General features: G+C 35.4%; 2 protein-coding genes and 1 long non-coding RNA gene across 4 annotated transcripts in view; 2 read left to right on the top strand and 1 right to left on the bottom strand.

Moving 5' to 3' along the window:
• The window catches only part of LOC122294172 (OVARIAN TUMOR DOMAIN-containing deubiquitinating enzyme 6), a 6513-nt gene extending 2837 nt beyond the window's left edge, over nt 1-3676 (top strand). For both annotated transcript variants that reach the window (XM_043102674.1, XM_043102673.1), the window contains 6 exons: nt 1324-1401; nt 1885-1963; nt 2067-2212; nt 2643-2708; nt 2805-2979; nt 3197-3676. In XM_043102674.1, the coding sequence (XP_042958608.1) occupies nt 1324-1401; nt 1885-1963; nt 2067-2212; nt 2643-2708; nt 2805-2979; nt 3197-3405 (753 nt within the window). In that variant the 3' untranslated portion in view covers nt 3406-3676. The remainder of the gene's footprint in view (nt 1-1323; nt 1402-1884; nt 1964-2066; nt 2213-2642; nt 2709-2804; nt 2980-3196) is intronic.
• Nucleotides 3677-24278: 20602 nt separating this feature from the next.
• Nucleotides 24279-55904, bottom strand: LOC122294130 (nicalin-1). Its single transcript, XM_043102614.1, has 14 exons — nt 55476-55904; nt 54093-54262; nt 42901-43004; nt 34442-34508; nt 29333-29425; nt 29083-29247; nt 28814-28954; nt 28649-28726; nt 27847-27959; nt 27700-27760; nt 26445-26612; nt 25145-25246; nt 24705-24794; nt 24279-24554 (listed from the first exon to the last, which is right to left on the bottom strand). Exons 1-14 carry the CDS (start codon nt 55753-55755, stop codon nt 24492-24494), a joined length of 1695 nt encoding a protein of 564 aa, XP_042958548.1. The 5' UTR covers nt 55756-55904; the 3' UTR covers nt 24279-24491.
• Nucleotides 55905-56079: 175 nt separating this feature from the next.
• On the top strand, nt 56080-59628 carry LOC122294131. The gene is made up of 2 exons (XR_006237529.1): nt 56080-58782; nt 58869-59628. It is a non-coding gene; the product is annotated as an uncharacterized LOC122294131 (long non-coding RNA).
• The last annotated feature ends 12461 nt before the right edge of the window (nt 59629-72089 follow it).

The following is a 72089-nucleotide window of genomic DNA, read 5'->3' as shown; positions in this document are numbered from 1 at the left end:
CTTTGAATGTTAACAGACACGTACCTGCAGCTTTAGCTTTCAGGACTTTATTATGCTTTTTGCTTTTTCTAGCTAGGTGTTTTTATCATATATGTTCTTGTTTACTCAGATTGTTCCTTTTTGGTCTTTAGGTTCGGTTTGGCATCAAGAAATTCTCATCTCAATCTCAAAATTCTCATCCCATCATTACAATTTTCCCAAATCCCCATATAAAATATAATAAATAATTTAACTTTTTCTTAACTTTTTCAAATCCCAAAACAATAATAATATATTTCATCGTAAAACTCAAAATTCTCATCTCACTACCAAACCGAACCTTCTATTGATCTATTAAAATAGAATTGAAAATATTACAGAGTTAAAGAGAACTAAGAGAATTGAGAAAGAGACTGATAAACTATGCCTGGTGCACCAAAAAAATAAAGATGTCAGATCAGATAAAATACTACAACTGTGGCATTACTGTTATCATACCATAATTTAACATATAATGTTCTGAAGGATGTAAATATTAAATTTCATGGGAAATCAGAAAAGAAAAGGCATGACTATATGAGGAGCTCATGGTGACATGTATTTACATGAACTGCACGTTACTCTTCTTCTTTGGTAAGGATGCTACAGAGCTGCCATTATAAATGATGGACATTGGCCCCCATTGGACTAGTTGGGGACCTGTTCTCATTTGGAAATCAAGGAGCCAAGGTGCTTTTTTTTTTCGATGCAAGTAAATGGAGAGAGAGTAAGGACAAAGCAATTCTCTTTGCTGCAGTACATCTACTGAGGAACATTACTCTCAAAATTTCGTCATCTATATAACTCAAATTTTGGCTTCTCAGGAAGAAATAGACGATTCATAGGTCGGTTAAAATAAATATGCACTATATACCTATTTCAGGAGCTTCGATTTATGCTTTTTTCTTTGGTGGGGTTGGGGGGAGGGATTGGGGATTTGGACTATTGGTAATGGTAGGCACAATATAAACATTTTTTTTTTTCACATTGCAAAATAGGTAATTTCAGTTTACTACATGTAACACTTTTTTTTTTGTTTCTAATTTACTTGTTTTTCGTATTTCACTGGGATTCGTAATCTTTGGTTTGAAAATTACGTCTTTCTACTCTTAATTATATATATATATAAAGCTTTTCTACTTTAATTTCTGTATTTCTATGCATGCTTGCCAGAAGTTTGTAATTTTGCTTTCAGCTTGGGGGTACTTTTAGGTTTATACTAATTGTGGATTTGGAGTTTGTGGGTTATCAGAGACATTGAATCTGAAGCATATATGATAAAATACCTGTTTTTACTTGATTCAGGAGCGGGAAAGAGATCATTTCTCTCAGTTTATAACAGAAGGCTTTACATCCTATTGTAAGAGGAAGAGAAGAGATAAGGTATCTAATATTTTTATTTAAGTTTCTGTTTACTCCTTCAATCTGTATGTATAACAAAATTCGTTATCTTTTGGAAAGGACTCCTTGCTACCTTTTTTTTTGGTCCTCTTGTGCACCTTAAATCAGAACAATTTCTTTTATTCATTTTATTTTTGGGTTTGCAGTAGTAATATTCAATTTCCCAATTTTTTTCACAGCAGAATAAAGCTTTCAATTTAAATGTTGGCTCATTCTGTTCCGGAGAGTAATACATATTTATTGTTTTTATGAGCAAGTAATATAAGTGCATGGTTGCTTTGGGATGGGATGACTGGAATATATTCTGAATGATGACTGGAATATCCCATGTCACTTGCTCTTTCTTAACACAGCTGCATCATAATCTAAGTTTGACTTGGACATTCATGACTTCCACATTATGGGTCCTCTTTTCTTTTCCATTGTGAACATGACAATTTATGTTCTTTTTATCCTGGGTCGCAGGTCTACGGAAACAATGTAGAGATTCAAGCCTTATCAGAAATGTATAACCGGCCCATCCATATCTATTCCTACAGCACAGGTGTAGCTTTGCTCAGTGTGAATAATGATATTCACATTCTTTCGGTAGACTTCTACCGTTTGCATTTTTCTATCTATATTTTAAGTCAAATTTACCTATGCAGAGCCTATAAACATATTTCATGGAAGCTACAACACTGACACACCACCCATACGGCTGAGTTATCATCATGGGAATCATTACAACTCACTTGTTGACCCTCGCCGTTTGACCATTGGCGCAGGACTTGGATTCAGCTGTCTTCATGGGGTGTGTAAAGCATTATTTGTCTTCAGTGAATTCAAAGTTTCTTTTCCTATTATTTGTTGAATTCGCAAGATTTTATGTGCTAACCTGGAACTAAGAAGGAAATGCACCACACGTTCACAAACCAGATTAAATACATGTGTTTGTTCAAATTGAATGTGTTCATGAGTGTTTTGGAAGGGGCTAGATATGTTTGCATATAACCTTGTTCCTTTGTCACGTAATTTTAACATGTAGGTTACTTTCCTTCTTTTTCCTTTTCTTCTTCTTCTTCTTCTTCTTTTTTTCTTTTTTGTTTGTGTGTGTGTGTGTATTTATGTTTGTGATATTTGGGCGTTCTTGGTGGGGGATGAGAGGTTGGATCAGCAGCTGCAGCTTCATTGAATATGTAGTTGGCTTACAAATAGCAATATGTTTGTGGTTTTCTCTGCAGAGAAATGTTGACAAGGATCAAGTCAAGGCTGCCATCAGAGCTCAGCAAGATCAACAGATTGATAATGTTAGTACCTTGATTGTGATGTCGTGTGATCTACAGGAATGTTTGATATTATGCCAACGACAAAATTTGATTGCTTCCCAACTTCTATGCTGACAGGCACTTCTAGCTGAGGGTCGATTTTACTCTGATCTTGAGCTCACTGAGAAAGAAATTGAGCGCATGGTGATGGAAGCTTCTCGAGCTGAGTATCTTGCAGTTGATTCATACAAGCAGCAACTTGGCCGAAGAGAATCATCTACTTCTAGTGCTGAACCATCATCTTCTGGAGCTAGTAAGTACATCAGTCACTCTAAAGAAGAAAAAGGTTCTGACACATTAGTTTGGCTTCGTTACTGAAAATTTGTAGTTGCAAATAATCACTTCTGCTGCCTTTTTTTACCGATCACAATTTGCCTGCTAAACTAATAACTCGAGTAGATTAAATAAAAATAAAAATAAAAATAAATGGTGAACATTGGGTTGCTAACTGTAAATAACTGGTTCATCAGGCAGTGAGACCAAGGTAGGTGCAAGAGAGCGCAGTTTGCAGGATTCTGTGCTTAGCAGCAGCAGCATGCAGATGGTTCTGTCAATGGGGTTTAGCTATTTGCAGGTGATTGAAGCCTATAGCATATTTGGGGATGATGTTGATTCTATGGTCTGTTACCTGTTGGAAACCAGCAGCAGCAGCAGACGCAAGGGCAAAGCAACAGAATGAGTTTCAAACCAAAAAAGGCACAAGCTCCTGCATTTGTACTTGCAACCTCCCTATGCTGAGGTTTAGCTCTAGTTTAAGAAGGAACCATTTCTATAAGCAGAGGCCTGTGAGCCTTATTTATAACAGTATAATGATGCTTTGACAATAAAAAGTATCTACTAGTTTTACTTTTTAAAAAAGTATCTACTAGTTTACTTTTTCAAGTAGTATAAACTGCCTTGGTCTCTAGGGAGAAATAAAGTTGGAATATGCGCCGAAGAATATTCTGTTATATGGTTTATGTAATTAGCATTTCAGGAGGTCTTCTACAAATAGAACAATCAAAAGGTTGAGAAAGTCTCTCACCAACCAACCCACCCCCCCCCCCCCCCCCCCCCCCCCCCCCCCCCCCCGGCGCCATGAGAAGTGAGAACTAATGAAGTGATGCCTCTTTACGAGGACTAAGAAAAAACAATGCACTAATATTAGTCTACTGCTGACTCGGAATAACACGTGAATGATAGTGAAAAAATAATAATAATATAAATAATAGTAAAGCATATTAAAAATAATAATAATAATATATAATAGTAGAGTGATCCACTATCCAAACACGACCCAATCTTTAGATTAGTCTCAATAACTAGCCAACATGGTAAGTTACCACTTATATCAGAAGTCCAAGCCAATTGCACTTTCCTACCCTTTAATAACCAAACATAGGAAAAGCTTAGCTCAATAAGGATCCCAATAAGTGAAACTGAAGAGAAGTAGTAACAAGATTGAAAGATTGCAAAAGAGAAGTAAGAAGGTTGAGAGATTACAATATAGACTTAACTTTTTAGGAGTTCAATATTCACTTCAATTTTTCTTATGTGTTCTTGTGAGTGTTTTTATAGTACATTTTATAGGAAACTTCATGGTGGTTTGTTAAGATAACCAAATCACATGCATAACAAACCTAAGATGAGTTATGCCAACCAAATCACATATATAACAAATACAATAAGGTGGAGATAGATGATCATTTAGTTTCCACATTTGTTGTAATTGTTGTACATGTGACTTAATTGCCAACAACTCCATGAATTTGTTGTGCATGTGACTTTGTTTCTAACAACCCCATGAATCCCTTGAGTTTTCTCTATAAAAGGCACCCCAAGAACTCTTACAAGAACACACAAGAAATTTGAAGTGAATGATATTGAGCTCTCGAAGAGCTAAATCTATATTGTAATCTTTCAATCCTTTTGCTGCTTCTCTTTTTTATATTACAATCTTCTTATTACTTCTCTTTTCTATATTGTAAAATTTCAATCTTCTTACTACTTCTCTTTAGTTTTACAATATGTTTTGCTATTTCTCTTTTCTATATTACAATCTTTCAATCTTCTTACTACTTCTCTTTAGTTCTATAACACGTTTTGTTACTTCTCTTTTCTATATTGCAATATTTCAATATTCTTATTACTTCTCTATTCTATATTGCAATCTTTTAATCTTCTTGCTACTTCTCTTTTGTTTTACAACACGACATAGTTTTACAACAAATTATGTCGTGTTGTAAAACTAAAGAGAAGTAACAAGAAAATTGTAAGATTGTAAAAAAGAAGTAAGAAGATTGAGAATTACAATATAGACTTAGCTTTTTAAGAGCTCAATATCATTCCCTTCAATTTGTCTTGTGTATTCTTGTGAGTATCCTTGTGGTGCTTTTTATAGGAAACTCATGGTGGTTTATTGTGTCAACCAAATCACAAATATAACAAACCCATAGTGAGTTGTGTCAACCAAGTCATATGTACAACAAACCCTTAGATAGTTGTGCCACAAAAACAACAAGGCAGAATCTACATGGTCATCCACCAAACTCATATAATAGCCAAATGCATGCATGAATTTGGTGGATAACCATTTACTTTCTATTTTTGTTGTGCTTGTTGTATATGTGACTTAATTACCAACCATCAATTTGTTTTGTTTGTTATACATGTGATTCGGGTGGTACAACTCACCATGAGTTTGTTGTGCAAGTGACTTGGTTGGCATAACTCACCATTAGCTTGTTGTGCATATTACATGGTTGGCACAACTCACCATGAATTTGTTATGTATGTTGTACATATGATTTGGTTAGTACAACAAAGCATCTTAGAGTTTCCTATAAAAGGTATTATAAGGACACTCACAAGAACACAAAAAAATAAAAATAAAAATGAAGTAAATGATATTATAATCTTAAAGAGCTAAATCTATATTGCAATCACTCAACTTTCTTACTTCTTTTTAGAATCTTTCAATCTTTTTGCTACTTCTCTTTAATTTTATAACACGTTATTGTATTGTAAAACTAAGTAAGAAAATAAAAAATTGCAATATAGAAAAGAAAAGTAGCAAACGAATTGAAAGATTTCAATATAGACTTAACTTTTCAAGAGCTCAATATCTTTTATATCGAATTTTTAGTGTATTCTTGTAGTGTCCATGGAGTGCCTTTTAAAGAGAGAACTCAAGGGATCCATGGGGTTATTGGTAACAAAGTCGCATGTACAATAAATTCATGTAATTGTTGGCAACCAAATCACATGTATAACAATCACAACAAATGTGGAAACTAAATGGTCATTCACCTCTACCTTGTTGTGATTGTTGTATACGTTATTTGATTGGCACAACTCACCATGTGTTTGTTGTACATATTACTTGGTTGGCACAACTCACTGTGAGTTTGTTATGTTTGTTATGCATGTGATTTGGTTGGCATAATAAATCATCATGGAGTTTCCTATAAAAGGCAGCACAACAACACTCACAAAAGTACATAAGAAAATTTGAAGTGAATAATATTAAACTATTGAAAAGCTAAGTCTATATTGCAATCTCTCAAATTTTTTACTTCTCTTCTGGAATCTTTTAATTTGTTGCTATTTCTCCTTAATTTTATAACACATTATTGTATTATATAACTAAAAAGGAATATTGAAAGATTGCAATATAGAAAAGAGAAGTAGCAAACGGATTGAAAAATTTCAATATAGTCTTAAATCTTCAAGAGCTCAATATCATTTGTTTCAAATTTCTAGTGTGTTCTTGTAGTGTCCTTGAGGTGCCTTTTATAGAGAGAACTCAAGGGATCCATAAGGTTGTAGGCAACAAAGTCACATGTACAATAAATTCGTGTCATTATTGGCAACCAAATCACATGTACAACAATTACAACAAAGGTGGAAACTAAATGGTTATCCACCTCCATCTTGTTGTGTTTATTGTACTTGTGATTTGGTTGGAACAACTCACTATATGTTTGTTGTGTATGTGACTTGGTTGGCACAACTCACTATGGACTTGTTGTGTTTGTTGTGCATGTAATTTATGTGATGACCCGCTTTTGCGTGTATTTTCACCGAATGATTGTTTTTATTTTAATTAATATATTAGTTTATTTATTTTAAATTATTACGTTTTAAATTTAGTTTTATTTGTTGGATGTTGTGTTTTATTTATTTATTTGTTTTACAGTTTTTAATCTCTTTCTCGGCGGTTTTGTTTTATTGTCCGGAGTGAGGATTGGACCTCATTTCTTCCTACATCTCTTTTCTTTCCTTTTTCCTTTTTCCCTTTTTCTCTTTTCTTTTTCTTCTTTCTTTTTCTTTTTCTTTTTTTTTTCTTTCTTTTCTTTCTCTTCTTTCTTCCTCTCCCGATCGTCTCTCTCTCTCTCTCTCTCTCTCTCTCTCTCTCTCTCACTCTCACGCCAGAAGTACCCCCAGCCCCGACCCATCGTCGTCCGGCCACCGTGGGCGACACCATCCCCACCGGTCGAAACCCCTCCCTCCGGCGCACCACCCCACCGAACCTCAGCCCCATCTGGCCAGCCGTTTGGCTGGAAAATGCCCTTGAAGCCCCACGGATTTTATCCCGATCTGCCGTCGTCGCTCCACCTCCGGCCACCACTTCTTCACCACTTCATCACCGGTTCCTTACCAACCTAAACCACCCATTTCCGGCCTCCCTCCACCGTTTTCGCCGCCACCCACGACCAACCACCACTTCCAATAGCTTCATAATCATCCTTAAACTATTCCCTATCAATCTCAAGCCTTGGTTTGTCCCCGTTTAAAAGTGGGTATTTTACAACCCACGGCGAGTGTAAATTACACTGTTACGTTGCTTTTTCTCCGCCGTTTGCAACGCCGCAAGCTTTCAAAAAAATACCATATAGCACTGTAAGTATTTTCCAAACTCTACTTTTATATTTAAATATATTTTGCTCATTCAATAAATATTTATCTGTTGGTTGGCTGATTCTGAACTGAATCCGAGGAGTTCGGGGGTCGGATAAGTTGTGGACGGAGTGCTTGGTTTTGTTGATTTATGGATGGTTGATTATTTTGTGCATTAATATCGCATTTACATGGTGCATGCACATGCATTTTTATTTAATTGAGAAAAGCTTGTTTTATTGGCGTAAGTTGATTTTCGGGTGCGTGTGTATCACGACCCCAAGCCAGGATGGGGTATTATCTCGGTGGAGCTCCTCTGGTCACTCAGGAGCGGAATAAACTGAGTGACGTCCCCTGAGTTGTCGCTGGGCGACGACGGGAGCGGGGGCTAGGGGATGCTTGGCTACGAACGCGCCGGGCTCGGAACCGGGCATCGCTCTACGCACCGACTCCGTGGCCCTTTGCTGGCGAGGGCTAGAGGATACTTGGCTACCAACGCGTGGGGCGCGGAACTGGGCATCGCTCGTTAGGTGTCACATGCGTGGTCGTAATCTGCGGTGTGGCACTGGAGCCAGGGTGTGCAGATGACCCCTAGGGGAGGTCATGGTGCATACGGATTAATTGGATAATGGTTTGAGATGGATATGGGCCAAATGTGACTTTTGGCGTGATATTTGGAAAGAGTTTGTTTTTAGGCCAAATGGGATTTTTGGCGTGTGTGGAAAAATATGATTTTATGGGTTTTGCGTATTGGCATCACTTTATGCATATTTTTTGAGTTCTATATGTTTTTATCTGGTGGTGTTTGGATTTTACTTACCTACAGCACCATTTTGGTTCCGTAGATTTTGGTGCAGAGATCGATGATGAGGAGGAGGAGGCTGAGCCCGAGGACGCGGCTCCGCCGGGGTGCTGAAGTTTATACTTTGTATTTAGTTTAAAATTATGTTTGTGTCCTGTAATATTTTAATATATATGTTTTGAACAGCTTTGTGTTAAATTAAGAAAAATTCTAGTACTTAATTATATGACTTTGCTATTCGCTGCGTGTCCCTTCGTGCACATTTGTTGCTTTTGCACACATTTAGCACACGTCGTTAGGGTGGTGACCTGTGATGTCATCATCCGGACGTCTCGATTTCCCTGTATCCGTGCGTGGGGATTTGGGGGCGTCACAATTTGGTTGACACAACAAACTATCGTAGATTTTTCTATAGAAGGCACCACAAGGACACTCACAAGAACACATAAGAAAATTTGAAGTGAATGATATTAAACTCTTGAAGAGCAACATCTATATTGCAATCTCTCAACTTTTTTACTTCTCTTTTGCAATCTTTTAATCTTCTAAGTGCTTTTTTTAACTTTGTAACATGTTATCGCGTTATATAACTAAATAAAAATATTGAAATATTACAGTATAGAAAAGTGAAGTAGCAAACAGATTGAAAGATTTTAATATAGACTTGGTTTTATAAGAGCTCAATATCATTTACTTCAAATTTCTAATATGTTCTAGTAGTGTTGTTGGGGTACCTTTTATAGAGAGAACTTAAGGAATCCATGGGGTTGTTGGCAACAAAGTCACATATACAACAAATTCATGTAATTGTTGGCAATCAAGTCACATGTACATTAATCACAACAAAGGTGGAAACTGAATGATCATTCACCTCGACCTTCTTGTGTTTGTTGTACATATTATTTGGTTGGCACAACTCATCATGTGTTTGTTGTACATGTGATTTGGTTGGCACAACTTACCATGAGTTTGTTGTTTTTGTTGTGCATGTAATTTAGTTTGCACAACAAACCACCATAGAGTTTCCTATAAAAGGCACCACAAGTATACTCACAAGAACACATAAGGAAAGTTGAAGTGAATGATATTGAAATCTTGAAGAGTTAAGTTTATATTGTGTTGAACCCAAGATTTCAAGTTTTGTATAATTATATATTTACACATGAATTTTGATGATAACAAATGAATCCAAAGAATAAAGAAGTCTCAAACTCAAGTTGTCTACACAATGGAGTCAAGCACACCAAGGAAACAAGCATAAACAAGAAGGGAAGAAGATCACATTAAAATTATAGAGTAATGTTGTAAATCTCTTCAAAATTCGAAATTAGGATTAATGTTCAAAATTAATATTTTATCATAAAGCATTAAAATACATTTTTCACATGTGCATGAATATTTTTGAAAATTAAATTTGAAAATTTTGAAAGATGATTGATTGTCATCTTTTACATGTGCATGCCTTGATTAAAGGGTTGAACTTTAAAAATATTAAAGATGATTGATTGTCATCTTTCAAATGTGCATGTTTTATTTGAATATTTTCAAAAGTGATTGATGCTTTTTTGGACTTATACAAAAGGTAGATGATTTTGTTTGAAAATTTTAAAAAGTAAAGTGTGCTCCTTTTGTCATATACAAAAAGTAAAAGATTAGGTTTGAACTGAAAAGGAAAGTGTGTTCATTTTGTCATATGCCAAAAGTAAAAGATTAGGTTTGATTTTTTTGAAAAAGTGAATGATGTTGTCTTTGACAATTGAAAAAGAAGAACTTTTTATTTGAATTTTTTGAAAAAGTGAATGATGTTGTCTTTGACATGTGAATCTTTTTAAATTTGAATATGAAGTCTCATATGCCTATAAATAGATCATTTGAGAGATTCACATTTGCAACACCAAGAGCATACAACATTCATTCAAAGTTTTCATTATCTCTTCTCTAAGCATTGAGCATCAATCCTTGTTCATTTTGAGAGATATAGTTTGCGTTGTATTGTTCTTAATTCACTCATTGAGGAGTGTTTTCTGATAACCTACCCACTATCAGCTTTTGTATCAGAAAAAGGGTGTGTATAACCCTTGTGCGTGTAGAAAGTATTCTACACGGGAAATAGTTGAATCACCATGTGTAAGGTGATTGCAAGTGTAAAGGGTGTTCTACACGGATCCTTTGTAGCGGTGTTGTTCAAATGTGTAATAGGTTTCTATCTCCACCTGAAGGAGGTTGAATAGTAAATTTGAGAATCCTCAAGGGGTAGCTTGAGGCGAGGACGTAGGCAGTGGGGCCGAACCTCGTTAACATACTGAGTTTGCTTCTCTCTTACCCTTACTCTTTATATTTATTGTTATTTCATATTTTGTTTATATTTTATATTATATATTTGATTTATAATTGTTATTTTTTTAATACAACTTAATTCACCCTCCCTCTTGTGTTAGTCATCTGGACAACATATTGCAATCTCTCAACCTTCTTACTTATCTTTTGCAATATTTCAATCTTCTTACTGTTTCTCTTTAATTTTATAACACCTTATCATATAGAAAGACTAAATAAGAATAATGAAAAATCGCAACATAAAAAATAAAAGTAGCAAAAGGATTAAAAGATTTTAATATAGACTTGGCTCTTTAAGATCTCAATATCATTTACTTTAAATTTATAATGTTCTTGTAGTGTCATTGAGGTGCCTTTTATAGAGAGAACTCAAGGAATCCATAGGGTTGTTGGCAACAAAGTCACATATACAATAAATTTATGTAGTTGTTGGCAACCAAGTCACATATACAACAATCACAACAAAAATAGAAACTAAATAATTATCCACTTACACTTTATTGTATTTGTTGTACATGTGATTTGGTTGGCACAACTCACCATAGATTTGTTGTGCATGTGACTTGGTTGACATAACGCACCATTGGTTTGTTGTATTTATTGTGCATGTGATTTGATTAGTACAACAAACCACCATGAAGTTTCCTATAAAAAGCACCACAAGGACACTGACAAGAATACATTAAAAAAAAAATTGAAGTGAATAATATTGATTTTTTAAAGAGTTGTGTCTATATTGCAATCTCTTAACCTTCTTACTTCTCTTTTGCAACTTTTAATCTTCTTGCTATTTCTCTTTAATTTTATAACACATTATTGTGTGGTAAAACTAAATAAGAATATTGAAAGATTACAATATAGAAAAAGAAAAGAAAAGTAGCAAACAGGTTGAAAGATTTCAATATAAACTTAGCTTTTCAAGAGCTCAATATCATTTACTTCAATTTTTTTTTTATATATTCTTGTCAGTGTCCTTATGGTGCCTTTTATAGAGAGAACTCAAGGGATCTATGAGATTATTGACAAAAAAGTCACATGTATAATAAATTTATGTAATTGTTGGCAACCAAGTCATATGTACAATAATCACAACAAAGGTGGAAACTAAATAGTCATCCACCTCCACCTTGTTGTATTTGTTGTACATAGGATTTGGTTGCCACAACTCACCATGTGTTTGTTGTGTTTATTGTGCATGTGACTTGATAGACACAACTCACAATATGTTTGTTGTGCATGTGATTTGGTTTACACAACAAACCACCTTGTGGTATCCTATAAAAAGCACTACAAGTACACTCACAAGAACATATGAAAAATTGAAGTGAATAATATTAAGATTTTAAATAGCTAAGCCTATATTACAATTTCTCAATTTTCTTTCTTCTATTTTATGATCTTTCAATCTTCTTAACGCTTCTTTTTAGTTTTACATGAGTTCTGATTGAACTGAAATATTGCATATTTTTATACATTTAAAACCAATATATTTTAATTTTTTCATTACATTATTATTGATTTTAGATTAAAAAATGATTAAGATGCATAAATCTGAGTTGTGATTTAAATTGATAAATAGCATGGTTTTTGCTTAATATTATAAATTGTGATTTAATTGAACAATTTTCTTTTACATGCATAATATATTTTTGATATTCTATTTTTTATTTTTATTTTATTTCATTTCTAATTTTTATTTTTTTATATAGGCTAAGAAATGAAAAATTAACTTTTAATTGACTGGGAGCATTTGACTCATGCATGGACTTTTGGCATTGGGACTTCAAGAGGGCACGACATACTAATTGGGATTAATTGGAATTGAAACTTTAACTTTAACTGTTTGACCAAGGGCTACATTAATTGAGATTGGAGACTTTGACCTAGGGAGATATTCTTTTCATCTTATTTTTATTGGGTGTTGCACATTTTGACTTCTAATGGGACCGCAACATAAATTTTCCTCTGGGGTTTTAATTAAGCACCGTATAGAATGAAATATATGGGGTCTTAACTAGACGCCACACACTTTCTTCCAGAGGTTCAGCCGAATTCATTCAGTGCTGCATACCTACTTTTCACACAGCCAGTTTCATTCAAGTTGTAGCACCGTTGAAGAACTCCTTGAAGGGTCTAATTGTTGCTACAATCTAGCCTCCTCCACTGCTTTTAATCTTCATCTCCGGCCAATTGACTTGATCTTTTTATTTCCTACTTTTTATTTAATTGAAGAACTCCTTGAGGGGTCCAATTGTTGAACGGAGATGAAAATTGAAAGCAGTGGAGGAGGTTAGATTGTAGCAACAATTGGACCTTTTAAGGAGTTCTTCAAAAGTGTGAAGCGTGAATAAAATTGGTTGTGTGAAAAGTATGTGTGCAGCACTGAATGAACTCAGCTGAACCTTTTGGAAGAAGGTAAGAAACGTCCAGTTAAAATCCCATATATTTCATTCTGTGTGGCACTTAATTAAAACCCTAGAGGAAAATTTATGTTACGGCCCCGAGAAGGAATTATCTACTTCCTAAGTGAAAATTAGAAGTCAAAATGTACAGCGCCCAATGAAAATAAGATGAAAAGAATGTCTCCCTAGGTCAAAGTCTCCAATCTCAATTAATGTGGCCCTTAGTCAAACAGTCAAAGTTAAAGTTTTAATTTTAATTAATCCCAATTAGTGTGTCGTGCCCTCTTGAAGTCCCAATGCCAAAAGTCTATGCGTGAGTCAAATGCTCCTAACCAATTAAGCCTATATAAAAAAAATAAAAATTAGAAATAAAATAAAAATAAAAATAAAAAATGGAATATCAAAAATATGTTGTGCATGTAAAGGAACATTGTCCAATTAAATAACAAGTTATAATATTAATCAAAAACCATGCTATTTATCAATTTTAATCACAACTCAGATTTATGCATCTTAATCATTTTTTATCTAAAACCAATAATAATGTAATAAAAGAATTAAAATATATTGGTTCTAAATGTATGAAAATATGCAATATTTCAGCTTAATCACATCCTGCAACTAGAGTTTTGCTAATCCTTGAGCAAAATAGTGAAAATTAGTTGATATGAACGTTGCATAAAGATCGAAATTCAAACAAAAGAAATCAAACACAATTTCAAATTCTCACAAAAAGTGATCCATGACTATTCAACCCCAGGAGCTATATCCATCAAGACTGTTTCAACAATCCTTCACATAGAATTGGAAAAAATGTCTTAAAACTCAGATGTGTGTAACTACACGATTGTGTATTCCTCATTACTAGCTAGCATATAAATTTTCAACATTAAGATTAATCATTATTGATTCTAACCACCTCAAAGCCTAAAAGACTAGCAGTTTTCATGCCAACTCTGTTTAAAGGTTGAACACTCAACCTCCAAAGTTAGAGTAACTGTTTCTAACCCTTTATTTAGGAAAGTTCATTAAACTGTCTTTATCTTCTTCTTCCTTTTTTCTTCTCGATTCTTTTCGAATCCTTTTTTTTTTCCTTTATTTTTTCGTTCTTTTTTTTTTTTTTGGCATGGCTCGGTAGTCCCTAGTCAATTGTTGTATTTTTTTTCTTTTCTTTTTGACATTGAAAGCTATTTATGAGATTTTCTCTTATTAACGTCTCTCAATAAATTTATTAACTTCAATTTTTAATCACCATATCAATATGTGTTTATAAACATTGATATCTATTATAAATCACATTATAACATATGTTCCATGCAATACTATTTGAAGTAAAAGTATTATAAATGCAATTCATATGACTTCTTAGAGTTTATGAATTTTGTATCTTCTTTCTTAATTTTATAATATCTACTTATTTGGTTTTTAATATATTTGTCATAGATAACTTACAAAATTAGACTTTATTGCTCTTGATGTTTCTGGCAACAATTACTTATCTTAAAATTTAGATGCTGATATCCATCTTGATGCAATCAATCTAGAAACGCTATCCAAAAAGAAAATGAAATATCCCTACATGATTGTGCTAAAGTAATGATTTTTCTTCGCTATCATTTATATGTAAAATTGAAAAGTAAGTACCTCACTATAAAAGATATCTTGCTTCTATGGAAAGGTCTGAGGAAGATATATAAACACCAGAAAATTATAATACTCCCTAAGGCGCACTATAATTGGTTGTATGTGAGATTAAAAGCATTTAAGATAGTATCTTATTATAGGGGTGCAAAAAAAAAAAAACTAAAAAACTAATTAAACTAGACTGGACCGAACTGAATCGGTGGAATCGGTTTGGTTTATAAGCGTTTCGGTGTAGTACTAGTTCTTAAAAATTAAAACCAATTCCAAAACCGGTGTGGTATCAGTTTTCATATTTTGAAAATCGAATTAAACCAAACCATGCCAGTATATATATTTATAACTTTTTATATTACATATGCTAATTTGTTAATTAATATAACATAAAATTTTAATTTTATGATTCGAATTTATTAATTTTATAACATAAAATTAATCTAATATGTGATATAACATAAAATTAGTCTTTATAATTTTTAATATAATATTTGATATAATATATAAGTTTTAATCTTATAATATAAAATTAATATAGTATTAAATTTCAATCTTAAACATAAAGATTAATATCAAGTTATTAATATAAACTTACTTTTGATATATATATATTAATGATAAATACATTTTGTGCACAATAAATTATAATATATATTCTTTTTGTAAATATATTTTTACATCATATATACTTATATAAAAAGTCTATAACTTATAACATATACCACATTTCATATCTCAAATGTATTCCTGTAACAGCATTAATGAGAGGACAAATTCACAAAATATTCTGAACTAATATCTTATCTATTAGTGGCTGAACAAAATAATGAGTTTTTAATAAAAAAAATTACTAGTCCCGTCCAATGAGTACTACTCCATTTCCTGAAACAATTGAAACCTTATTTTATAATAATAAGAGAAACTGCGACGTGGTAGAAAAAGCTATTGGAATCAAGGGTAGCATACTCAAAACTTTTTAAAGAGAACTACTACATACCACCAAAAGTGGAAGCACATTGTGATAAAGTAAATTGAAAAACAAAGAACTGCAAAATAAGCCTATAAAGAAATATGAAGAAAAATGTTACAGGCATAGCATGAAAGGGCGTTGGTCACATATCTGTTGTAGGTCTAAATATTGATGGATCTATATCAAACATCCAAGAAAGAAAAAGGAAAAATAAAAAAATGTCAAAATAAATTTTGCCGACCACAAGGATCCAAAAAATCATCTAAATTATAATTCAAATTGGATGGGTCTAACGCATCTTGATGTCTCTAATTTCTTCATGAAACCCAACGGAGACAATGATCTTTTAATCAGTGATGCATATGGACATAGCAATTGATTTTCTCTCTTTATTATATTATATTTGAATTTTAATCTTTTGATACATCTTGTTAAAATTTGCTTCGCATTAATAAAACATTGTACATACTTTTTTTTATAAGGAGATATAGATTCTATTGATGCATTAACCAATTCTAAGATGATTGGTGAAGATCTATGTCTAATAAAAAGTTGTACCACATATAAAATTTTTAAAGATAAGAAATATTTCAATATTTAACATTGAATAAAGTTAATGTCAATACTATATATGGTTCTTCGAACCTATTGTAGGCTCTGAAAGAACAAATATAATGTTACCAGAATAAACAAATTTTTTTAATGACGATACCTTGTATTTCACTAAATCTTGAAAAAATTTACTAAGTTTATAGCTACCTAACATGCATTTGAATTTCCTAATGCACAAAATCAATAGTTACCAGAAACTGGGGTTCCTTGGTTGAATTTTCAAAAGTGGAGCACTGATAGAAGGAACAAGTAAAGACACATTGTCTAATACAATACTTGTATCAACCTGTGAATAATCTCCACTGCCACCGCCAAACTCTCGATATTCATGATACAACACTTGTATCAACACTTCTCTCATTTTAATTCTCATTTTTTCTTTTCTTGTTTTCCTGCTATCGAGCCCTAGATAAACTCTATCCTCATCCTTCTCCTTGCATCATGGCAGTGTAAATCTTATCATGGTATCAAAGTGATACCTTCTGCCTTTGATACAAAAGTTGAAATTCCTTTTTTTAAAATTTCTTCTTAACCTTTGAGATTGATAGCACCTTATTCCTATACATAGAAATTGAAATTTATGTCAAAGAAACCCTAACTAGGAAATTTCTTCATCCTTCTAAAAATCTTCGAGTTTTTTTTTTTTTTTTTTTTTTTTTTCTCAATGAATTTGTGAAACAACCCCTCAAACCTCTACTTTCTTCACCATGGTGAAAATCCAAGCACCATCTTAGTTACACAAGTACTCAATGGCGACAATTTTCATACCTAGAGACGCTCGATGTCTATGGCCATTAGTGCAAAGAACAAAACCACTTTCTTGAATGGAACTCTCTCTTGGCCTGCTCAGAGTGATCCTTTGTTTTCTTCATGGCTCTAATACAATGACATGGTAATCTCTTGACTTGTAAATTCAATTTCCAAATACATAGCCTCCGCTATTTTGTTTATGGATTCAGCAACAGAGATTTAGAAAGATTTACATAATTGGTTTGCACAAGGAAATAGACCTAGAATATTTCAACTTAGGAAAGATATTTCAATTTTAACACAAGGCAATAACTCTGTCAATGTGTTTTATTCGAAATTGAATGGTCTTTGGGATGAGTTGTTAACTTTAAAACCTATACCAACATGTGGTTATAAATTGACATGTGTGTGTAGCTCTACCAAGATGTTGATAGAAAATCAGGAGGAGGAGCAAGTCTCACAATTTTTGATTGGTCTTAATGGCTCCTACTCTCATTTTAGGAGGCACATGCGCTATGAATCAAGTCAATAATGTTGATGATTCAATTTAGTTTGCAACCATTCAAGATCAGTACATACAACTCCTAACCTTGTTTCAGTCTACCACAGAAATAAAATCTGCAATAAATCCACTTGAGTTGTTACCATCAGCAGCAAATCAGGCTGGACTATTGCCAACACCCATTTTAGATAATAATATGAGTTTGTCAAGTAAATCTCATAATTTTCTACCTTTACTTCCTTCATTCAGCAACCCTATTCCCATCATCAAAAGAAATGGATCTTTCCTATCTCAATTCATTTTCCTATCTCAACTCCATTACATCAGTTGTCAATCATACAGTAAAACTTCCCAATGGCACACTTGCACAATATCTCATATAAGTACTATGCATCTTTCACAATTCTTGACTCTAAATAATGTTCTTTGTGTTCCTACCTTTTCATTTAACCTCATTTCATCAAGTAAACTCTATTTAGATATGCATTTTTGTCTAATTTTTGTACCTAATTATTGTCTTATCTAGGACCTATACTCGTGGAGGATGCTTAGGATGGGTGGGCAACAAGCTAGATTATATTACCTACTATAGGATTCGAGTTCCACAACAAGCTCTAAGGTTGCCACAACATTATCTCATGTCATCAATAATGTTTCCAACCAAAGTCATTTTGACTTATGGTATTATAGGTTAGGTCACATATCTCATTCTAGATTGTTACTTCTCAATAAACATGTATTTAACATAAAGCTTTCCACTACATCTCCTTATATTTATTGTCCTTTGGCTAAACAACATAGACTCCATTTTCCTTAAAGCCAAAGTGTATCTTTGTTTCCTTTTGAGATATTACATTTGGGAGCCTTTTTCATTACCTTCTGTTGGTGGATTTTCTTACAATAGTGGATGATTTTTCTAAATGTATTTCACTTTATCTTGAGAACCAACATCTTTTTATCTTACAGGACGTGGTTTTCTTTGAAAATGTTTTCCTTTCAGTTGATCCTTAGATTCTATTGTTTCAGATCATTCCCCAATTGTTCTACCTCATCCAATCTCTAATATTTCTCTTCCCTCAAATGTGCCTCTTGTTTTAGATTTTTCCCCTCCTTCAAATATCCATAATCCTTATTCTTCTGCTTCTTCCCCTTCTATACAAGTTATTCCTACAACTGTTAGGCAATCATCTAGAGCTCATAGAGCACCCAATTACTTGCAAGATTATCACTATAAACTAGCTACTACTCATGCTATCTTAGATCCTTCAGATCAAGGGTTTGGTAAGTCTCCTACTTTCCATTCTCTTTCTAATTTCCTTTCTTACAAAAAGTTGTCTCCTTCTTATAGATCTTTAGTTCAATCTGTTTCCACACATTTTGAGCCCAAAACCTTCAAACATGCCATTTGATACCCTCATAGGTGTGATGTCATGGCAGCTGAAATAAAAGCTTTAGAACTTAACCACACTTAGACTTTTCCCATTTACCTGATGACAAACAACCTATAGGTTATAAATGGGTGTATAAAATAAAATTATTTTATATAACTCTGATGGTAGCATTGAAAGATACAAAGCGAGGTTAGATTCAAAAGGATATACACAGATTGAGGGCCTTGATTTCCAAGAAACTTTTTTCCCTATGAGATGTCTTTTAGTTGTCGCAGCTTCTCAAAATTGGTTTTTACACCAGTTAGATATAAATAATGCATTTCTTCATGGTAATTTGGAGAAAGAAGTGTATATGGAGGTACCACCTGGCTTTACCTGAGAAGGGGAGCATACAGTGTGCACAAATTGAACAAGTCCTTATATGGACTCAAGCAGGCCTCTCTTCAATCTCATGCTGATTATTTATTGTTCACATTACATGATTCAGGGCATTTCACTTTTCTTTTGATATACATTAATGATATTATTATGGCTGGTAATTATCTCCCTCATATTATGAATTTAAAGTCCTTTATTGATTAAAGATTTAAGATCAAAGATCTTAGAGACTTAAAATTCTTTCTTGGATTGGAAGTAGCTTGTTCTTCCAAGGGTATAGCCCTTAACCAGTGCAAGTACGTCCTTGATATCCTTGAGGATTTTGGTTTTCTCGGCTCCAAGCCTCTTAAATTTTTCATGCAACAAAAGTTAAGGCTTAACAAGGAAGATGGTTTCCTCTTGCAAGATGTTTCTTCATATCGAAGCATTATTAGTCGTTTAATTTACTTGATCATTGCTAGGCTTGACTTTGGCTATTTAGTTCAAGTTCTTAGCCAATTCATGGATAAGCCTCAACAACCCCATTTAGATGTTGTCCACCGCATCTTGAGGTACCTCAAGTCTATTCCTGGCCAAGGTTTACTGTTTCCAACAAATAATACACTTCATCATCTCAAGGCATTCACTCACTCTGATTGAGCTGGATGTCCTTATTCTAGAAGATTAATAACAGGGTATTTAATTTTTCTTGGTGATGCACTTATTTCATGGAAGTCTAAGAAATAGCAAATTGTCTCTCAATCTTCAGCCAAAGCCGAGTAAAGGGCTATGGTATTAACCACTTGTGAGATCACTTGATTACTTTCTATCTTCATGATTTACACATTTCTCATCCAAAACATGCTCTTTTATTTTGTAACAACCAGGCAGCACTTCACATCCCTGCTAATCTAGTGTTTCACGATAGAACAAAGCACATTGATTGATTATTACCTTGTTCACAAAAAGTTGCAAGTTGGAATCATAAAACCAATTCATGTCTCTAGTTCTCATCAACTTAGTGATATTTTGACCAAATCTCTTAATGCTGTACAATTTTATTTCTCTTAGCCAAGATATGTGTCGTTAATCTCTACACAATGGGTGTTGTTGATCTCTACTCTCCATCTTGAATTGAAGTATTAGCTTTAGAAGAAAAGAGACATATACACGTTCTCAGTTTTAGTTACATGGATTAATTTTCTATTATGTGTTATTACTTTACTAGCATATAAATACTAAATGTAATTAGTCACAGAAATCAATCATAAGAAATCATTTTTAATTCTCTCATTTTAATTCCCATGTTTCATTTTCCTGCTTTCCTCCTATCGAGCCCAAGACAAACTCTATCATCCTCCACCTCCTTGCACCATGGTAGTGTAAATCTTGTCAGTATGCATTTCTTGTATGCTCTGTTGGATCATTCCTTCTTGAGGGCATCATGGGTTTCAAAGGAGGGTCTCTACATAGAGATGTTTGAGTTTGACTTTAGGCTTCCTTCTATTCACCCAATTCATTAACTTCTAAAGTTTCTTCAATTTAGCCCCAGCTCAACACATGGAGGATCTTGGTTTCTTGTTGTGTGGTGTGGTGTAAGGAGTTGGCCTAAGTTAGACTAGAGTTGCCATTCTTATATGGACTTGACTACTCAAGAGATTTTATACCATTATAGCCTAGAGACTAAAGAAGAAGGTGTTTACAATTACTATTCTTGCCCTTACTGCAATATTGTGGAGCTCAAAATATGATATTCCCACATCAGGAATTGGTAAAAAAAGTTTTTTTTGTATCCAAGGTTGATTGGGAGCTTCTAGCACATGAGGTGAGGGAAGGGGATCTTCCCTTAAGGAGCTTGTGATAATTGCTTCTTAGCCAAGCATTTGGGTTGCCCAGCTTGTCAAAGGAGGAGAGCTACCACGTATGGTTGGTTAAGCAATGGCTATGTGACAACCTAGATGGTAATTGTTTGGATGTGTTGGAAACCAATGATAGCATGTCTCATTTATTGGCTCCCTCCCAATTTGCACCTCCTTAGTTCAAGTTAGTGGCTTGAGATGAGGTCAAGTCCGCGTGGCACACATCATCAAGCTTGAGATAAAGTTGAACCCTCTTTACGAAGGAGAAAAAGATATAGGGATGATGAAACCCAAACCATGTTCCCAGCCAGAGAGCCAGCCTCAAATTGAGGGAGTTGAACCATAAACTTGGAGGGAAATGAGACATTGGTCAAACAAAGCTCACCCTCGAGTGCTATTCCTCAACCCTTATCTTCAAAATGAAATCCCCACGTTCTTTGTCAATGACATCAATTGCTTTTGACAAGCGAGGCAAGTTCCATTGAAATTCTCCCATATGCTTCGCGGAGTTTATTTGCTACAAAAAATTATGCCGAGCATTATTCCATTGATGTTTGTTATTAGAGTTGAGCTCAGCGATACAAAAAGTAGACGAGATTAAAACCATTGATGTTTGTATCAGAGTTGATGCAGGGGAGGCAAATGGAGGGTGCGGTGACTAGGGAGACACTATAGTAGAAGAAGTTGCTTCCAAGAGAGCAACAGAGGATGTTTGCTTGGGATAGTGTCTTACCCTCAAGAACTGAAAATGGTGGTAGTGGGAGGTTATCTTCGGCTGATGTTGAGGCTTAACTAGCCTAGGTGGAACTTTCTGTTGGGTACACTCGTATAAACTCAACTTGATCCCACTTCATTCAATAAATGAGATATTTCTAATTGCTAGTTTTGGATCAAATACTAAAAAGCAAAACTCAAATAAGCTTGGCCCAACTCATCTTTAAGAGCATTGTAACGTGCACATGGTTAAATTTTAAAACAGTCCACGTGGTTTACTTTTCAACAAATTAGTTCTTATACTCTAATTTAAACCTTTATTCACTATGCTTTCAAGTTTCTACAATGGTAATATTTGTTCTTCCGTTAATACAATGTATAATTAGTTAAAGGGTACTATTAGGCTCACTGATATTGGATCCCGACAATTCTTACTGAGAATTTATGTTTTTTTCAAACATTTTTAAAAAAAAAAAAAATCACAATTTCATTTAAAAACACTTCCTAATTAAGTAAAAAATAGAGAAAATGAATAAGTGACTTTTATTGGGATGGAGGATGCATCATTTTCCTTAGTTAAAATATCATGTCAGCACCAATAATTGATGTAATTGAAAAAACTACAAATTAAAATAATCATTCAAAATTCCAAAAAAAAAAAAACTAGATGTGTGATTATAGCATTTGTCTTGAAAGACCAAGGACTTGCATGTCGTTAAGCTTGAGTACAAGGTGGTTGTCTAGATCACTCTCAGGCAACAACTAAGTCTCAATTGGCACAATTAGGTCATGCCTAGGAGGCAACAAAATTGAGGTGCTACTACGTGAGCAATGCCTTGGTCCTTCCAAATAGAAAAATTCTATACATCACACTACCATTAAGGTTCTTAGAGACTATAACAGCTAAGTGCATATCCATTAACATGGACCTCAAAAAGTTGTCTCTTCCAATTGATGGAGGATCTGACATAAACAATGGCATCTCAGAAAACCAAAGTTGTAGTCCTTACTCCATAGGGACTCCCCAATCAACTATTAGCTCACTATGGTGCCTACACACTACCCACTGCCCTTTTCACTTGAAAAATATATATATATATATATATATTTCACTTCCATTTCATTATGTAAAATGTGCACATTTATTACCATCAGGGGTGGGCGCCCCTCACAAGCACCACTACCCAACCCCACACCCTCTATTTAATATAAAAAATTATACTTTTAATATTTATATAAATAATTTAAATAAATATATTATACTTAGATATATACAATTTGTTAAAAATTTGAAATTAAATTCAAATTAATGGATTGCCTAGGCCTCCTATATAAAGACCCATGGGTCATTGGGTTGGGATGGAGGGTGCGGGGGCAAGGGTGAAAACCCCACCTCCAGCCCCATGTGGGGTCGGGATTAGGGAGACGGCTACCCCGCACCGTATGGTGCAGGTAGCACCCCTAATTACTATTGAATGATCTTTTATGAAATGATTATTTTTCATTCAATTATGATAAATATGCCTTGTCTTATATAATGGAATGAAAGTAAGATAAAATGTTGTGTATATCATTACCCTTCCAAGTAATGGCTAAGAGGAATTTCTCCTTCAAAGCCCGCAGGGCCCTTTTGCTGCACTCGACACTCTTTATTCATCTTCAATATTAGCAAAGTTTAAAAAGAAAATAGTTGTCAAGGACTGAATGGTCAAAGGTATGCTTGCTGGATATCTTTTAGCAGGCATTATTAGATGATTTTTAATGACACAATACTCACTTTATATCGTGTCATTAAATAATAATGTTTTATGTAAACAATTTAAATGAAATGAAATTTTATAATAGGACAGAGAACCTGTCATACATAAAAAATAACTAATAAAATTCCGTTTCTTCAGGGTGTTGAGATAAAGGTGAGGCAACTTCAACTTGGAGTGGGTCTTCCAAGAGGGCAAAGTTCCAGTTTGAGATATTAAAGATCAAGACCAATGTTAGGATACATCCAATGGCTAAGAGGGTATAGTGGTAATGGGCTTGAAGAGACGTGAAAGATGCTATGGAGTGAGTGCATGGGTAGAACGATGCAGATAAATGCGCAATACATACCAAAATCTAATAAATGTAGTAGTCATTTTCCCAACATTGCTCGTAATATATTACTATTGCACCTTTTGCATCAAGCATTAGTCCTAAACTGCATCAAAACTCATAGGATTATCCATTTCTTTTGAAACACAGATTAGAATAAGTTGCGACAATGTTTCTGATTCCATCACCATGTGAAGATGCACCGGATGGATCATATTATCCTTGAGAAATAAGCCGGCAATAACACGTGGATTAAACAAAATTAATGATCTCCAAAACTTTTTCTCGCACAACAATGATTCTCATTTTATCATTCATATGATAAATTAGGAGCTTAGCTTCCTCGTGACACTCAATTAATTAACAGAAGATCACCAACCCTCGGTTGTAATTTCAATCTAAAGCTACATGGAAAAATAATACAGCCAATGAAAAAGGTCGGTACTAAATCCTGTCGTCAGTCATCTAAGCAGTTTTGACTTTGCGAGAGGGAGGTCGTCGAAATAGACTGAATAGTTCGTCAAGACCCTGTTTGATGGCATGAGAAGCAATTTTAGAACGTGTAGATATCCGGTTTTCTCGGTCAGCTCATGAGGAAAGTAAATTATATGAAAAAATAAATAAGATCATGAGGCATCAAATTTCATGCTTGATATATGAGAGAGGAGGAGGAAATACCCTGGTAGTGATGACAAGAAAACTGAACAGTACTATCAGATATGAACCCAACACTAGAAGCAACAGCAAGTCGAATGTTACGCTAGCTACCTGTAATAACACACTTGTAACTGATTATTTCCGAGCCAATGAATATTAATTCAGGATATATTTTTCTAAATAAATAAATATAATCAGTAGATTAAAAATGAACAATTATCAGATAATCTGTTCTCTTCATATAATATCGATGTCGGAGAAATTTTTCATGCTGACAAGGAAATAGCATTATAAAAAACCGAATATCATGCTGACAAATCATTTAGATTGTACGTGCAAAAATGTAAAGAGTTCAAGATATCCTGGGACACGACACATCAAAAATTTACCACAGTACTTTAACGCTATGAAATTGTGCAGAGTAAAAATTCTGGGGAAAGGACATTATGGCAACCAAATACCTGATATATGTTTAGTCTAGCTTTGGTCAAATCATAGAAAGTGAACATTCCATCGAGTAATTCATGTTGCACATTCACCTCAGCTGTATGATCTTCTAATTCCTGCCAAAAAAATATAAGGAAATTGTGGATAAATTTTTATATTTTTTTTGGATAAAGATTCATGGTAAGAGATTTTATGACCGAGAATTGTGGATAAAGATAAATCACTGATGAGAATGGAAGAAGAGATATTTGGTCACTCAAAAGCAGTAGATTCTTGTATTTTATTTTGCTTGTCTTTTTCCCTGTGACCCTATCTTTAGGTTGACTTATACATGGCAATCCACAACATGCCCCAACTATAGCGCAGACAGCCTAAAGCAAACTACATCAAGCCTTTCCCCAACTCTCACCTCAAAATATCTATCTGCAGTTTCACACTACTAGCCACTGAAAACAGAGGCATTTTACGTCAACGTTATATGCGTACTTATATGGTTACTTCTAATAAAAATAAATGAAAAATAAGAACACAATCAGCATTGCCACACTCAGTCCAAACTCCTGTAACAAGATTAACAAATTTTTATTCATAAATCCATAACGTCCACTACAATTACATTAATTCTATATCAAAAGTAAAGCATCATTCAATACGTTAACAATCTTGTTAATCCAAAGAGAACTTTGTACTATCCTTGAAGTGTCATGGGCCTTTCCCTGAAGTTTAAGGAAGGAAAATCTCTATCTTTTTCCTTCCACCCTTTGCTAGGTTAAGAGAGAACATCATCAATGATAAATATCATTTGATGTTCCCAAGCACAATACCAAACTTGAAGGCATAGAAGTTGCCTTGGAACTACAAATGAAAACACTTAGGTAGCTTCTAGTTGTAATTGGGAACAGAATATAAGATAAACATGAAACAACACAGTTGATGAATTTCAGGGTAACCTTTAACTGAAAACCATCTATAACCTATATAATTTTCGAAGTCTGTTAAGCCACATCATCCAATCTTGTATTATATGACCATGAATTAGACCATTTCAGTTTAAAAGAACTTGAAAGGTCATACCAATAAATAATATTAGATAATTTGAAATTTTAAGAGCTTGAAAATTTTCATATTCTTTTCTACGCTTCATCTTCTTTCCTCTACACTTGATCCTTTAAATGCCACATTTAGAAAACTCACAATCAAGTTAAATACATAAAGAATATTAATAATATCCTGGGCATTGCATGGGCAAACAGCTAATTCAAGGGAAAACCACAACTTGCAATGGAAACAAGAATGTATGAAATAAGTGAAAACCTTTTTTAATGCCATGACAAGTGGGTCATTCTTTGAGAGGAATGGTGCTACTCTAGGTGTCCTTGACAAAAGATCCAGCCACAATTGTATATAGGAAGGATTCACAGCCAAACTACTTTTGTCTGAGAAGATTTGGATATTCTTTCCCTGATGGCCATAGACGTGCCTCTGCATACAATGGGGGAAAATAAGGCATTAGAGATTAGACCAACCATAAGTTGTAGAGTCAAATGGACATGAATAAGCTTGTGGATTTAAAGTATCTAGACAAACATTGAACCAAATCATCGACATATTCATCTGTCAATCATATTCATATTCATCTGTCATGCAAAAGTTCAACCTAATATCTAAGATGACATTATTTTCAATGAGTTTAAGGTTCTAGTTATAAATTACCGAACCTTAAAGCACCATTAGAATCTGCATGACAAGATGTCACCAATTATAATCTATTTTGCGCAGCATATATGGATAGTCATTTCGAGGACTATCTTACTGCAAGTTGGATTTTATATTTTTTTCATATCAAACACCTGTTATCAAGATGCTAATGCTATGTCAATGTTCCTGCAAGATGGTTTCATTAAAATGAGAGAGAGAGAGAGAGAGAGAGAGAGAGAGAGAGAGAGAGAGAGAGAGAGAGATTTCTACACAGCCACAAAGTTGCTACACAGTCATGTACTACTGAATATTAGATATTTATCCCAAAAACCAAGTTACTACAAGTAGGCATGCATGTCACATAACTAAATAGATCAAGGATCCATTTAAATCCTACATTTGAAGAAATGACACATTCCTGCATGTTCAATTTTGCCATGAATTCAGATAATAGATTTAAGTTTCAATTTGGATATAATTATATTCCGCACTACAACCATATCAACATCATCGTTACAACAAGCATGAATGTGCTCTCTTCATTTCTTGAACATGGGAGTTGGCATACACATTTCTCCCAGTAAACTTAGCAGATGTACTCAATGCATATGAACAGAATCACCTAAAAAGATATATTTAGTGCAATCCTTACAAGTGTCCATGTGACAAAGGCTATGATTTGTTAATATTGCAAAGAGAACAAGCATCCAGATCTCTTTCTTTATGTTTCAATTCTCAAAGAGATTGGTAAATTATTAATCTCCTTAAATTAACCATAAACAACACTACAAGATAAAAATCGAACAGAAAGCCCAGAGACAGTTATATTGTTTGATTCAACAAAAACATCAGAAAAAATTATCTCACTCACCGCCAGACTCTCTGCAACTAACTTGATGCTTCTGATAATTGCAGTTTCATTTACGAAATGTCTGCAGAATACCAAGCTCTCAGCAAATGACATTATAAACGTAAGGGATATGCTAGCAATAAGATGGTTCAGTGTTAAACGCATAACCTGCTATCAACAAAGCCTCCAGTCCTTTCCATCAGTTCAGGTGCAGTAAAGAGTTCCGATAAGGTGGCAGCAGTAACTCTAAGCCTTGAAAACTGTTCGTGCTCCCAAGCTACCTATAGCAGGTAAATAGCTTTATCACTTTTTCTTTATAATACTAGTGTAAATAGCTTTATCACTTTTTTTTTTTATAATACTACTGTAAATAGCTTTACCACGTGGCCCCACTGTAGAATCTGGGCACAAATTGAGAGCACAGCATGCTTCAAGCCATTCAAGTTTTGTTTTGTTTTTTTTTTTTTTTTAATTAAAATTCAGAGTGCACCAGATGATTAGGAGCACACAGTCAATCCAAAGTTACAAACCAATAAGTTTCAGCATTACAAGTCTCTCAACCAACCTTGCAACTAGAACTGCCAAAATAATTATTAAAAAAAAAAAAAAAAAAAACAGCATTATTCCCCACATCTTGATTTCTCATCAACAGCCTAATGCCCACTTTCTATTATCCCTGTAATTATGCTCTCACAATGAACAATAATTTTAATTTTAATTAAAACTTCTAAAGAAACAAAAACACCACCAACAGCAACAATACTTTTTTTTTATAAGAAAATATTTTATTAATCCACGTAATTAGGCAAGCCCCAAGTACATAGGGAGTATACAAAAAAAGCGTAATTACAAGCTAAGTGCAGCCAATTTTCCAGTATTATGTAAAATTTCTCAAGCCAATATAACGAGAAGATTCTGTATCTATGAGATAAATATGATAAGTAGTTCAGAATTTCACGAATCTACTCACTCGAGGATTTGAAATATTTATCTTCTTGTGCTTCAGACCCACTTTGAAGCCCAACTCTTCTGCTACATTAGAGAAACCCTGCACCAAAATCAAATAATAAAATTGGCACAAAAAGTAATACAAAACTACTGCAAAAACGCATTTTGTGAAACCAAAACAACTTACTTCAAATATTTGCTTTATGTAGGCATTTTCTGGAGGCTTAGATACATGAATCCATAATTCATTATCCCATGAACCAATGCTATTTAAGCAAATTGCATAGTCAATACTCTCACGTAAACGTTGATCGAGGCTTCGAAGCCACTAAAAAGGTTAGAAACTTAAAATCAATAACCACTAAAAGAAAATGATCATAGCAAGAGTAATTAAAGAGAAAAATATAACAAGGCAGGGGACATAAAAATCATAATCAACCAATAGAAGATGAGCACCTTTTGAGTTCCATTGTAGTTGTAAGGTCCTCCAGATGTTAACCCAAAAAGTAAATTATACCTTCCTCTTGTCTTAGGATTTGAATAAAGAAGAGAGAATAACCTAGCTATTTCAAGAAGTGCGACAATGCCACTTCCATTGCTATCACTTCCCACTGACAATGCCTACAAATATACATTTAATTACACCTTTTATACAGCTCACAAAAGTTATATTTAATCAATTAAATTTAATAAAAAAATAACATACAGGAGCAGCCCCAAATGTATCGTATGATGCTACAATAGCAATGGTTGGGAGTTGACTTGCATCTCCATCGGATTTCAGTCCTGGCAACCAACCCTGTCACCAACCAAAGAAAATATTCAAAAGTCAACTTTTCATGTTAAAAAAGAATGATGGGCTGATAAAGCATATAAACTTGGCCAAGAGAAAGAAGGTATGTATGTGGTTGGGGACAAAAAGTGACAATGGGTGAAAATTGTCAAGATGTCAACAGAACTGCAGTTCAGAAGTCAAGCATGATTTCTATTTTTTTTTAAAAGGTAAAATATGTGTAAAGCCAATGGGTCCTGAATAAACATTAGTTTCCACCATTTTCTGCCGGTGAATGATGTGGCAATAAGCTGGAACACTTTGGCAGAAGTCAAGTTGGACTTTACAAAGCAAAAGTTACAAAATGATCAATAACGCGTACGCCATAAAACATAGTATAGTGTTGAGGTGAATATGACACCAATAAGATTATTTCTACAGGCACCACCTTTCCCATAATCAGGCTTCAACACTTACAATGCAGGACAAAAGAATAGTGCAAACATGTTCTCCAAAGTATCCTAATTGTTACAAGACGATTTAAGTTCACAAATATCAGCTATCAGAAGAGATGAAATATATTCATATCAAATTACTTTTATTCCTGACAATTGGACAATGCGAGCACAGCTCATGGCCAGAGCTTTAAAGCTTCTTCAAGAGGAAAGAATTCTGTAGACCACAATTGTCAGCACAAATAAAATAGTTTGTTATACTCAGCTCCGACCAATATAGTAATCTTTGATATAACTCCCCAATACACTATCTCTTTCTTGTACATTGAGTCAGATGGAGTTGGTAACACTGGTGAATTAGTATCTTTCCACAAAGCCACCAAATTACACTCTGATCCTTGATTAAAATGAACCACCCATGTTGGGCCAACATGGAGTTAGCACAGAACCTTAGGATATGTTTGGTTAAGTGAGGTTTGGAGAATGACAATTATTTTTAGATGTATTGTTTATTTTTTATAATTAATAAGAAATTTTATAACCAAGAATAGGCACAGCCCAAGTACACAGGATGTATACAAAGGAAACATCTACTACAATCTAGAAAGCAGGAAAAAAGACTAATACAGATTCAGTACATTATCATCATTCCTTACAAAAATCTTAGAAAATAAAAAATTCCAAAGTTCTCCGACAGAACGCTGTCTTCAAAACATCTCTCACTCCTTTCCAGCCAAAGACACCACATTAAACACAAAGTAATCATTTTCCATCTGGCAGCTACACATTTCCTTCCCTCAAAACCATGCCAACACGTAAGAAGATCCACAACTTCATTAGGCATCACCCAATATATATCTGTCCAACCAAAAACCTCATTCCACAAAGACTTTGCCACCTCACAATGAAGAAATAGATGATTTACAGATTCACCATCCTTCTTGCACATGAAACACCAATCGGCTATACACAAACCATGTTTTCTAAGGTTATCAGTGGTCAATACTTTCCCTAGAGCAACCACCCAACTGAAGAACGCCACCTTAGTAGGTACCTTCACTCTCCAAATGCTTTTCCAAGGGAATCCACAGCCAAAATGACAAGTAAGCACCTTATAAAAAAAACTGACTGAAAACCTGGAATTTCCAGCATGGTCCCACAGTAGACTGTCCTCTCTTCCCTGCATCACTTTTGAATTATAAATTCTTCCCAAAAAATCAGAAACAACATTCACTTCCCAGTCATTTGCATCTCTAATAAAATCAACATTCCACAGAATATTATTATCCGTCTGTTGGAGATAATATAACACAGCATCATTTTGATCCCTTCCAATCCTATAAAGAGAGGGAAAATCAGATTTGAGAGCTGATTCCCCACACAAAACGTCATGCCCAAAAAGAATCCTCTTCCCTTGCCCCACCTTAAATTTAATATGTTTAGAAAACTCCACCCAGCCTTTCCTAATGAACTTCCATAAACTCACCCCATATGCACCTCTAACTTCATTAGGACACCAATCCCCCCACCCACTCCCATATTTAACAGCAACAACATTCTTCCATAAAGCATCTCTCTCTACATGATATCTCCAAAGCCATTTTCCAAGAAGTGCTTTGTTAAACATCCTCAAGTATCTCACCCCCAATCCTCCACAAGAAATTGGTTGACAAACCTTGTTCCAACTAACCAAATGAAACTTTTTTTTCCTCACCTATATCTCCCCATAAGAGATTACAATAAATTTTCTCAATTCTTCTTGCTACCCCTGCCAGCAAAGGGAAAAGTGAAAGAAAATGCGCAGGAAATGTTGTTTGAATAGAATATCTTTTAGGGTTTTTTTTTTTTTTTTTGATAAGTTAAAAGAGATTTTATTAATCCACGTAATTAGGCAATGTCCGAGTACACCAGAAGTATACAAGAAAGAGACTAATTACAAACTACGTGCTAAGGAAAGTAGCATAAAAGTCATTAAATCTCATTCTATTCAATACAATAGATGAAGCCCAGAGCAACAATGTAGGGGAAAAAAAATTGTCCTAAAACCGTCCAGAGAGCATTCCCTATTGTCAAACAACGACCATTTCTTTCGTTCCATGTGCACCACATTAAGCATAGAGGTAGTGGCGAAGCCAGGAATTTACTCTATGGCGGGCCAAACAAAACTAGAATAATATACATATAATATTTTTTATTCTACTTTTATACAATTTTTTTTACGATATATAATAATCTGATAGGAAGATTTAATATAAAAATAAAATACGTTTAATACAACTTATGTATTAAAAAAATATTTGATATGTCGAACAATATATTATTGAAATAAGATAAAGACATTCATACAAATATATTAAACAAAAGAAATACAGAGTGTTTAAAATTGTAACTTATGTTCTTTTAAACGAACAAAATATCAAGTATTGAATCTAAAACAAAATTTTTAGCTATTTCTCTTTCAATATAGACAACTAAATTATTTGCTAAGAATTCATTTCAATCATGTTTCAAAGCCTTGTTTTAACAATTTTCATAGCTAAAAATACTCATTCACTAGTTGTTGTAAACACTAGAAGAGTCAAAATTAGACGAATCAATCTATCAATAAAATAGTATGTTTTTGATTTCTCTGTCTCTACCAATCTTTGACATAAATCTGCAATGGATCTCAAATCTTGAAACTTCGTATTGCTAAACACATCAACTTCAAAATGTTTCAATTGAAACCTTAAATTGATTTTCTCATTCTCAGAAAAATCAAGAGGATAATATTCTTCCGCAAGACAACATATGTCATCAATATTAAAGGATTTATACCCATCTTTTGGATCCAAAGCTAAGTTAAGGGTTCAAAGTTCTATCGTTCCTTCACCAAACCTATTGTCAAGCTCTTGCATTTGAAAAATAGAAAGAGGTTAGAAATACTACCGGTTGTGGTTTGAATTTTTTTAAATTTTATTTATAATAAAAATATGTATTTTATTTTATATGAGATGCATTTTATGTATTTCATTTTTATATGAAATTAAATTTTATGGAGGGGCCAAAATAATTTTTAGAGGGGCCAATACATGATAAATTAATAGTATTTTATTAAATAAAAAGATTAACATATACATTTTTTTTTCAAATTTGTTTTGTTGTTGGGGGGGGGGGGGGGGTTGGGGGTGTGTGGTTGGCTCCGCCACTGCATAGAGGCACCATCTTTCAAACAATTGCAATGTGACGATTGCCCCGAATCCCTCTCCAACATGACAATAAATCTATCACCCTCCTAGGTATTACCCATGCGCTACCGAGCCTAGTGAAGATTTCATCCCATAAAGCCTTGACTACTTCACAATGAAGAAGTAGGTGACCTGCTGATTTATTATTGTGTTTGCACATAAAGCACCAATCTATTATGTAGAGTCTATGCTTTTTCAGCTTGTCGATAGTCAATATTTTCCCATGGGATGCCAACCAGCCAAAGAAGGCAACCTTGAGGGGAGCATTGCTCCTCCAAATGCTCTTCCATGGGAAGGCATTCGAGGAGTGAGTCATCAATTCCTTGTAATATGATCGGACTGAAAATTTCTTGTTCCCTGTAAGTGTCCAAAGTAAATCTGTCCTCCCCCCCTGCCTGTCTTTTCAGCACATATAACACACTGTAAAAATCAGCAATGTCTCCCGCCTCCCAATCATGTACAGCTCTAGTAAATCTCATGGACCATTGAAGGGAATCAGTGGAGATGCTCAATTATCAGCCACAGAGGCACCCTTATCTAACGCAATCCTATAAAGAGAGGGGAAAGCGTTTTTCAAAGCAACATCACTGCACCAAATATCGTGCCAAAACCTGATTCCCGAGCCCCTTCCCACCTCAAGTCTGAAATTACCGAGTAAATCTTCCCATCCATTCTGAATAAATTTCCAAATTCCCACACCGTAAGCCCCTCTTACTCCACTAGAGCACCAACTTTTGTTTTGATTTTTGTATTTTTTATATTTCACTGAAATCTAGGCAAATGATTGGATAAAAATTTGAAATAGAATTTCTTTTTTAAGATTAAAAGATGTTGGGATTGAAGTTGAAAATTGTTTAGACAATTATTTTGAAAAGCATTTTAAAGCAATAAGCATTGTAAACAAAGCATTGCCCTAGTCTTTGTTTATTGGGATTGCAACTTGCAGGTAAGAAGCAAAACAGATGTCAGACAGGTCCGAAAGGAGTCTGGTGTCAACATGATAAGATGCTCTGGTGTCAGAAAGAAACAGGATCAGACTAGACAATGTGTATTGGCAATATCTACTTCCAAAAAAAAACATGCCTCAAGTAACACGTTTACGGTCCAATCCAGTAATTAACTAATGACATATCAGTCTAACTTCAACAATTTTTAATTCTAGATAATCTAATGCGACTTTGATAAATATATCCTGCAGAGATGTGGCAGAATTTACTGAATGACCTATGTACTTATGAAGCTCAAACAAGTATATGAAGGACATTAACCACAAATTGGTTTCCCTGTCTTCTTCCATAAGGATTATAGTCATTCCCAATTGGATTGGAAGAAAAACAAGAAAAAATTATGAAAGGGGGAACCTGAATGTTTGTGATGGTGGGCAAAGCCAGTTTCTTAGGTTCTGGTGCTGAGACAACAAGCTTGAATCTGCAATGTTACACAAGCAAAGATGAGATTGGAAGTGAAATGGCAAAGATGATATTGGACATGTTAAAAAAATTAAACTTGAATCTGCAATGGTGAGTTTATTGGGGTCAAACCTTTGGTCTTAAATTCTTATCACAGCCGCCAAAAGTGTCCAAACAGAAAACCCTCTTTTGTGATTGATTATACTTGTGTATTACATAATAGCTCATAAAGATTGACATGTTAAGTTAATGTAGACATGATATTCGTGTACCATATTCATGGAGTTGTAAAAGGTAAAACTCCGCAATCACAAGGCTGGTAAAACAGTCATGCACACACATACATATTACTATTTTGAGACCTCAAAGGCTTACTGTTAGAGCCAAAGTTCAGACCAAACATGAGGCCATAAAGTGGCAACAACTCCAGAAAGTACACACAAGTCACGGATTACAGGACCCTAAATGTCACCAAGAATCCAATGGTATTTTTGCTGGAGTACATGGCCCTTCATCATTCAGCCATGAAACTGATTGGCTAGGTTTAACACATCAGAATGCATGAAATTAGATAAATGTTTACTACCCAAGAAGATAGTCAACCTACTAGGTATGATTTGATCATCAATGAACAAATTACAAGTGCCAAATAAAGAACACCAGATCTGTTTCTACTCACAAAAACATGAATAAAAGACTCAAGGACAATAGCTTGAGTAAAAAGCATTGTAGAAATGATTATGGGTGTTTTCCTACGTTGTGAGGAAGGATTCATGCCATCCAAGCTAAGAAAGAAACTATGTAGTATGATCATGCTTTTAACGAGTATTGTAAAATGTTCTTACTTTTAAAAGTGATAATTTGGGATTTGCCGAGGGCCTGTGCACCTCTGGGATTAGTAGGGACTTTGTTCCAAATACCCAATGCCAATAAATAAATAAAAAGTGATGCTTCAGTTATATGCTACGATATTGTTTTTATAAGTAGCTAATTTGACCTTTGTGTAAGCCCCTTTTTATGCACCTTCCATATGATATTTCATGAAAATCAAGTTTGCAAATATTTTATATAATGCACGTTCTATTTAATAGTAATGAAAATATTTATGTTATGAAAGCAAGGCTAATGTTCTTCGTATGAAATATATGCAAGTCATGATAATTCTAATGTTATGAAAGTTATGATAATTCCCATCTATAAATTTAATGAAAAAGCTTATGTTATGAAGGTTGTCAGAAAAGGAGTGATCAATGAATGCATGTTATGAAGGTTTATATGTTGGTCATGTGATGATGGTTAGTAACAATGCAAAACTATGGGTGGATGTGTAAACCACACTGAAGCACATTATAAAAGTCTGGTCCACAACCTTCACATCCAACAGGATAGCGGTAGCCCATGTGGTTGACCAGTGCACAACCTTTGCACATTAGGGATACTGTGTGCCGGGATTAAGCAAGCAAATATTAGTATGATAAGTCTTGGTTTGATATGCATATTACATAATCTTGAGTTAAAATCTATTACCATATGACATGCTATTTACTAAGTATTCAAATAATTTTTGTTTTTATGTTTTAAATACACAGATGATGAGCATGCAGGCCAATACACAGATGTTTTTCCGTATACATCTTCTGTACTTAGGCTACACCTATTTTCTATCATATTTATAAAATTTATTTTACCCAAAAAAAAAAAAAAACTTGCTACATCCTAATACACTAAAACCTGGTTTGGTTAAACAAACCTTTCAAACCATCTCATCTCAATATCCAAACATCATTCAAACACAAACATTTTTCAATTTCAAATTTTTAACTTTTTCATCTAATCATTACCTAATCATCATAACTTTTCCAAACTTCCAAATAAAACACAAAAAAAAATTCAAAATTTTCAAATCCCAAAACAAAAATTATATTCCATCCATCTTTTAACTTTATAATTTTCTTATTCAATTTTTTCTCTATTCTTTCCCAAAACCCCATAGACATCTTAACTCAAACAATTTTACTAATATTCACAAATTATCTTACTACTATTCACAAATTTCTCATCACATCGGTGTAACCAAACGAGGCCTAATTCATAGCAAATGAAGTATATTTGAAGATATTTACATTTATGGATTTGTTATTATCTGGTGTTATGTGAAATCTATATCAAAAAGTGTTACAAGTTTGGTATCAAATCCCAGGTTTAAGAGATTCCGAAGACTCCTAAGTTATGTTACAAGTTTGGTATCAAATCCCTGGTTTAAGAGATTCCGAAGACTCCTAAGTTATGGAAGAAGAATAGAACAAAGTTCCCTAGGGTGCATACTAACTAGTATTTTTTTTTTTTTATATATAAGTAAGAAATTTATTAAAAACCACATAATTAGGCATAGCCCAAGTATGCAGAATATACAAGAGAAAACACCTAATTACAGACTAAAGCCGAAAAACAGAATGAAAGTCATTGGAACTAAATCCATCCATTACAATAACCAAAGCCCAAAGCAACAAAGTATGAAAAAAGAAAGCCCTAATCCCATCCAACGAGCGTTCTCTATTTATCAAAACAATGACCATTCCTCTCATTCCAAATACACCACATAAGGCAAAGAGGAATCATCTTTTAAACAGCCGCCATTTGATGATTTCCTTGAATCCCTCTCCAACAGGCCAAAAGAGTCCCCACACTCTTAGGCATCACCCAAGAAATGCCAGACTTGACAAAGACCTCATCCCACAAAGCCCTCAACGGACTTGCATACTAACTAGTATTAAAGTTTATTAAGAACAGTTTGTTTTATCGTTGATTGTTTCATTTACCCTTTTGCTAATGTCTTGTTGACAAAATACGCTTCAGAGATGCACTGACCAACAAGAGTCATATCAATGCACACCAAGAGGAATTTTCATTCTCAGACCATGAGGGCAATAGGCATGTTCCAAAGAATAGAAAAGCAGTAGTTGTTGCAATGATTTGATTCTTCGGTGCATTCACCAAAGATCAAGGCACAGGCTCGTACAATTAGATAAATTATTAGACGTGAAATATGTAATAGGATATCAATAGTTCTCGCTAGCCTGATAGTTGATGCAACATGCCGAACTTTTGAGGTTTCTAATTAAGGAAAGTTGAGGTTTACCCTATAATTAGGGGTTTTATTTTTAGAGACTGAATTAGGGTTAGATATAAAATTAGGCCCTTGAGCTTGTGTTCATTCCTTGAGGTTAATTATTGGAGTCCTAGAAGTAGGACCTCGGATTACAAAGGATTAATTTTATGAAGATTTTGAAAACCACCAAAACCACTAGGCCTAAGCCCATTAGACCCATGTATGGATGAGCAAGCCTAAGTATTATCCTTGCCAAGCCCATAGATAGCCATGAAAGTGAGCCCACACATATTATACCAGAGACTTACTTGCACTACACTTTTGGTTGCAAACACAAGTCTAGTTCTACTCCAACTACAAGTCACCTATTTCTACTCCAACAACAGCTCCAAAGGCAAACACAACTCCTAAGGCAACCGCAACTCCTAGGGAAACTATGAATCCAAATCAGATTCAAACACTCTACTAAACACACGACACTAGGACTACCACACCCCTTGGACCCCACTAGCATAACCCCCTCCAAGGCCACAAAACTCTCGTATAATTTTGTGCTAAAACCAAAAATCCTAAGCCCCATAACCCTTGCTACAACACTCACACCCTTAGAAAGAAGATCAAGATCCAAACCACCCAGCCAAGCAATATACTCCAAGCCAACCTTTGGATCAAGCTTTTCCTCTCTCTTTTTTAGGATAGGTATGTTAGTCTAAAGCCATGAAATCATATGAAATTAGTGAAATTCGGATTTCATGAAGGGCTAGGAAATACACATGCTAGAATTAGGTTTTATGACATTAGAATGCAGGTTTATACACGGGATTGGATAAGCATACATATAGGAAGTTTATTTGAATGAAATCATGCATTTTGTAGGACTTAGAGCCACGATTTTGATGGTTTAAACATTGGGATTTTACAAAGAGAGCTCATGAGCAATTAGGGTCATATGAACCCAAATGACTAAAAGTTAATATCATGCATGGTCACAGGTTTTCTTAGACAAGATTAGGTTTGAAGATCTTAGAGTGCATAGGTATGAATTGTGATGAGATATACAGGATTATAAATTGACGTAATTGCATATCTATTGAATAGGTGATTGCCGATGCGCTAATTGATGTCCATAGTTAGTAATATGATCCCGGGATTCATTGTCACACATATTTTCTAAATTATGTAAGTAGCATGATCATACCCTTATGCATGGTAAACAATGTTATGTTTTTAAAGTATTATGTATGTATGTATGACCCTTTATTGAAAGCCCCTTTTTACACAACAAGCTATGATGAAAGTGATTTCTGAATGTCATGCTATTATGTTTTTCTTTACATGCATCATCATATATTTTCATTTATGATTACGATGAGTATGTCATTACGCTATGACACTTGGTGTGATCGTGTGGCTCTAAAGGAATCTTTTCCTTTATTATTCGGAATTGCAACAGATATTGATGTCTCAGTAGCTGATGTACTGGAAAGATCAGGAGAGCAAATTCAATGGAACATCCACTTCAGTAGGGCGGTACAAGATTGGGAGATGAGCAGTATTGAAGCCTTCTATAGCTTGTTGTATTCTATTAAACCGGGTAATTCACAGGATAGTTTATGGTGGATACCTACAGTTAAAGGTACTTTTTCGGTGCGCTCTTACTATAAGTCTCTTACCCAAGAGACACCTATTCAGTTTCCATGGAAAAAGATATGTAGACATAAGGCACCACTCAAAGCAGCTTTCTTTGTGTGGACTACAGCATTGGGCAAGATTCTCACAACTGATAACTTGAGGAAGAGCAGAGTGATCATCGCAGATTGGTGCTGCATTTGTAGGAAGGGAGGTGAATCGGTGAACCATCTCTTAATACACTGTGAGGTAGTGAGAAGGTTATGGAATGAGGTTCTTGGCAGATTGGACTTGGCTTGGGTTATGCCGAAGACGGTGGTTGGGGTTTTGGCCAGTTGGAAAAATCTGAAAGAAAATCAACAAATAAAAGCGGTGTGGAAGATGATCCCTATATGCATCATGTGGTGTTTATGGCGAGAGCGCAAGACATTCGAGGACAAAGAGAGATCGATGGAGGATTTGATAGTTTTTTTCTTTGGAACTCTTTGTACATGGACCATAGCGGTTGATTTCAATGGTTTGGGGTTACATGAATTCCTAATATCCATTGATCATACATAGAACCGGTCACTAAGAATGGCCATAAGAGATGTATGGTACCAATGCAATTATGGGTGGATGTGCAAGCCACAAACTAGTGTGGTCCATCATAGTATGTTATGATATTTTAAGCGGTTCCCCTTGTGGCCACAAGCAGTGGAACCGGTGCACAATCCAGCACATGGGGGTTAAGATGCATTGGCCATTAAAGAAAGGGAAAGATAAATTTAATCAGTTATGTATAGTACCTGTTACATGTTTATATTAAATTTAATCAGTTATGTATAGTACCTGTTACATGTTTATATTAGTAAAAGTATAAGTATTAAGTATGCATGCTTTCAAGACCCTATATTTATATTATTTTTACTGCATGGTGTATTGCTTATTGAGTATTCGTCTCATTTTTGTATGTTTTAAATATTTTAACAACCCCAATTTATGGTCAATGTGAGAAAGATGTCGCAAGATGGGCCTTGATTTAGGGAGACGAAACAGCGCCCTAGGCAGTTTGTAAGATATTTAGTTTTATGTTTTCAGTCATTAAATTTATTTTGTTAAAGCACATGAGACTTGAATGAGTTTTAATAAGTGCCTTCGCCAACTCTCTTTTAATTTTATAAAGTATGTTTTATTTTATGAAAGTGAATCTTTTATACCTGGCTTCTACGTAATTGATTTTAAATGTTAGTAGCATTACGGGCCTAGATTTCTAAAAATGACATTTCCTAACTCTAGGGTGGATGCAGTATTACAGTAGAAGACAAGAATAAGTGTTCCTTTAGGTGGAGGGTATCATTCTTAAAGCTTGTGGACAGAATTCATGAACAAGTATGTTGTATTGTACTGCAACAATTTTACATTGAGGAATAGGTATTGAGTAAATATTCTTGAGAAAATAAACCATAGACTGTAAATTAGACTTTCATGTGAGTAATAGTCTTTGGTACTTGTTTCCCTAGTTAGAAAAAGCCATGGCACCAGTTGAAACCACATAGCATCGCAGAGAAGTAAAGGTATGAGTTCAAATAGACTTGATTGAGAATATGTTAGGTTTTGCCATACTTGAGGTTTAAGGAGGTTGAGGATATATGTATAATGATTGCAAATCCTTGCTATGATTCTTAGGTTTGGGGAGTGAGATGAGAATTTTTGGTTTTAGATGAAAATTTAAAATATTATATTTTTTTGTAGGTAAACGGTAGTATTAATACGAATAGGCAAAGCCCAAGTATACAAGATGTAATGCAAGAGATAAGACCTATCTAATTTGCTAAAGGAGAAAGAAAATCATGTACATTTTGGCCATTAAAGTTCAAAGCAATGGCCCAAAGAAATAAAGTAGTGAAAAAAAGAGAGCGAAGCTCCTCTAGTGTCCGCTTCTTATCTTCAAAGGTCCTTTCATTATGCTCTCGCCAAATACACCACATAATGCAGATAGGAACCATCTTCCACATAGCTTTAAATTGTGAGAGTCCCCCCGGCATCCCCCAACAGGCCAAAACTTCAACTACCGTAGCAAGCATCACCCAGTTTAACCCGATTCTGCTAAACACTTCACACCATAAGGCTCTAGCTGTCTCACAATGTAACAAGAGATGGTCCACTGACTCGTCGGCTTTCTTACACATACAACACCAGTCTGCAATAATTATCCGACCCTTCCGCAAATTATCGATAGTCAGAATCTTACCCAAGGCTGCCATCCAAATGAAAAAAAGTGCTTTGGGAGGCTCCTTATTCCTCCACATTTTTTTCCAAGGGAAGTGAGAGTTTCGTATGGCTGTAAGGGTCATGTAGAATGAGCTAACCGAGAAATTACCTTTACCTGCAAGTGTCCACCACAGCTTATCTTCACGCAGGCCATTCAGCTTCATAGAGTAAAGTAGGCTGAAGAAAGCCTCAAAACTGTCAACTTCCCAATCTCAGACTGCTCTACTAAAGGTAATGTTCTGATGGATTTAGTCCCCTAAACGAACCAATAGGTCCGCCACCGAAGCTCCCGGCTCACATGCCACTCAGAACACAGCTGGAAATACATCCTTCAATGCCTCCTCCCCACACCAGATGTCCCTCCAGAAATTTATACAGCCCCTTCCCCCACCAGGAGTCTAGTATGATTAGCAAACATTCTCCACCCTTGTCTAATATGTTTCCAAATCCCCACCCCATGAGGCTCATTCCCCTCTAGTACACCAACCCCCCCATGATCTACCATGCATGCAGTCAACTACTAATTTCCATAGTGCTTCTGGTTCCATATTGTATCTCCAAAGCCATTTCCCAAGAAGTGCCCGGTTAAACGTTCTTAAATTCTTTATCCCCACCCCACTTGATCGGAGTGGTATGCACACCTTATCCCACCTGACTAGGTGGAACTTAAATTCCTCCCCCATCCCACTCCATAAGAAATTGGGATTTGAAAATGTTGAATTGTTTATTATATTTTGTATGGGAATTTGGAAAAGTAATGATGAGATGAGAATTTTAAGTCTCATCACATGCCCCAAACCTAACCTAATTATTTGTGTAAAACTAGATGTGACATAAATCTGAGGTCTCAAGAAAAAAAGACTCAAGCTAGGCCTTAACTGTAGCGAGGTGAGGATTTAAATGGTCATAAAGAGGTTAGGTGTATCTTTTGATCGTAGTAAATGAATCTTCGGAGGTATTTAAATTTATAAATAATCTCTTATTACCAGGTACTATGTGAATATGTAGCATTCCTAGCCCTATGGGAAAGGGATGTAACAGTCTCTTTCATTTCTTTGTTCATGGGAGGTGATAGGTTAGAAAACAGAGTAGATTCCTTTTACTAAATCATGTTATCTTTTTTTTTTCGATCAGTACCAAATCATGTTATGTTAGAAGCACACATTGACTAACAGTTTATGACTTACGTAGTGAAGCCCCCATATCCTTTTTTGTCTGCAACAAACTGATGATAGGTTGTTACAAAGAAGAAAAACAGAATCTATCCTTCATTTCCTTTAGTTTACCAAAGGGGATATTAGACAAAACTAGCAGCAGCTGTTTCGGACTCAAATAGATCAACAAAATACATTCTAGAAATGGGAATCTTAACGGCACTCAAAAAAGTTGTGAAATGTTCAAGGTTAGATGACAATTATACCCGCCAGTAGTTGCTGTAGCAGGCTGACCAATGGCATCATTCTTGTTGATATCAGCCAAAACAGCATCAATATCACTGTCCTCAAAAGCAAAATACACAGGATACTGAAAAACAAAACATATTGCAACAAATAAGTAGGCAAGTCCACAAATTACCTTAAAAGAGAAAAAACGAAGTTAGGGGGTAGGGATTTGTTGACAAGATAAGGTGTCTATACCACTGCCCTGAACAATATATATAAATAATATGACGGTGGAAAAATAAATATGATACTTTATTTATGGTATAGGATGTAACTTGATATCAAAAGGAGCTCTGGAACCACACAAAAAAACTTCATTTTAAAAAACAATAAACTCAATCCAGATTCATAATCAATAATGAATTCTGAAAGGAAAGCTTACATTATACATTTTTCCAATCAGGATCCACTTGGTAAGAAGGGAATCAGAGGGAAGAAACAGTAGAATGCATCACCAGTTTCTTCTAGATAGAGGGAAAACAACAATGGAGGAAGAAGCATCATCCTCCTGGCTCACAACATCTAGGTCACCAAAATATAGGGAATTAACATACAAACTAAAACATGATTGAGTTGGAGGGTCTTTTTAATTTCTTCATAGTATTTCTGTAATTTTTTTATGAGTAAATATTTCTGTAATATTTTATTGATAAGTAATTTTTTTATGATATAGAACTTCACGAAGGCTGAGCCTTTTGACCCACCCACCCACCCCTTGAAAGGCAGATCCCTATTTACCATTAGACATAGAACTTCACGAAGGCAGAGCCCTATTTACTATTAGATCAGCTCATGATTTAGAGATGAAGTTGTTCTCTCTGTTCTTTAACAAGTTAAGGCAGAGAAGTCGTGGGGATGATTTTTTTTTTTTTGATAAGTAGAAGTCGTGGGGATGATTAATATATTGGATCTCTCACAAAAGATGGATCTTCAAGGCTAAAGTCTTTTTGAAAGCTCTCATTCCTCCCATTGGCTCATCATTTCCTTGGAAGTGTATTGGAGAAACAAGGCACCTTCAAGAGTAACTTTCTATGTTTGTATGGATGCCTTAAGAAAAGATTTTAGCGATGGAAGATTTGAGAAAGAGGCAATTCGTAGTAGTGCAGCCTATGAGCAGACATATTTAACACTATTGGCCTTCAGTGGGTTATGTCGCAAAGTGTGGTAGGGTTGGTATGCTGGCAGAATCTTTATAGTCTTCACAGAAATTAAAATGCTTGAAGGATGATCTCTCCGTGCTTAATGCGGATTTCGCAGAACACAATGCTCAAACTTTTGAAGACCATGAGGCAGCATAACAAAATTAAAAGCCATAATATTCAACAATCTCTATGTTTTTGAATGCACATAACTTCCTACTCTTCAGCTTGTTGGACTTTTAAGGAACTTTGTTCTTTTTTTTCTTCTTGCTAGTTGAATGTTTCCTTTTGTATACTTCATGTAGGGAAACTTCCAAGGGTGCAATGCACGGACCAGGGTTTATTCTGCAGGAGTGGGTCCAAAGGGCCCTACCTTGGAGGGGTTCCCAGACATCAAAAAAAAAAAAAAAAAAAAAAACGTTTACTTAGGTTGTGCCCTTCAACGCTTTTTTTTATATAAGTAAATGTAAATCTTATTTACTTGTAATAATAGGTGAAATCCATGTACACAGGTTGTATACAGGAAAAGCACCTAACTGGAATTAGAAACTGATACAAGGAAATCACAGCAGCTTGGTCCATTAAAATCTAAAGCTATCATCCAAAGGAACAACCTTTTTTTATAGGAGGAAGTTTTGAGTTCATCCAATGACCGATCACAATCTTCTAAGTTTCTAGGGCTGTAAATGAACAAATTCGTACGATTGCTCACTCGATACTCACTCGCTTAAACTCAAACTGAGCTCAACCCAAGAAAAACAAAACTCAATCGTGAAAGCGATTGATTAGTATATGACACATACTTGACTCGACTCAGTTAAGTCTTGTTAAGGCCCGCTCGTTTATGCCCGACTCAACTCGTTCATACATTGTTATATTTTTTTTTATACGTAAAATTTCATACATTGTTATATATATTTATAATTTATTCCTATATATTAATATTCTTGTATATGTATAGATCTGTATGATACATATTAAATTTAATAAGTACAGTAACCTTTATAATTAAATATGTAACATGTAACCTAGTTATTTATGCCTATATATTGAATATAGTCCACAGTTATAAGTTAGCTTGTTAAGTAATGAAGTGATTAAACTATAGTAGCTATTTTATTATATGTAAAATAGTTAGTAGGGAGGTAGGAATTGGTAGTTTCATATACTATTATGTAGGAACCATGAAAGAAATGTTGATATATGTTGTTGTATAATGTGTATGCTACCATATGCATACTAGGTGACCATTGCAAGACTAATAATATATATAGATACTATACACACACAAATATTACTAATATGTAACTTACGTAGACATATAACATATGGCCATTAGGGATAAATATCGATCAATTACATTTTGTAATGTATAAGTTATATCAAATGCTTACAATCAATCTATAATCCGTAGTTAGATATTCTGAATTTTTTTTCTCTTTCATGTAAGTTTTAGTATTGTTATCCCATTTGTAATTAATTAGGTTGAAATTTTAAAAAAGGTACAAGGAAATTTTTTTATTTCCACATTTCCACATTATTATTCATTTTTTAAATTTTTCTAACCTTATGATTATAGGGTCTATATATTACTAGTAAAAATTTCATTAAATTTAAGATTTTTTTAATAATTTTGTATGTTTAATTACTCAATTTCATTAAAAAAAATTAAAAGTATTTTAAAAGAGTCCAAGCAAAGCTTGATAAATAACTTGACTTGGCTTGAGCTGTTTAAAGAGCACAAATGAAAACCAAAAAAACTCACCTCAGCTCGAGCTCAGCTTGGCTGAGTGGGCTCCCGCTCGAGCTCAAGTTACTTGAGTCAAGCTCAACCCGATTACCCAAAAGATTGACTCAACTCAGATCGATTAAAGCTCTAGAAGTTTCAATCATTCCTTTTCATCCATATACACCTTAGTAGATAAACGGAACCATTTTCCACATGGCTGCAATTTCTGTGTTGCCACTTAATACTCTCCAAGCAGCAAAGAGATCTGCTACATGTCTTGGCATAGCGCATGGTAAACCAACTCTGCTAAAGACATCATACCATAGCAACCTCACAAAGAAGTAGTAGATGGTCTACAATTTCCCCTCCCTTCCTGCACACCAATACATAATAACAACATAGTGTTTCCTTGAGTAATTTGTAGTGAGAATCTTCCCTACACAAGTTGTCAAAAACAAAGAAACCTTCCCTTAGTCTTCCATATATTATTCCAAGGAATTCGATCCTAGGTAATAAAGGCCAAGTTGAAAGAGCAAGCAGTTAACTTCCCTTACTTTGAAGGACTCCATAAAAGTTTGTCTACACTTCCAACTCTTATTCTCATAGAGTACATTAGACCGAAAAATCTGTCAGCGTCAATTGCACAATCTTGAGCCGCTCTGAGGAAATTGGCATTCCATTGTGGGGATTCATTGCAAAGTGCCAATAGATCAGCAACTAATGCCTCCTACATTTTCAGAATCCTAAAGACTGCTAGAAAACTTTATTTAAGGGCTCTCTCACCACACCATATTTCATTCCAAAATTTTATTTTCATGCCATCTCTCATCTCAAATCTATAGTGTATCTAGTATGGGTCACCTATCCTCTTCAGATATTTTTCACAACGCTAACCCATGTGGACTGTTTACCTCATTAGAGCACCACCATACTTGGAATCCACTACAGCTTTCCATAGAACTTCCCTCTCAAGCAGATATTGCCACAACCATTTCTCAAGTAAAAGCTGATGGAACACAAGCAAGTTTCGGATACCCAATGCTCCCCATAAAATTGCTCAGCATACCTTCATCCTTTTTTTTTTTGTGATGGTTAATGAGAGAAATTTTATTCCAAGTCAATAGGCAAACCCCAAGTACAAAGGATGTATACAAATGAGAACACCTAATTATTAGCTAAAACAAAATATAACTAAAGCAAAACATTACAATCATTCCCATTCCTTACAAGATTCTTCACCCAAAAGCGAGGGCCCCGTTTGGTTGCAAGATTCAATTGAGATCAACTCAGTTCACTCTAATTTTAAGCTGAGTTTAACATCCAAACAACCAACTCTCAAATTTCTAAACTTATTTCAACTCAAAACCTTCTTACATATGGGATTCACAACCTTTTTTAACTCAACACATCTTTATACGTGGGACTCACAACCTTTTCCAATTTTTCATAAATAGTATTAAACTCATCTTCACATCCAAACACATTTAAACTCATTTTAGATGGACCACACATAACTCACTCTACCTACTCAACTTATTACTATTCATAAAGAACTCAACTCAGCTCAATTCAACTTAACATCCAAACGCATCCTTAAGAGTACTAAGAAAAAAACTCCCCAAGTTCTCCTATAGAACGTGCACAATTATCAAAGCACCTCCCATTCCTCTCTAACCATAAACACCAAAGTAAGTACAGGGGGATCATCTTCAACACTCCCCTTGATACCTTGCTAGCAAGCAAAGAAATCTACGACATGCATTGCCATCACCCATAAAATGCCAATCCTCGCAAAATCTCATTCCACAACAATGTCACCACCTCACAATGGAGAAAAAGATAGTCAATAGATTCACCATCCTTCTTACACAAAAAACACCATTCAACCATCTGAAAACCTCTCTTCCTCAAATTGTCTGTAGTTAATATTTTCCCAAGAGACACCAACCAGCAGAAAAAAGCAACCTTACTAGGCACCTTGGCTCTCCAAATACTTTTCCAGGGATAGTCTTTGACCCCATGACTGGTTAACACCTTATAAAAAGAACTCGCTGAAAATCTTGAATTAACTATAGATTGTCCTCCCTGTTCTCTGATCAAGCTTCATCTCATATATTTAACATTCACAATAGTTCTACAAAATGCATTGCTCTCGTTATGGAATCTCCAAAGCCATTTCCCAAGTAGAGCTCTGTTGAAAAGTCCTAAATTTTGCACTCCCAACCCTCCAGAAGAAACTGGAAGACCAACCTTTTTCCAACTCACCAAATGAAACTTTCTCTCCTCCCCATTACCATCCCACAGAAAATTCCTATAAGTCCTCTCAATACTTTTAGCAGCCCCAACTGGTAAAGGAAAGAAAGAGAGGAAATGCGTAGGAAGATTAGTCAATGTGCTCTTGATCAAGGTAACTCTTCCACCTTTTTTTTTATAGATAATATGGATTTTATTCATAGTAAATAGGCATTGCCCAAGTACACGGGTAGTATACAAGAGAATAAACCTAAGTACAATCTAAAACAGAAACAGAACTAAAGAAAAACATTACAAAAGTTGATATCCCTTAAAAGATTATTCGCCCAAAAGTTTAAAGTGTTGAAGAAAAAGTCCCTAAGTTCCATCCTTGTGCGTTCACGATCTTCAAAACACCTCCCATTTCTCTCAAGCCATAGACACCAGAATAAGCACAGGGGGATCATTCTCCACTCCTCTATACTCCGCCTACTTCCAGCTGCTCCTTGCCAGCAAACCAAAAAATCCACCACTTGAAAAGGCATGACCCAAACGATGCCTACTTTGATGAATAACTCACTCCACAAAGCCATTGCCATTTCACAATGTAGAAACAAGTGGTTGACGGATTCACCATCATTTTTACACATGGTGCACCAGTCCATCACATAAAAGCCCCTTTTCCTCAAATTATCGGTAGTTAAAACTTTCTCAAGCGAAATATAATTTTTTCCAGCCAGCTAACCTCCTCCTAATCTTCTCAATCACCCCATCCCAAATAGAAACTGATTTGTAAGAGGCACCCAAAGGTAGTCCAAGGTATCTCATAGGTAACGAAGCTACCTTACATCCCAAAATATTGGCCATATCCAAAATATTCCTGACCATACCCACTGGAACAATTTCAGACTTGGAAAGATTAATTCTCAAACCAGAAACAGCTTCAAAGCATAACAGTAATGCTATCGATACTCGAAAGTAATCCTGATTGTTATCTCATAGAATCAAAGTGTCGTCTACGAAAAGCAAATGTAATACTGAAATACTATCCCATGTCTCATCACCCACCACAAATCCCAACATAAACCTTCCTTCGACAGCCGCCTCAAGCATACAACTCAATGCATCCATCACTATTACAAATAGAAAATGAGATAGGGGGTCTACTTGCCTCAAACCCCAAGAGCTATTAAAAAAGCCAGCCGGATTGCCATTTACTAATATCAAAAATCTGGCTGTCAAACTACAATGTTTAATCCATGAATGCCACTTCTCACCAAAACCAAAACTCCCAATTAAGTATAGAAGAAAATCCCAATTGACATGGTCAAAAGCCTTTTCCATGTCCAATTTAACTAAAACTCCAGATTTACCCATTCTTATTCTACTTCCCAAGCATTCATTTGCAATTAGAACTGAGTCAAGAATTTGTCTTCTGCTCACAAATGCATTCTGAGATTTTGATATAATCTTGTCCATAACCATACTAATACGATTTGCTAACACTTAGGCAATGATTTTGTACACCCCATTTACCAAGCTAAAAGGGCAAAAATCCTTCATCTCCACTGCACCTGCCTTTTTAGGAATGCCATAAATGAATGCACTATTAAGACTCTTCTCAAATTTCAGGAATGAGTGGAATTCACCAACAAAGTTCATAATGTCATCCTTCACGATGCCCCAACATGCTTGGAAAAAGGCCATGGAAAAACCATCCGGGCCCCGTGCCTTGTCCTTCGCCATACCTTTAACCAGATCAAGAACTTCTTCTTCCTCAAAAGTTTGCTCCAACCAATCTGCACTCATTTGATCAATGGACTCAAACACCAGCCCATCTAACTTTGGTCTCCATGAATGTTCTTCCATAAAAAGCTTCTCATAATAACTCACAATGTGATCTTCAATCTCCCCAATATCAGTAAGAACATTCTCCCCATCATGAAGAACTTCAATAGCATTGAATCTAATATGAGAGTTTGCCATTTTATGAAAGAATTTCATACAATTATCACCTTCCTTCAACCAAAGAATCCGGGATTTTCGCCTCCATAATATTTCCTCCATAAGAGAAAGCTTTTCAATTTCTGCATTCACCGTTTTTTTTCTTCTCCTTATCTTCTAGAATTTGCAACTGTTCCATGAGTTGTTGTCTTTTATTTACTACATTACCAAAACTCTCCGCATTTTGACTCTTCAATTCTTGTTTAAGTGCTTTAAGTTTGCCCGCTAGAACAAAGTTTGGACTGCTAGAAATATTATAAGAGACCCACCACCTCCTAACCCTTTCAACCAAGTCCTCCTCCTTCAACACATATTTTCAAATTTAAAATATTTTCTCCCACTTACAATGCCCCACAGTCCAAAAAGATAGGATAGTGGTCAGAAACAATTTTCTGCAACATTTTCTGCCTCACTTTCGGAAATAAGGCCTCCCAAGAAGCCCAAATCAAAATCTGTCCAACCAGGACCATGCTCTTCCATTTGACCACAAGAATTCCCCTCCCACCATAGGAAAATCAATCAATTGTAGCTCAGAAATTATATCTGAAAAATCTGACATAGCTTTAGCAATCTGATAATCCCCACCTCTTTCATAAGGAAACCGAGTAACATTGAAATCCCCACTGAAGCACCAAGGAATAACCCACCAACAACAAAGACCCACCATTTCGTCCCACAAAATGCTCCTTCTAGAGTCCAAATTTTGGCCCATATACTCCAGCAAACGCCCATTCAATTCCACCATCCACATTCTTAAAATCACATGCCACTAAATAATTTCCCACATAATGATCTACTAATTCCACAGCCCTTGTATCCCACATAATAATGATACCTCTTGAGGCTCCATTAAAGACTAACTCAATCCAACCCCCCCAGCAACAGCTCGATAAGCTATTAACTACCGATTGATTAACAAACTTCAATTTAGTTTCTTGAAAATAGATAACATCTGCCTTCCACTGACTAACCATATTTTTCACACAGAGGTGTTTCCTAGAGTCATTTAGCCCCAGAACATTCCAAGAGATAATCTTGGGTTTCATGTGAAACCATTGACCAGTGTTTTAAATACCGTACCGTACTGGCCAGTATGGCCAGTATATTCTGTACTGGCCACTGGTCCGATACAGATATTACATCTATTTCGTACCGCCCCAAATACCGGCCGATATTTCAACATGTACGGACTTATATTTCGGCCTTTACTTCTTCTTTTTTCATTTCTTCAAACTGCAAACTCATTTTTTGACCCTCAATTCAGACCAGACTATTTATAAATTATATATATATATATTTATATATAATTTATTCATATATAGACTATTATTTTGGAATATAATTTATATATATAATTTATTCATATATCGACTATTCCGAAACGGTATACGAAATGGTACCGACACCGAAATATTTCGTTCCAGTGCCTTGACCAGTATGGCCTCCGGTACTATATTCAAAACTTTGCCATTGACAGCCCTCTCCTTGCCTTTATTTCTAAAGGCACTCCCTTCCCTGGTGTTATAGTTGATAGTACACTCCAACTTTTTCAACTCCCTTTCCTTTTTGGTAGCTAATATGGCCAGAGCAGGTCGACTAGCCTCAATGGCTGTGAGAAGAGCTCTAAATTGTTCCTCAAATCCATCACAAGAAATCCCCACACAATTCCTGATTTCTTCCACCTTCCTCACCACCTAGTCAGAAGAATTATGACCATTTGATACCAGGATTAATAGAACACAAGAGGAACATGATCAGAATCTTCGTCTTCATCTTAAACAAACAGCTCACCCAATTCACCAAAAATAGAGCCTTCACCTCCGCCAATCACCATTTGTAAATTAGAGAGATCAAACTGAGTACAAGGAACCACAGAGACAAACTTCTAGACCCCCCTCAACCCCTCACAACTGACATCTTCTTCCTTTCCTTTCTTGGCACTAAACCTAAGGAAAATGCCTCATTCTTGTCAATCAAGTAGGATCTCAACCCCATAGAGCCCCATAAAGAATCTCTAGTTTCTGTCGCATCCTTCTGAGTAACATTCTTTTCCTCCGTAGCCGTTAGGGATTTGGACCTAACTACATCACCAAACTGGCCCTAAGAAGGATTTGAATTAGTTTGTGGGTTCTTCTGAGACAAACCAATCATCGTATTGCTTCCAAGGGGAACATCGTCGACCTCTTCTGTGAAGAAAGAACATTCATCGGCGTCGCCACTTGAATGGCATGATTCGTAGATGACGTCATGATATGAGAAGGTCAATTTTCCAAAATAACCGCATCGGAACTCACCACCACAGTACGCCTGAAAGATTCACCCATTGTCGTCGACCTATTCTGTGAAGACAGACCAACCGTCGGAGCCACTGCGAGCATGGGCTAAAGCTTCTCCATCCTCGAGTTTATTTTGCTCTGAAGCTCGGCACTGTTGATGACTTTCTAAAAAACAGGCTTCTTAAGTGGGCCTCTATCTGGCTCATTTCCTATATTAGAATTAGAGCCCTTAGACCCATCCATCCCCCCTTCCCCCTTCTTGGCAAAAACTTCAATAAGATCTTTATAAACAAAGCCTAAGCCTAAAATAAGGCCCAATCCATCATCTACAACAATCTTCAATAGTGAGTCCATCTTCACCTTCCACCCTAGGAGCTCTGCCCGAACGTGCCATAGTGACCCTTCCCAACAGTTGACCCCAACCATAGGAGGCTTCGTACTACTCACTTCCTTCAAACCTTCCTCCTTATTTCTTGCAGTCATCACTACCTCGTTATGCCTAATATTAACTTTTCCAGCAACTTTGCTGGGACCAGGGATATCCTACACTGGAACCATCAAAGCTAGAGCTTCATGGGAAGAGGAAGCCCCTCTATGAGAATTGGCCTTTCTCACCTCTTTTCCTTTAGGAGCCTTATAAACAGCACCATTGTTAAAATCACCTCAGTTTTCAGAAACAATAACAAAGGAATTTGAACCAACAAGATCTCTTACCTTCCTCACAAAAACTTCCTATCCACTTCCATTTCTACCTTCAGGAATTGCAATGATACCCTTTCCTTTTCTTGTGCCCAACTCAGCCAATTTAAAAAACTTATCATACAAGTTTTGACAAACTTATCATACTACTTTGTGAAGTGTCGTCTTCATTCACATTGGCTTGGCCTAGGCCATCTCTAAAAGAATAGTAGATCTTTTTATAGCAACCCACAATTGCAACAATGTGAAAATTAAATTGTTCCTACTTGTCTCATTTGGTGGATTTGAAGGGAAAGAATTAATAGAATTTTGAGAAACATGAATGACTGATGAGAGAACTCAATAAAACAAGGATTAAGGTTTCTACCAAAAAAAAAAACAAAGATAAATAAAATGATAAACATAAAAAAAATCTTAAGTAACAGAGAACTCAATAAAATAACATTTTGAGAATGTCAAATTTAAAATATTTGTATCATGGGTGCTTTGGGCTAGCGTCAATTTTGGACTTCTTCAATGAGTAAAGGACAATTCAAGCGCTTGTTTTGTGGGCGAACAATTATTGATTGACAAGTTGGATTAAGGTTTCAACCACCAAGAAAATGAAAGAAATATCTAAACAAAAAATTATTGAGCAGTAAAAACCTCAATAAAGTTAGTGTAAAAATTCTCCCCCAAGTACTGAAAGAAACACCAAGCCAAAGTATTAAGTGAATGAAGGAGTTCAACGGCCAAGATAGATTAAGGGCTCAAACACCAAAAGGAACAAAAAGGAAGGGTTGAACACAAAAAATTCATAAGAAATAAAGATAAAGAACCAAATAATACAACACTGACGAGGGAAAAGTTTAAATATATAGAAATCACGAATCATTAAATGAGAGATGCAAGAAATAAACAGCAGAAAAAGTGATCTTTTGATTAAAAAAGAACTATTAGTTCCACTTAAAGGATTGTTGGCATGTATAAGTAACTGCTCAAGGGCAAAATTTAAAATATATAGAAGTCAAAAACCATTAATGAGAGATGCAAGAAATAAACAGCAGCAACGGTGATCCCATGTTTAAATAAGGACTATTGATTCCACTTACAGGAATGTTGGCATGTATAAGTAACTGCTCGAGTTCTACCATAACATTGCGCAACAGCTCTTTTCCATGATTCTGATGATAAATCCCCATGCCATCTCTATTATCAAAATTAAACATCTGGGGAAGCAAAAACAATAAGCCCCCCAGAGGCTGTCTTTGAACTATATATTCTGTGATATGGTCATAAAAAGTTACAATCTTGATCAGGAAAGACAAAAGGTAGTAAATATTCAAATTTAGCAGCAAGCCAAATTGACATAACTAATCAATTTTAACATGAGATATCAGAAAACACACATGAGAACACAGCTTGAAGCAAGAGAAAAGCTAATCAATGGTTTAAAAAAGTTAAAAGCTCCGGCTTCATATTTGATCTGCAGTATATTTGAATGGTATATTTGAAGGTGTGGCCATTTTATTACTTATTGGTATTATAAACTATAGGACGCATGCATGCTCAACAAGATTATACTACCTCAGCATGTTGTGGCAAACCATTGCCTGTTGGTGTCTTCGTATTGACATTTCTTTTTTAATCTTCAGAACACTTTTTTTTTTTTCAATTGAGCAGCAGGTTTATCTATGACCTTACACCAGAAAGTCAATATCTAAAATCCTGTAATTGCACCGATGTGGCATGGTAAGGTCAGGATTTAAAATCCAGCTATCATATCAATGAGGCATGGCAGCGTTAGTGGTAGGTTAGTGCTTATGCAATCTATTGAGTTTTTGCATGTGACGAAGTAACTAACTTGAGACAAAACGCAATTTGGGGGGGGGGGGGCGGGGGGGGAACACTGAGTTTTACCTTGTTGTGCTAAAAATCCAAATATTCCAAACATCTGATGGCGCAGTGTTAGGGCACATGTCATGTCTTCCCCAGTTATCTTGCTTAACATCACATCTTAATGTCATGATAAACTTACCATAATCGCTTACGGCAGAAGCATTAAGTAGTTTACAAGGCTAGCAAACACACCCCCACCTAAAATGCAAATATTTATTTTTACGGAGAGAACCTCTCTTGGAGGAACAAAATAGTTTGACCATTTCTAGCATTTCAATTTTCCGAATAAAATCAGAATGGACAATTAGACGAGTTGACTTAAACTCGTATGTATTTTCCAGAAAGAATCTCCCTCGTGTTTCTAAATTTTCGCCAGATAGAGAAATATGATACGCCAAACAGATGAGGTTCACCCAAGCATTCAGAAAATATAAAGCGTTTCTAAAAAGTTTGATTCCATATGCTAGCAAATTAGCAATTAGTCCTCATATCATACACCGAAGATGCCAAGTCAGGATGTATACATGTGTGTGTGTGTGTGTGTGTGTGTGTGTGTAACTCCTGATATCAAATTAAAGTTTAAAACGACCGCGTACCTTTGACGAAGGACATGTTGAGCTCGCGGACGGGGATGATGACGACCGTGCGGGAGAGATCGGCGCCGGGAGCGAATTGAAGAGAGCCGGCGTGGTGGTTTAGGGCGGCGAGGCGAGATCCGAATGGGACGCCGGAGATATCGTACTGGATAAGACGGTAGACATCGACGACGGTGGCGGCGTCGCAGAGCTCGACGCAGGCTACAAGAATGAAGACGAGGGCGATTACAGAGTAAAAGGACTCCAGCATGTCGCGCTCTCCAGCTTTCCGTGGAGCCATTCCTTTTGGGAAGGGAACTGGATAGGGATCTAGGGTCTGGGGGATTATGGTAGATCAGCACGAATATATTCGCATCTGAGGACGTAGAGAACAGGGAGAAGCGGCCGTCGGAGACTACGGAGAGTAAGAGAGTTTGTTTACAGTGTGAGTCGCTCCCACTGGAAAGTTTGGTACGTCGTTAATTTGCATTTCATCAACTAACACTGCAAACTACGTGAAATTATTTCGAGATTATTTTTGTATAATTTATCCGTATCTAAAATATTTTTTTAAAATAAACTTATAAATTGTTAAATCCAGTTTATTTCTTTTATAATTTTACATATCACATTAACTTACATTAATTTATAAAATTACTTCAATGAAATTCATTTTATGGATGAAAAATTTCTTTTCTTTTAATAAAAACACATTAGAGCACCCCCGTCAAGTTTCTCATATCTCCCCTATCCTCAAAATTTAGGAAAAATTTTAGGGTTTAACCCAAAAACCCCACTGCATCCGATTCCTTATTATGTGGTTGCCGTTTACGATCTGTATAGGGTTTTCCCATATTTGCAATTTTATTGTACGTCCCCATCCCCAACAAACCCCAATCAGTTTCCCCTTCTCCCGCATCTTCTTCTCCGTCGGTTGGCCCCCCTTTTTCTGTTCGCATCTCCATCGGTACGAAAGCTCTCCAAGCTTGTAAGTTTCCGTTTAAAATCTTTGTGATTTCTGTTGATTGTTTATCTGGTTCTCTATTTAGGATTTTTCATTGAGATTGGCCACGACGCCATGACCGATTTCTCTTCTTCTCAAGTTTTTGAGGGATCTTTTTCGAATTGAAAAATTAACGGCCGAGCTAGATCTTGGACTAAATATTCTTTCACAAGTATGAATCTCGATTGATAGTTGAAGATTTGGGATTTTTTGGATTTGGCTGAATTCCTTTATCCTTGGTCCGAATCCTTGCATCATGATTTCTGATGTTTTGGAGATTTATTTGATGGAAATCTTTATGCTCTCTATTTTAATCGTATTATTGTTCACTTATTGCATTTGAATACCTTGCGAAATCTATTCGGTTGTTATTTTGGTATCTCTGTGCATTTTCGATTGTTTGGATTTTGGTATCTCTGTAATTGTGAGATTGTGAGAAATTATAAGAAATCTGTTTGGGACTTTTCTGATTGTTGTTTCAATTATTTTCAATATGCATAAATTTTTAGAACACCGTTATGTAGAATTTGTAGTTACTTTTCCATAAACTGTCAATGCTTTTTTGGTTGAGAAAATGCCACAATTGTCAGCTATTACCACGGGAGTCTTGCCTGATTTCTATTTTGCATATTTCTCATTTTATTGTAAATGTACAAAGATAGATCATCAGCTATTGCTAGGACAGATCTTCTGTGAGGCTCCCTCGTGGGCCCATAATTGTTTCTTGGTTGGAATTTTTCACTTCTTTTATTGTTTTCATTTTTGTTGTTCTCATTTTGTCCCCTTTCATTGGTATTATTTTGGTGGATTGCCACCATTGATGGCCATGAGACTGATTTCTGTTACAGGTCCCATTCCCAAAACTGTAACTTGTTCGGTTATTAAAAAAAATCTGTTATGTACTGTGATGTATAGACATTGAAAGAGGCAGAAAATTCTTTTGAATGATCTTCCATATCTATGATTTAATGAAAGGCCCATATACTATTGTGTAGGGATATTTTTTTGTACTTTTTAGTTGGTATTATTTTGCCGATAAGCCATTTAATATTTTATAAAATACTTCAATATGGTTTGAAACTAGTATAACACATTGGTTGTTAGTATCAATAATGTGTGCACTGCCTCATAACAAGGTTTTCAAGAATAGATTCTTTTATCAAAATGGAACTTGATGAGTTGGTCTAATCACATATTCATTGGTCTAACCTTTTGTCACTTTGCTGTTCCTTAACTATAATATTACCATTTGTTGGTCATTGAGTAATTTCTTAATTGTTGTTTGGTCATTTGCAGTGTTTCGTGTCATTCAGGGGAGGGGGGAATATAATTAGGATGTGATGATGGGGTTAATTCAGAAGTGTAATTGGGGCCCTATCGATATGGCGGGGTAATCGTTACTCGAATAGGCCAAGTTGCAGTTTGTGTTACTCTCCATAAACTACAATCGGGGTTCGGGTGAGGTTTTGCAGTCATTCGATGTTGGACTTCTTGATTACGCATGTTGTCAATATTTACATCATTCTGACCCACATTTATTGTCTTATTCAATATGGGGAACCGGATGAGAATGCTCTTATTTTGTGTTTTGTAATTTGCATGTTGTTTGTTGTTGTTTGTATTCTGTTGCGATAGATGTGTAATGTGTAAATTAAACCCCCTCAGCTGTGATGATGACAACCGCATGTGAAGATTATGGATATTTATGGCCATCTCCTCAATGGTTAGGTAACCCGGACAGCCAACAAGTCCTGGCAACCGGTCGTTGCAACCATGAGTGGGTGGCCAAATTTCCATAATGTCACCATTCGGTTCCTAAGTCCCGACTAAAACCCAAACTTCAAAGTGATGGAAGTTTGATCAACTTTTTCATTATTTTTTTAGAGATGGATTCCCAAGACCCTGGACATATGTACTTCACCAATCTCCTAAGTCAAGATTCTCAACTCGACCCCACTTACGGTGGGCAAAGTGGAACATCTCCGTTAACCATTGATGACTCTCCACCCCCTACCCCCTAACGAGCCTATCGGCAATAGGAAATCAATGTGGAGTGCAAATTTCACCCATGAAGAAAACAAGTTACTTGTCTCCGCATGGCTAAATTGTAGCCTTGATGCCGTCTAGGGAACAGATCAAAAACACTCTCAACTTTGGAAAAAAATTTCTGAATACTTTCAACAATTTAAAGAAACCAGCCATGAGTGGACAATAAAGTCTTTAATTCATCGGTTGTCGGTTATCCAAAAGGCGACAAACAATTTTTGTGTGAAACTAGCCCAAGTTGAAGGGTTAAATCAAAGTGGCATGACCGACCAAGACAAGGTAGAATTTCCAAATCCTTGTGTCTTTTACTCTAAAATTTTTTATCTCCTACATTGGTTTAACATTAATTTTTTTTTCCATGCAAGTTTGACAAGGCCAAAGTTATGTATCAAGTGCTAGAAAAATGCTCCTTCCAATTCGAGCATTGTTGGCACCTATTGAAGGACCAACCTAAGTGGATTTGGCGAGCCACAAAGGATGATCCAAAGCAAAGAAAGACGATGTCCCTATCCCCAACCCCAACTCAATGTTCTGGCGCTACAGTTGATTCTGTTTTTGGTATGGAGGCGGATAATGTCATGGAGAATGAAGTTATTGAATTGGACCGACCAATTAGAAGGAAAACGAAAGGCCCAAGGCAGGTAAGTAAAGGAAAATTTCCAACTCAGGAAGATGAAGTATACTCTTTTGGAAGAGTCACGTGCTCAGGAGAAAGAGTTTTATCGAATGAAGGCCGAGAAGATGGAGTATGATAAAGAAAAAGAGGAAAAAAAATTACGCCTTGAGGATGAACGACTGAGGTTGGAGGCCGAGAAAATGGTAATTGAGAGGGAAAAAGAGCTCAATAAAATTCGTAAAGAGGACAAAAGGTTGAGGTTAGAGGCGCAGAAAGTTGAGCTCGCCACGAAAGATCAAGATCAGCGCATTATGATGATGGACGTGAGTGTCATGCTTGAAATGCAGCGGCTATATTTCCAGCAACTCCAGAGGGAAATCATGACTAGATGCAATACTTCTAAAGCTTGAAAATTTGATTGATAATAGTGACATTTTCAGTTGTATTTCTTATTTTTTGTTTTGAACAATGATAGATGTATAAAAAGTATGTGTATGTATTTTTCAGCATTTGTTGTATTGGCCCTCAATATGCTTGTGCAAGTAATATGTTATTATAATTTTATTTTTTATTAAAAATAAAATTTTCATCATCATATAGATTGCAAAACTTATACTCAAGGAAAGACATTAATAAAAGAGTTTTACCATTAACATAGTCACTAATGACACGAAGGAAATATAAATGCAAAGCAAATCAATTCAAATATAAAAGTAAATAATACGAAGGAAATACAAATGCAAAGCAAATTAAGTCAAACATAAATCTTAAATAACATGAAGGAAATACAAATGCAAAGCAAATTAACTCAAATATAAAAGTAAATAACACTATGGAAAAGAGGTCATAGTTTGAATGCGACAGGGCTAATGTTGGGAATATAATAATCATTGATATTCAATTAGATCTTCTTGGAGCTGATGATGTGCCGAGCTATCTCTAATATGATGATGACGCTGGATGAAGTCCGTAAGCTCAATTGTATGATTGCATGACAATTCTGAAAGATCATCATCAAGTTGATCATACTCAATGTTCAGACTCTCACTATCATCACGTTCGTCTTCAATAATCATATTATGTAAAATAACAAATGCTTTCATAATATTTGTTAGGTCCTTCACTTTGAATATTCGGGAAGGTCCACGAATGATAGCAAATCGTTGTTGAAGTACCCCGAATGCATGCTCGACATCTTTTCTTGCGGATTATTGTGCTTTCACAAAATTTTTCTTCTTGTTTCCTTGTGGTGATGGAATCGTCTTCACAAAAGTTCGCCACTTGGGATAAATACCGTTCGCAAGGTAATACCCCATAGTGTAGTCGTTGCCATTGATAGTGTAATTGACTGCAGGAGCACGCCCTTGGGCAAGTTCCGTAAAAATAAAAGATTTCTCTAGCACATTAATGTCGTTATGTGAACCGGGCATATCAAAAAATGCATGCCATATCCAAAGATCATATGAAGCAACTGCTTCTAAAATAATAGTTGGTTCACGGATGTAGCCAGAGTACTTACCTTTTTAGGCTGCGGGACAATTTTTTCACTTCCAATGCATGCAATCAATGCTTCCGAGGATTATTGGGAATCCTCGTTGTTCACCAACCAGCAGCAATCGGGCTATATCATTAACATTTGGAGACCACAAATATTCATCTGAAAAAACACTTACTATTGTCTTAGAGAATTTTTTTAGGCTCTCCATTGCGGTGCTTTCACCAATACGTATGTATTCATCCATAAAATCTCCAATAACCCCATGCGCCAGCATTCTAAGTGCTGCAGTTATTTTTTGCATAGAAGATAAATCGAGTCTTCCAGCATTATCTCTTCCCTGGACGAAATACGGCTCGTAAGACTCTACCTCATTTAGAATACGAAGAAATATGGGACGACTCATCAGAAATCTCCTTCGAAATAGATTCGAGGGATATACTGGATTCTCTGCGAAATAATCACGAAATAGGCACTCGTGCCCCTGGGCATGATCACGCTGAATAAACTTGCGTGGGTGCCTATTGCCACACTGCCTCGATGACTGTCCATCGACCTCCTCAGTATGAACATCGCTATCATCTTCAGAGAATACGTATGTCAATAATTTGCGAAAGAAGATACGAGACATTTGATGAAGGGAGTAGGAGATCAAAGGATAGAATAGAATCTCTGTTCTATAAATGAAATGAGACTTGAGTTTGTGAGAATGTGAATGTTAACAATATGCGTATTTAAAGAGGAAAAAGTTACCGTTACACTACAAACAAAAAATGTTACCGTTTGAGAGAAGACAAAAAAGTTACCGTTAGAGAAAAGACAAAAAATATTACCGTTGGGAAAATGACACAAAATATTACCATTGTAAAAAGGACAAAAAATATGACCGTTGGAAAAAAGACAGGTAATATTACCGTTATATCCAATTAAAAAAATTATATCATCGATACGTGACTACGGATCCTCATTAATCTTTAATTGATAAAGAGTACTCTTCTAAAAAAATTTGCCATCACGTTAGAAAATGCATTAATTTATTAATAAAATTTACTATTTTTATAATACGATTTTTGATTTGAAAAAATACTGTATTGGGTAGTCAAAATCATATAAATATTTAGTAGAAAGTGATATTTAAAAAAAATAATAAGACAAAAGAGTTAGTAGTTAGGATTGTAAATGGAAGAGAGAAAAAAAAGTAATAAAAAAAGAATAGAGAAATATTATTTAATAGAATAGAGATAGGGATGGGGAATGAGATGTAGGAAGTTTTTAGAAGATGAATAAAATTTAGGGATAAATTTGAGGAAATGTGATTTTGAGTTAAATTATAGGGATGGGGATAGAAAACCGGATGAGGATGCTCTTAGTAGGTATGTGCAATATATCTGATGGGCCAACCAACCCGTGAGACCCGATTGGATATGACTCGATAAAGTCAGATCAACATTAAAGTCAGTTTCAACAACCTATGACCTGATGGGAACTTGCTTGTGACAGACCCCCTTTTGCCCATGGCATGGGAACTTGTTTGGCAGTCATTAATACGGGACTCAGCAGGTAAGCATGCATGGGCTCAGATAGACTGTTCAGCACTCGAGACTCAATGGGTAGGCATGCATGGGCTCAGACTGACCACTCACCGCATGGGACTCGACTAGTAGGCGCACATGGGCTTGGACCATGCCCTCACGACTCAACAACCGAGCTCCACCTTGGACCCTCAGCTTGCTTACTCAGAATTCATTTGCCCAGGCTTGAAGAATGGGAGAGTTACATAGCATGACACACAAAAAAAGGGGAAGAGGAAGAAAGATGAGCGAGAAGGCAGAGAAATCATAACCGATAGCGGACAACTTTTTTCAGTCAAAGCAAACAGATCGACTACAGCGGCTAACATCTATTCAGTTTTTCTTTCTCGAAATTTATGTGAATTCATTTTTGCTAACCACTTCCACTAATGCGGAACACCAGTCATGCTGCTCCACTCTCCAACAAAGCAATTTAGCATGGGTGAGCACCTTCGCCTCAAAGTCCGGTCCCTAGACTCACTGTGGGGTAAGGCCAAGCCTTTGAGACTCACCAACCCTCTATCCAACAAAGCCGAATCTCTAGACTTGCCATGAAGTCAGGTCTCTAGATTTGCTGCAGGGTAAGGTCTTCGAGACTCACTGACCCCCCATCCAACAAAGCTGAGTTTCTAGACTCGCCATAAAATCGGATCCCTAGACTCACTACAGGGTAAGGCCAAGTCTTTTTGACTCGTCGAACCCTCATCCAACAAAGTCAAGTATCTAGACTCACCATGAAATTTGGTCCCTAGACTAGCTACAGGGTGAGGCCAAGTCTCCAAGACTTGCCGACCACCCGTCCAACAAAGTCTATTCCATAGACTCGCTGATCTCACGTTCACCTCACCAAGATGAGTCCCGCGCTCACACTCTATGCGATTGAGTCTGTCTCCCACTCGTCTCTCGCCAAGATGAGCCCTATGTGCACACGATTACACGGTCGGGCTCGTCTCAAGCTCAGAAATATTTTACTACTCACACTAGGGGAATGAATGAACGGGGATCGACCACCGGGACTTATATCCCTATATACTATGGCAGACCAATCCTAGTGCATTTTCTACTTTTGAAGATTCTCAATGTCTTCTTTTCAAAGCAAATTGCCCTTAAGAATCACGAGGTACTATGAGAGAGGTAAGATTATGTGGGCCCAAACCCAGCCCACAAGCCCAACAAGGAACAAGAATAGACAAAAGAGGTGAGAAGGCATGGGGTGTCAAGGGGTGCAGGAGGTAAGGGGGGTTGGACGCATGGAGTCACGGAGTAGGGTGGGCTGTTTGCAGGGGTATCAAGGAGGCATGGGGGCCAGTGAGTAGGGTGGGTTGTCAGGGGAAAGGAAGGGCAAGTGGACAAAGGGGTCACCTTAAAAGGGTTAGGACTTCATCTTCTTCAATTTGAGTTTTCTCTTATTCTTCAACTCCACCTTCATCCTTGGGACAAAGAGCTCTAGCGCAGATCTTCATCTCCAGTAAATATATTCGAAGCCATCATTGTATAGTAGAAATGATAAATTATGAGAGACTGTAAACAATAATATTATAGTGGATTCCTCAAACACCCGTGGACGTAGACATTATGCTGAACCACATAAATATGTGTGTTCACCTCTTTTATTTTCTCTACACTTATTTTCTTTCACTGCCATGAATGTGCTTGTTGATACCTTACGTGCCGCACCAGACCACACCGTCGGGGGCACCAGACCACGCCGTTTGAGGCCCGTATTGCCTAAGTGGGCCGGGAATGACTCTTTCTCCCCTTCTGGCCTGTTGTCCAATTTTTAGAACATCAACAGGTCTAAATGCAATGAATCTACATAATTTAAATGCATGTTTGCCAAATGGCCTTATGGATGATGGGGTTGGCATGTGCCCTAGCAAAAATTGAAATCCTATGACCTTCTTTCATACTTGTTTATCTTGAAAACTCAAAAGTCATAATGCATGTGTGCCAAGTGACACTCCCATCCCCATGGTCAAAAATAACCTTTCTTCTTCCTTTTTATGACTTCTTCTAGAAGTTTTAAAGGTTCATTGTATGTTTGCCAAGTGGCTAGTCCCTTGACAAGACTTGAAACTCCCATTTCCTAGATGCCTCATGATTATGCTTTTTACACTCAAAAGTTTTCCTTCTTACTAAGTTCCAAGTGGTACCTTCCTCTTCTCCTCAAAACCCTAATGGACTTTTCTCAAGCCTTAATATATAGTGGCTGAAAATTACAATACAAGACCTATGGCCTTCTCTTAGGCTTAGTCACCTTATCCACCAGTCAAAGGATAAAATCAATTTCATTCCTTATGGGTCTAATTTAATGATATCTAAGGCTAAAGCCCACTGATGTCTAAATAGAAATTAAATCTCAATCTCAAGAACCTAGCTTGTGTAGGGATATCACAGGTTATTTAATATAATTTGATACTTAAAATATTACAAAAAAGACAAAAAGTGAATGATTTTAATTAAAATAATTCTCCAACCTAATCTTTTGAAGATGATAATTTTGCACAATAAATCCCTTTGTAGCAATCTCATTATTCACCACAAATATTGTAAAAGTATTTGTAAGCATAAGTTCGTTAAGAGAAAATTTTCGAAATGGTGTTGGTGACAAGGGCCCAATAACACCCTCCAATGGTATATTGACATGTCAGCATCCCATGATTCTAACAATAGAACTGTACAACACAGACCTCTCCAATGTCCAAAGCATCTCAGTATCCCATGATTCTAACAATAGAACTATACAACATAGACCTCTCCAATGTCCAAAGCATCTCAGTATCCCATGATCCCCTCTCCCCCATCACCCAAAAGCATGAACCTGTGACCCCATCACCATCTCTCTATTCACAACGAGTGGCGTGACTTTCTCGTTCATCCATTTGTTGTGACCCTTTTTCCCTACTGCCATTTGCCATGACTCTCTCTCCATTCATCCATTTGTTGTGACCCTTTATTTGAAGATCCATTCTTCCTTAGATTGGAGTTGCCGTAAACATCGAAACCATGAACCTCGAAGACGACAATATCGTCGTTGCCATTCATGTGAATCTCAAAATAGGCTATATACTGTGACAATATCCATATAGAAATTACATTACAACATATAGTAACTCTGGAATTTATCTTTCAAAAAAAAAAAAAAATTCACATGCTCATCTAGATGGTTTTTCGTGCTCGAATCGTTCCTTTGTATACTTGTGTTAAAGAGCATCACGAAGTTTCATTTGTTAATTGTAAAAAATGATGTATGGCTATTTGTAAGCATCGTTATGCTCCATAGGTTGGAAATGAGATTGGAGATCTCAATTTTCACACAACTTGATGTGTTCTGTTATGCAAACAAACAATGTATTGTGTAGTCTGTGTTTTAGAAAAAAACAATTGTGTAAAAAGTCTTGAGGTCTGTGTTGTGAAAAATTGTTGTGTCAATAAACTTAAAACATCATTTTTGTGTAGTCTGTGTTGTGCTATAATAGGTTAAAAAATTGCTATGTAGTATAAAAAACTTCACAATCGTAATGGAGTGTGTTAAGTTACTATGCAGCTAATGGCCAACAAAATAATAAAAACTTGAAACCTCAAGTATGAAACATATAATAGGCCAAAAAATTAAATAAAAAAATAAGCTACCTCACAATTTACTATGTTGAGTGGAAAGAAATTAAACCTAACTGATCTCAAAGTTATTAATGTATAATTTTATGGAAATTGCTATGTAATATAAAAAACTTCACAATCGTTAATGGAGTGTGTTAAGTTACTATGTAGCTAATGACCAACAAAATAATAAAAACTTGAAACCTCAAGTATGAAACATATAATAGGCCAAAAAATTAAATAAAAGAATAAGCTACCTCACAATTTACTATGTTGAGTGGAAAGAAATTAAACCTAATTGATCTCAAAGTTATTAATGTATAATTTTATGGTCTTTAACAACATACTCCATTTACAATTGGCCATTGACATTATTGTATCATAGAAAATATTTCAACCACATAGGGATTACACATAAATAAACTCACAAACTGATATGACTTGATATGGTACGTCAGATTGTAAAATTATTTTTATTACAAAGTAGATTTAACGGATTTCATGAAGCTACATCAATTTGTAGGTTTATTTTGTATAATCTTTTTGTGTTAACAGTTCTCTTGTATCATATGTTTTTCAACTTTTATGGGCTCTGCTAGAGCTGCAAACAAACCGAATCGAGTTGAATTCGAACAGTGGGTCAAGAGCTCGTTTAGCCTATACATATGCTCGAACTCGACTCGAGCTAAAAGAATTTTGGAAATTTTTGATCGAGCTCGACTCATCTAATGTAAATTATGATCGAACTTGACTCGAACTCGAGTACAAAAATACTTGAGTTGATATGAGCTCAAGTAGCTAAACTCGAACTCGATTTAAATCTGATCCACAATTTTTTTTTTGGTTGGTTGAAGCACAAATGAGATTATTTCTTTCTTCTCTTTTTTTTTTTAAATAAATGAATGGGATTATTTCTCTTAATCAGTTTTAACTAGAATTATGATAATATATATTAAATTGAGCTCTTAATGCTTTTAAACATAAATCAATTATTCATTGCTTGCCACAGGCTCACAATATAATTACAACTTACAAATAGGTAAAATAATAATTCCAACATCTAAGATATCATAGTACAATAAATTATAATTTCAAATGGTAAATCACTAATTACAATTACAATTTCTAGCAAACTTACAAAAAGAATAAACAAAGTAGCTTCAAAAGCTTAGATCTCATTACAAATATAGCTCAATTCGAACTTACAAATATAGCCCATTACAAATATAGCTCAATTCAATAACTTAGTACTTAGTAGCTTTAGAGCTTTTTCAATAATAATTAACCAAAAATTATCACAAAAGCCAGTGGTAAATTGATAGAACAACATCAAAGCCTCCATGGCAAATGGAAACAACACAAGTAAATAGTAAATACCATTTCTTTGAGCACCAAGTACAAAAAGAAACACTACAATAAATCTCCTTATAATTATCCATATTTCTTCATTCAGCACTTATACTTTTACAAAAAACTAAGGCTGCAATTCAAGTAAGTCAGATATTCAAGTAATGAAATTACTTAGATCCAAACTTTCAAAAAATCCCAAGTTCCCAACCTTGTCTAGCTAGACAACTCCAAGCCTCCAACCTCCAATGAGTCAATAAGTTTGGTCCACAAAAATAATTACAACTTTTGTCTTAAACAACATGTCCTATCATTGTTCCTTGTAGTATTTCTAATAGATCAATTCACAAAAAAAAAAAAAAGATTAAAAACCAACCAGATGCCAATCACCATCAACCTATAATGCAAAACACAGATGATATAGCAAAACAACAAAAATAAATAGCATTATACCAAAAGAAAAAAATATATAGCTTGCCACTTGATTCCCGTCAAGGTAGTAAAATCTCCTCATAAGTTGGTTCTTCTCTCTAGAAAATAAAAGAGAAAAATTAGTTAAGACAAGTTCTTAATAAGTTAAGACAAGTTCTCGATGGCAATGAAAAATTACTAAATAAAATTATATTTACATTCGATGATTTTTCAAACCATGAAGCACCTGAACCCAATTAGCTCCACATAATAACATTTCTACTGTTTCAACAGATATTGATGCACGATAAGGATCAATCACTCTACCACTAGCACTAAATGCAGATTCTGAAGCTACTGTAGTAATTGAAATTGACAAAATATCACATGACATTTTAGATAAAATGCGGTATTTTAGATCATTGACCTTCCACCACTCCAAGGTATCAAAATGTGAATCTAAATCCTCATTACAAATATAGACACATTCCTCTAAGTAAACATCTAAATTAGATTTCACTGGATGAATTGTATCATTCATTCTAACGAATGATTCAAACATAGACTTGCCACTCATCATATTCTTCCACACAACATTGATAGAATCACTATAAGAAGAACTTATGTCTCGAGCATTTTCATGTCCACTTGACTCCACATTAGCTAAATTATAATCTTCAGGATACTCATCATATAGCTCATGCAAGATTCTCAATATAATATCTATGTTTCTAGTGGCTTCAGGTTCTGAATAAATTATTGGAAAATAGAATTGAACAAGTATCATCTTGAACCTTGGATCCAAAACAGTAGCCACTGTCATAAGCAAGTTACACTCCCCCCAATATTTATCAAATTTTGTATTCATCTTCACACATTACTCGTATGTAATCATTTTGGTCAAAAGACTTTTTGTTCAATACCTCTTTTATTCTACATACCTCAGGAATGAATAAGTTAGCAGTTGGATACTCGGTTCTTGAGATAATGTTTGTCACCTCATTAAAAACTGCCAAAATTTGACAGACATTTTCACTTTGGTCCAATCCTCAACACTTAGACCATAATTAAAACCTTGAACTCTATCTCCATATCTCGGAAAGACTTCCCTAAACTCTAAGGTTGCTACTAGCATTAGGTAAGTGTTATTCCATCGGGTAGGAACATCCAAAAAAAAGTTTCTCGCTTGATAATTGCAACTATTTTGCAATATCACTAAACTGCTTGATACGGGCTTCTGATGCAACCAAGTACTTCACCCCTTATTGAACATAGTCGACAATTTCATCAATCTCACTAAGTCATCTTTGACCAATAAATTTGTTATATGTGCGCAACAACGCATATGAAAAAGCTGCCCCCCGATAGATAACTTCTTTTTCAAACTAAAAACATCTTTAAGAACCCTTAAAGCTACATCATTATATCTAGCATTGTCCAATGTTATTGTAGACACTTTGTTCTCAATTCCCCAATCAGTGAAACACTTCTAAAGAGCATCAGCAATAATAACCCCGCTTTGTGGTGGTGGGACATTACAAAAATTTAAGATTCTTTTGTAAATGCCAATCAAGATCAACAAAATGACAGGTAATAACCATATATGAGATCTTTTGACCTGAAGTCCACATGTCGGTTGTTATGGTGACTTTATTCACACCTCTCAATATTGTCTTTGGCTTCTTTATCTCAATCTCATAAGTGGATTGACAATTATTTCTTGCTGTAGTGCGACTTATCTTTTGTCAATAAGGAGTATTAGCTCTCATAAATTTATTAAACACCACATATTCCATCATGGAAAAAGGATACTCGTGATAAAGTATCATGTGAAAAGCTAGTTCTCTTACCTTTTTCATATAATACGAGAAATTCTTCACTACATTCACACATTCAAGACCATTCATGTCAATAGTCAAAATCTTTTGCCTTTTAGAAGTAGTTATGTGTGGAAGACAACTAATCAAGTGCCTATGAAAGTGAGTTGTAGAACCTGATCTAGAAATAGACCAGAGGTCTTTGCAAAAGTGGCACTCAGCTTTCTTGACACTATTCTTTTCCACTATTTTAAAATCTTTCCAAACAGCAGAAGTTTTCTTCCTAGGCTTCCTTTGGTATACATATTTTTGGGGATCCATAGGGGCACTTAGATTTTCTTCTCCACCAATAATACCATCAACTTCATTATTCCCATCATCACTATCACCCTCTATAGTGTTAAATTCTTCTCCACCAATAATACCATCAACTTCAGTCTCCACAAATGGACTTGCAGATGAGCATTCAACAATTGGTACTTGTTCAGAAATGTCTAAAAAAAGATGCAACCAGCTAAAGTTAGAAATACACTAAAGAAGCTTCTATAAAAAAAAAAAAAAAAAAAAAAATACACTAAAGAAGCTACTAAGAGGATTATTACTTAGTTTAATCAAAGTAAAAGCCTGCATGATAACGTCACTGTCTAAAGTAAGTAGCACATCCAATCTACAAGTATCTACCTTATTCACTCCCCCCTAATTTACAAAGCAGTAAACATTACCACATTTAGCGTGCATTAAAGACATACTCCAAGAAAATATATAAATCGTAATTACCAATAAAAGAAATAATTTTTTCAATTTACACTTATAAAAAATAGAATGAATGATCAATACAAAGTACAAACACATATAAGCACAGCTTAGAGCCCAAATGACACATATGTGGGTGTGACAAAATCCTTGGAGACGTGCCTTTACATGCATCAGATACATATTAAGGTGCCTTTACATGCATTAGAGACGTGCCAGTACTTCGTAAATAATATTGACTATGGGGAAGGGCGTTATGATAGAGGAGGTTTGGGTTGAATTCAATGAACGCACCGGTTTGATCAAATCTTTCCTTGTGGATATATAATTTAGCCATTGGATTGAAAATCTTATTTTTATTCATTCAATTGCCTGAAGTCGGTTTGAAGAAATTCCTTCTTCCTTCTTCAAAAGAGTTTAGTTTTTGGGTCTGAGTTGGAACACCCTGTGTGAAGCAAAATCAATCAACCAAAATTCACTTTGAATACTCAAGTTCTCAAACACTGACCGACTAAAAAAAAATCCAGTTCTCCAAGCAAAACCCGTGAGTATAAATAAAATAAAATAAAAAATCCTTGTGCCAGCATCACCCAGACCAATAAACTAAAAACTTGAAAAAAAAATCGTTCGCATTTCTTTATTCTTCATCACAAGAGGAACGAGCTACCAAGATAAAAAATAATAATAATAAAATAAAATAAAAATCCTTCTCATCTCTTTACGGACTTCTTCTCATCCCAGTTAGTCAAAATCAGAAATCAAACGAATCAATAGTAGTATGATTGAGCTTAAATATTGTATGTTTTAGCTATTTAAAATCAATGTATTTGAAATTCTTCATGACACTATTATTGGTTTTAGATGAAAAAATGGTTGATAAGCATAAATACGAGTTGTGATTTTTAATTGATTGATATCATGTTTATGCTTAATTTTATAACTATGATTTAATGAGACAATATTTCCTCACATATATAGTTTATTTTTGATAATCTATTATTCTTTTAATTTATTTTTTAGTGTTATTTCTTTCTTCTTATTTTCAGCTTAAATAAAATTCAAATGGGATCCGGTTGGAACTTGACCAAAAGTGCATATTAATTGAGAGGAACGAAGAGAAGAAAGGAAGAGGTGTACTTGGGTAGCTAAAAATAAAGACAAAGACTTTTGGTAGAAACTTTCTTACTTGGTTGTTCATAGATGCATGCAATGAAGAAAATGATTTACGGTGGACAAACGCATGCAACGTTAAAGTCTAAAAAGGAGGCTAAAACCAAATGGAGATCCCATGAAGCAGCTCTTTATTTTATTTTTGCTTGCTCTTGGACGTGGGAGTGTGAATGTAAGAGGCGGCAGCTTGTTGATAGTTTCAGTTGGTGCAGCTAAAGCGGACTGGAAGTTCTTAATCCTCTGATGCTGAAAATGTGGTAGTTGATATTCAAGCAGAATCAAATAAAGTTGATGGCTTCGGTTGGTGCATGAGTTGATTTTATTAATCGGTTGGTATGAAAGAAAGAAAATGGAAAGGAGAGGAAAATCGGCTAAAGGGGATTGATTTGCAGGAGAGGTGCCGTGATTGAAGGGGATGAAAGAGAATTTTCAGTGAGAATTCATTGAAGATAGGTGTCGTGCTTGACTTGAATTGGAGGAAGGAGTTTGGCACCGACTTGAGGCAGCTATATATATATATATATTGCTGGACGGAAGGGAAAAAAAAAGGCATTAGAGTTGGGATAGGATTAATTTTCTAAGACGTGAAGTGGTAGTTAAGGGAGAGAGAGTCAGTCAGTGCTTGGAATTGAGAGAGGTGTCGGTGGGTGCTTGAGTTTATTTTTCTTGGAGAAAGTCAGTTGGAGTGGGGGGATTTGCAGGAGAGTTGAGATGTGAAGGGAGTGTGCTTGATTGATTAAAAGAGGGAGTCAGTGCATGATTTTTCTGGGATTGAAGGGAATCAGCTGGATTAATTTAATTGGCTG

The sequence above is a fragment of the Carya illinoinensis genome, chromosome 14 (genome assembly GCF_018687715.1).
Source record: "Carya illinoinensis cultivar Pawnee chromosome 14, C.illinoinensisPawnee_v1, whole genome shotgun sequence".
NCBI classification, from domain to species: Eukaryota; Viridiplantae; Streptophyta; class Magnoliopsida; order Fagales; family Juglandaceae; genus Carya; species Carya illinoinensis.
Note: the sequence above shows the minus strand (reverse complement) of the source record. Positions and strands in the feature narration are given on the sequence as shown.

What these genes read in the sequence shown, in the direction of transcription:
- LOC122294130 (XM_043102614.1), bottom strand. Translation starts at nt 55,755, where the DNA reads ATGGCTCCACGGAAAGCTGGAGAGCGCGACATGCTGGAGTCCTTTTAC. An exon ending in TTATACATGCCAACATTCCT is followed by an intron (nt 43,005 to 54,092) that starts GTAAGTGGAATC and finishes TTTGTTTTTCAG; the next exon opens with TATCCTGTGTATTTTGCTTT. An exon ending in GCTACAGCAACTACTGGCGG is followed by an intron (nt 34,509 to 42,900) that starts GTATAATTGTCA and finishes GTAACATTGCAG; the next exon opens with ATTCAAGCTTGTTGTCTCAG.